At 39.2% G+C, this 72,089-nt stretch overlaps 2 protein-coding genes across 2 annotated transcripts in view; both read right to left on the bottom strand.

Moving 5' to 3' along the window:
• The window catches only part of slc35f6 (solute carrier family 35 member F6), an 8,669-nt gene extending 7,798 nt beyond the window's left edge, over positions 1–871 (bottom strand). The window contains exon 1 of the mRNA XM_004550430.4: positions 651–871. Within this exon, the coding sequence (XP_004550487.1) occupies positions 651–727 (77 nt within the window). The 5' untranslated portion in view covers positions 728–871. The remainder of the gene's footprint in view (positions 1–650) is intronic.
• A 23,505-nt stretch (positions 872–24,376) lies between these two features.
• kcnk3a (potassium channel, subfamily K, member 3a) lies at positions 24,377–71,549 on the bottom strand. Its single transcript, XM_004550429.3, has 2 exons — positions 71,176–71,549; positions 24,377–26,788 (listed from the first exon to the last, which is right to left on the bottom strand). The coding sequence occupies exons 1-2, from the start codon at positions 71,456–71,458 to the stop codon at positions 25,863–25,865; spliced, it is 1,209 nt and encodes a 402-aa protein (XP_004550486.1). The 5' UTR covers positions 71,459–71,549; the 3' UTR covers positions 24,377–25,862.
• Between the last annotated feature and the right edge of the window lie 540 nt (positions 71,550–72,089).

Raw genomic sequence — 72,089 nt, 5'->3', positions numbered from 1 at the left:
GAGAACCTTCACAGACATACAAAAGAGACTACATACCACCCAAGGGAAAATACAATTAAATAAACACCAGAGAGTGCAGCTGCTCAGCAGGTTTTCTGTGTATCATATGTATCATGCAGTTTCTGCTGAAACAACATGAACCAAATGCAAGAAACACGTGTAAATCAAAGACATAATAGACCAAAGTTATTTTTATGTGACGACGTTATTTTTATGTCTCGATGAATTAAATGAGTTGAACTGCTTTTTATTCCCCTTTTTGAAGCAGACAGAAGCCCGACCTTTACTTGGAAAGGAAATAAGTGATCTCACCGTCCCCCCACAGTTTAGTTTCACATGAAAACAGGAAAGTCTAGTTATAATTCAAACTCACAGCTTGATAAATATGTTAATGTTAGCCGCTTACAAGCTAACAAGGAAACGAGACGCTATTGTTACTAGCTAACGGGGTAGCTCTACGTTAACAATCTGTAAGAAAATGCAATAAACGAACTACATTTATTAACTTCTCTAAACAATTAACTGGGCACCACCACCCTTCAAATTTTATGTTAAATCTGTAGTTCAGGTCGGTTCCTGGGTCCAAGCTCCAGCTACAGTAACTGTAGACACACGACACGGTAGGGAAAAACATAATTAAATCTACTCACTTGGCCGACAGCGTGTTGATGGAGCCGGTTGTAAGCATTAGTCCCGCGAGGAACAGCTGGTATTTTGTCCAAGCCATGATGGACGATGGATGGACCGGGACGAGCAGGAAACGGACACCACCGAGCTGTGTTTTGGTGAAATACACCGCTGTTGTTTACCCGCTCCGCTTGATCTACTCTGCCCAGCCACGCTCTATGAACGTCACATGACAGCTCATCGTCAGCTGACCGCCGAGAGTTATAGCTGTGTTACCTTCAGGACTCGTCGGAAATTACGCAACCCATTTCTTTTGATGATGAAAAATGAAAGTGAAAAGGCCTACTTTAAGAGTTTGAGATGGTTCAGTGGATGTATAAATGAAGCACAAATGGGATCCCCTTAAACAGATTTTTAGTTTTAGTATTGTTATTTTCCTCTGAATAATCAATTCTGTCCCTAGTTATCTAATATAAATTAAGTAAGTCAGCCACAACCAACCAACGACATGACGTCACGTTCCCTACAGACAGAAGATGGCGCTAAACATGTTTTTTTGAAACGTTAAGCACTTATTTCTTAAATCTGGCTTCACAGAGAGTGTTAACTCTATGTCAGTTTTTGAGAGCAGGGTTCAATGGTGTAAATTAACCTTTATATGTGTAGCGTTTCATGTCCCTTTAAAGGCAACTGGACAAGGGGAGGACAAAAGAATTGGCAGGCCCAAAACACAAAACAGAATCTGAAAGTCATAACGTTAAGAAAGGAGGAAAATTCTCCAGGAAAGACGTGACACAGGATCTGAGACATGTATCTGGACCATCAGTTGATTCGTGGTTTCAGTGGAAGGATGGCTGTCATTAAGCCATTAAACCTTGAGAAAAGGCTGAGGTATGCCAAATTAAACAAGAACTTAAGTGAAAATCAGTGGCAACTGGCCTAATGGAGTGATGAATCCAAATTAGATTTTTTTTGTTCAACTTGTTGTCAATATGTACAGAGTAGATCAGGAAAGATGTGTAACAGTAAACATCTACAGCCATCTCTTAAACACAGTGGGGGCTGCGTCATGGCTTGGGCTGCATTTCAGCTAGTGGTGTTGGAGATATTGTCAATTATGTACACAGAAAATGACTGTCAGGGTTTGATCCACCATGCAACATCTGAAAAACATCTGATTGGCCACAGCTTCATTTTTCAGCCTGACAGTGGTCCCCAAAACACTGCCAGTGCAGTAGAAGCATGCCTTGATAGAAAAACACACAGCGCAACATTGTATCAGTCGTGAACTGGCCTCCTCAGAGCACTGTGGGATCATCTTGACAGAGAATGAAACAAAAAGCAGCCAGCATCCAAAAAAGAGCTTTGAATTTCCTTCAAGAAACATGGAGAACTATTCCTGAAGACTACTGAAGAAATTAGATGAAAGTTTCTTAAAAGAGCTCGAGCTAGGTTGAGAAAAAAGAAAGAAAGAAAAAAGTGGTCGTAATTTCACTTTCACGGTTGTTAAAATTGTACAAACTCTGTTTGTGCTGTATGTACTGTTTATTCTTCCATGTATGTTTGCACATAGTTCAATAAATCACTGCACCTACAGTATTTGCCATTTTCCTAGTAAAATATACAGAAATTAGGGGTGGCTCTAAGCACACAGTACAGTAAAAAACAGTTATACTCTCAACCTTTGACTTTGATCAGATTAGAAGGGTGAGCTATGGAAGATATATAGATGATTGAATTTTCATATCTCTAGGCTCAAGTCTGGACTGACACATTAGCTTTTCACTGTTGTCAGTTACTAACTTCTACTCATATGGCATTTACTGAAAACTGTGACCAGTGTTTATCTGGTCTGTCACTCTGATTGTTAACAGGCATATAATGTGACCTTTAAAACATTTTTCTCATTTTTTTCATAGTGTTTTTGCTGTTTCCCTGTTGCTAAAGCCAGAATAAACCAATAAAAAAATAAGAACATGTGGTGCATTCCTAGATTTTAGTGCACTGTGTGTAAAGTTTGAGGAACTGTATAAGGTAACTCAATTTATTATAAAGACAGTATCCTGCTGAGTCATTAAACACATCCAGTATACTATATTTGAGTTAAATACTAGTCTAGTGTCCTTGATATCTGCAGCTTTATCACATAGTGGTGAAGCAGCATATCATTTGAACTAAAACCCCTCTTTTCACTCATGTTACCATATCTGATTCATCATTGCTTTCCAGCTAATGCACTTAAGGCAAATGCTTTCTAGGGTCCCTAAACATAGCAGAGCAGGCACCATGGATAACCAGCAGGTGGAGTCAAAGACCAGACAGACCATCTAAGAACTCAAACTGGGACCAGAGTGTGTCCCCCCCTTTGTGGCCTCACATTGATTAAAATTAGAACAGGCATTCCACTTTCCATGAGGATGCTGTCCCATATTAGGTCAATCTATGGCTTTTCTAAACCTCTGAATAAAAGATCAGTGTCATTTAATAAAAAAAAAAAACTTACCGGTACAGTAAAGTTAAGCATTTGAGGCTCTAGATTCACATTTTTAATGTTACTTGGACAATCCTCACTGGAATGACTCACACCAAAAGCCTGAGAAAATCAAGCTTTCACAGCTTCTATTTGCTGCAGGGATATTTTCGGTATACTTTCACTCCTCCGGTGTTAAAGGGTGCTAAACAGAATTCTTGGTGACTTCCCAGACAGCTGATGAGAACAAGGAGTCATCGCCTCAGTGACTCCCTGTGAAGTGTCTCATCTCTCCTCTCTCTGCAGACAGCAGTAAAACCTCTTGGCTCTTACCACTTAACATTTAGTTATCGTAAATTTGCTCAAGTGCTGCCGTGAATGAAAAAAATAAAGAGTTCTTTATACTGCTTGGGCAATGAGAACATACCTGTAATAAAGGAACAGGGAAAACAGTTTTTCACACCACTGTATACAGAGCTTCTGCTGTATTTGAACACTCAGAGCACTTTCCACTATGTGCCTCATTCACCCTAGCACTTTAAAAAGAATCTAACATTTATGCAATGCAAATGAGGGCAGCCCGGGGTTCAGTATCGTTCCCAGGGCACTGCAGTGCAAACTGGAGGAGCTGGGGATCGAACATTCAATCTCCCAATTAACGAATAACCCCGTTGTCCATTAATTGGAAATCAACTCTGAGTCAAAGAGGCCCTCATTTGTCAGTTTGATTTGTTGATTTGATTACTCTTATTTAATTAATAAGTCAATCTGAGTGTTACATCCACAAATTGATCTAGGGATAAGGGGAGTAGCATAGTATTAGATGGAGAAACATGAGGAGGTTGTTTGAGTCTGAAAAGATTTATTGCCAGGATGTTATCAATGAAGTACAAGTTAGCTTCAAGGAGAGCCAAGGCCAACGCACACATACATAAACAGACCCAACTTGAAATACAACACCATCAAATGATTAACTGAGGCAAAAGAAAAGCTACAAACATATACCTCAAATCCCTAAGAAACCAGTAAAATACAGGAGAAAAATGATTGGCAGCTCTCCTACAAGCGTCCTTTGGTCAATGTAACAGAAGACAGAGGAACAAAGGGCAAACTGATCAAGTGTGATGAGTAAAAGCAAGGTAATCGGGAACATGAACCTTAACAAACAAACAAAGCAAAAGGCTAACAGCTCACTTTCAAAACACACGACACTTATATAGGCCCTGGAGGGCATCTATTAGCTGCAGGACTTAGATCTCAGCCAATGACATGAAAGGTGGAAACTTGAGGACCCAACAGAAGGGAAGCACCCAAGAATGGAAATAATCAGCGTCAAGTTTTCTTAATTTGAAAAAGTTTTTTGCAAGTGAAATTCAGCGTTTTGATATTTAAAAATAAAACATCTAAAAATGTTATTCAAATGAAGTATTTCATAATAAATTATTTATCTTTCTTTCTTTTCTTTTTTTTTTTTTAGTTTCAGTATTGGGGGGGGGGGGGGGGGGGGGGGGTTCAAACTCTTTGTTACATTTTCAGGTCCTTTTTTTCAGTTTCAGTCTTTTGACCCTAACTTTGTGCTGTGGGTGTACATCAAGGGGGAGGGGTGTAGACTAATTATTGACAGCTCCTGTGTCACGTTCGTTACAAGTTAAAAATCAGCATTTTGTTTGAAGATGGCCACCGATCCCGTGAAGGAGCTAGCACCAACAGTTAAGAAAGATGGTTTCTGATTACCCCATGATGGACTATAGAACAAATAAGTTTGTAACATATTGATATACACTAAGGTGGGGGAAAAATTACCCCACCAACAGCGAAGAGTGTTATCTGATTGGATGGTAGTTCGCAAAGCAGCAAGATCTCTGAACTCTGTAAAGAAATCTAAGAATCGCCCAGTCATTACTGTATATTCTATTGAAATGGGATCCCCTACCTTAAAATGCCATTGCACCTTAATAGAGCTTTAACCTTAATGTATATCAGTATATTACCAATGTTCACCTGTCAATATAGTGAAATGGCAAATTAGATATAAAAAATAATAATAAAAAAAATGAATTTGAAGCCAAAACAAAAAAACTGTAAAAAAAAAAAAAAAAAAGAAAAAAGAAAAAAGTTTGCATTATTTTAAATAAAAAATAAAATAAAATATCAAAATTTCATTTTAAATCACTTTTTCAAATGAATAAAACTTCTGACAGCTTCTGTGTTTTCTTCTCTCTGTCATCATATTCAGTGTTAGTCTTCATGTCTCACTGTTAGCGTTTTTGACTTTGGTCACTTCCTGTTTTACTTTGAAGGATAACTTTCTCATGTGTCCTGCTTCAGCTTTACTTCCTGATCTTTTCTCTGGCTTGCCATCATTAGGATGTGACTGGTTTTAGTTTCACTCTTGTTCGGCTCTTTTCTTCTCCTTCGTTTCAATAATTTTATTACATTGTTGGTTTCTTTGCTTTGTGATGTGTATGTGATATTTAATATAGTGAAACCATAATTACTTGTATGAATCTCAAGAAGCATAATAAGTAATAAACCTCTTTAATGAGGTTTGTGATGAGTCCAAGGTTGACAATGTGTCTTCCTTTTACTTAAAAAAATTATGTTGCATGATAATAAGGCTTTATGTGACAAGATGACTTTTAATCTTGCAATCAAAAATAAGTAATAAAATTATTCTTGTAATTTGGAAACAGCATGAAAGTCACTTTAACCTCTGTTTAGAATCACTTAAATCACCCAAAAAGTCTTTATACTTACTAACAAACTTAATATTAAATTACATTAAATTATCTGAAATATTTATTGACTTAAAAAAGTCTTGATACAAATCAATCAGTATCAACCTTGGTTGTTCACCTAATGTACTGTATGTAAACACTCAATTGATGCTTTGCGAGGCTGGCTCTGTTGTTTTATACTCTTCCTGTACTAGCTGTGGCAAACCTCACAGATGCTTTTCATTGTTAATGCCTTATTTGAAAACATCACATTGATTGTAGCAAAGCGATGAATGGAGCAATGGAAGCAGATATTGTATTTCCTTCTAAATAACTAACCATAAAACATCACTTCGTTAACAAGGCAATCAAAATTGGCTGTCACAACTGTCCCTGCCCTTAAACCTCTTCTACCCTGGAGGTCGCTGTAGCTGGATCAGGTAATAAAATCCAATCTGATGCTATTTTGAGAAGCTTACTGAATGGGGCACGTGCTGTAGTGATGGAGCTTTGTCATGCCCCGATGCGTGAGCATAGCATTTGTACTGCTTTATTTCTATTACGTCAAATGTATTAGAGTTGTAGCTGATTTTTCAAAACTTACTGTGGCCTGGTCGAAAAGTCCTACAAGTGTCTCTCTTTCAGAGTCCAAGTTTGCAGCTGTTTGCACTCGGCAGCCATAAATTAATTAACAGTAAATGAATAAACATATAAGCAATTACTTTAACCTACACCATGCTGTTATTAAATTATGCCATGCTGGACATGTTTGAGTTTTTCCAGCCTGTAATTGTTATTTGTTTCTGTTCAGTGTTTACTTTGATTTCTGTTAGAAATCTTACGCAAAAGTTCAGTAAGGAAGATCTGTAATCTCTCATCTGCCTGCTTTTTCCTGGGTGTTCGGCTGCTTTTCTTTGTAACTTTTTGGCTTTCTTTTTTATAACATAGAATATGTTAACATCTTCAAACCATTAATTAGGCTGTGCTCTGTTTTACTGCTCACTATACCTGACTGCAAAAGGTCACAAAATCTAACTTGACCTTGAAAATAATAATCTGCAGGGTTGAAGATGAAGCTCACTAAAAACTTAATTTCCTAGATTCACCACTTGAGGCTGGTTCTAAACTTAATTTAACTAAATTTACAGTATTTACAGTGTAGTACAAGACATAAACTAAAAAACTAAATTACATCTTCATAACAACTTTACAGGGAATGAGCTTTAAGTCATTCACCTGTTTAAATTCTATGAAGGCTTAAAATTATGAATGATTAAGGGTGTAGCTTCTATAAGGATGGCAACAGGTTGGTGCAGACACAGCTGACTGTACCCGCTAGGTCTTTGCTACATCTCAGAAGTTCAACTCTCTGAACTGGACTCAAAGCAGAGAAATCTGCGTCACTGTGTGACACCCACACTCTGTGAATGCACTTTGATAACCAAGCTAGAGAGAATTCACCACTCCGCTCTGTTATCCAAATACGGAAACTTCTTGAATACAAACAAACCAAAGAAGCTGCTTATGGCAGGGTTCAAACCACAAACTGATATGGCAGTTTCATGACTTTTACTCTACTCTTTCATCGTTCTGGGAATGAATATAAAAAAATTTTCATGTCCTTGGACATAGTTTCTCATGTGAATGGACTATAATGTACTAATCTGTGCCAATGCACATGAAATTAATACATTTTACGTTTAAGGGGGTAAAAAGTTCTGTATTTGGAGGCAGATGGGGTTAGCAATGATCATACTACCTCCCAGCTACCTGGTCAGGGTTCGGCAATAAAAACTACTCGGGTTCAGAAAAATCACTTTTCCACATTCTTCTAAACTTTTTTCTTGGTTGCCATGGTGAGGTATATCCTCTCTGGACAACATATCTGCAGCAGAAACAAAATCTACTTCCCACTTAAACACATTAGTTTTAAAGTGATGCTAAAAAAAACTGTAACAAGAACTTAAACTAGATTTAAGTAAAACTGCCCAGTGGGTAATATTTGAATATATTTATTCATGTATTAATAAGCATATCACTAAAAGCATATAGCTGTATCTCTAATGAAAACAGAACCCCAAGACCCAGGTTTACCTGCTATACCTGCCAAAATTCATGGAGTTCAGCATAATTCAGCACTATGTGCATCACGTTTCACTTAAGTTGTTTTAAAGCTTGGGCCTTCACTTACCTTATCTTAGTAAGTACAGGCCTCTGAGGAAAAACGTCGCCCACTGCTGGTTTATGGTGTTTCCTATGTACAGTTTAGGGCAGCAAAATCTGTTTCTTTGAAGTCTTTGTGAACTGTAACGGGAAAAGAAAAAGGCCTAGCACACGATAAGGGCTGGCTGTTTAAAATAAGCGACTGGAGGCGTAATCTTCTGCCTAATGTGTCTTTTTCAGTTCTTTTAAGGACAGAAAAGTCTTAATTTTTTATGTAAAACACAGAAAAAAACAACTTGCATTGTATCTGCACTTACACTGTAAAGATTGACTGCTGGAGCCATATTGATTAAATTAACTGAATCAACAGATTGGATCAGCAGTACCACTGTTTGTGTATTATCCAATACAGAAACAGAATGAATGAATTTATTTGCTTTTGTCTGTGTTTTCATTTTCTTTCAGCACTATCACTTAATCAATCCCTTAACCCTATCACCTTGTGGAAATCCATACCAATTTTGCCACAGTCAATAAGTAGACTAATGAACTAGTTTGATCAGGGGCCCGACAGAATATATAAGTGGTCTCATTACTTTATGGAGCTATAGGAATATGTTGTGATGCAGGCTGTGACCTCATTTAAGAGACAGAAATAAACCAGAAATAGAAAGATTAAACGCTATATTTATCTCCAGGTCATTTTGTCTACTGGGACAGTATCAATCGTTTTTATTGTCTGTTACCTAATCCAATAATTATAACAGGAAAAATAAAGCAATGACTGAGCCCTCCCCAGGTGAAAGTAGTTTAAACTTTGAGCCTTCCTTCACATGCAGTGGGCTCAGGTGAAGTGGATCTACGCAGCCTCTCTTGGAATCCATTTACAGTCCTCAAACAAAGCTCACCTGGATGAATGAAGTGTAAACACAACCCTGCATGTGCACTGCTTTCTGTGCGGCTGAACATAATGGCTTAGACAGCTCTTTCTCGACCTTCGTGGAACAGGCCAGGAATCATTGTGAATCATTAAAAACAACAATAACTGCTATTCCCAACACAGACAGAGATATTCCCACAGGGTCCTCTCGCTGTCTGGGATGAACGGTTTGTTACACTGAAAAAAAGGGATTGGCCAGCACTTGGATTTACGTAAGCATCTTGCGTGTATTTAACACAATTGCCTCATGCTTTAAAGTTAAGTGTAACTACATAGTGTAGAAACTACATGATATGCAGAGAGGCTAGATTAAATTGTTCATATCATGTTGAAGTGAAGTAAGTCAATAATATATCAATGTTAAATCCCGCGACACTGCACGGGTTTCAGACTCGCGCTCTTTAGATCGTGGTTTCAGGAAGGCATCCATCTCAGTCAAGTCGAGCAGCCACCTCTACTTTTTTTAGTATACCAAAAAAAAGTAAATTGGGTGGTTGTTACATTAAAAAAGTCTAACTTGTAATTTGAACACAATAATTTCATGTTTCTATGAACGTAATTAAATCATGAAGAATCTGTACGAAATTCAACAACTTAATTTGTTCTTGTTGAGACGACATGATACAATCTAGGAAGAGTGGTTAGTTGCTAAACTCATGAAATTCACAAGATCGCACAAGATTTCAAACTGCAGGAAAATCACTGGAGTTATAAGAGGCAGGCAACTACACACACACCACGCGCATGCTATTGCTATTTATTGTGTATTATTACAAAAACAAAAAAATTCTGCATCAAATACAGGAAATCATAGCTTTCCTACATTTCCTAGATTGTTGGCATGGTGGTTAGTGCTGTTGCTTCACAGTAAGAAGGTTCTGTGTTCAAATCCACATTCTGGCTAGTTTGCAGGTTTCTCTCTGGCTATTCTGGTTTCCTCCCGCAGTTATTAGAGTTAGGGTTAACTGGTGATTCTAAATTACCTGTAAATGTAAGTGTAAATGGTTGTTTGTTTCTATGTGATAGACTGGTCAGCTGTCCATGGTGTACCCTGCCTTGTAACCCATCACTTCAGGGTTATTTCCCAGCCCTCCTGCAACCAGGATAAAGATAGAAGGATGGTAGTTGTTGAAGACCCATTCAATTTTTATGGTAACCAGGATTTAGACTTTGTTGAACATTATGTAATATGAAGACAGCATGTAGTATTTAAGTGACCAAGTAGTATTGGGGTAAAAGTTATTGAATAGTGTTGAAATAAAATGACATAATTGTGAAGGATTAAAATATTCCAAGAGCTCAACTTACTTCATCTGAACATGTTTCAATCGCGTTTTATGAACACAAAATGCACAGGTTTACTGAATATGAAAAAGTTGTGTTGACTTAACTCAGTTGTTTAAGTTTCTGCCAAAGCAAAACATTTGTGTGCAACCAATGTCCACTATTGAATCAAGTAAATCCAACATGGCCTTTTTTTCAGTGTAAGGTGGAACTGGAAAGAACATCAGCTGGAAACCATCACGACTCGTGTGCTGCTGACATACAGTACTAACTCAGCTTTAATCATGAAGAGCCTTTTGTATGACGCTTGATGTAAAGGACAGACCTCTTCATCTCTTTCACAGTTTAAAACATGTAAATGAGGCAAAAATGTGTCATTGTGGACTGAACTGCAAGTTGTTGTTTTTAATTACTGAGCAGTGGTACCCTGACACATACTTTTAAAACTTTTAGATTAAATAGAAACTGCTAGTGTTTTTTTTTAATATCACTTGATCTGTTAAAGTGGATGCCTCTCTTATTATTAGTATTACTACCACTCAGACCATCTCTACATTCACTTGGTAAACTACTTTAGTATTTTTTTAACTTTTCAATAATGAAACTTTATTGTTTGTCCATCACTTCTCACTTCATTTACTCAAGTAATGTGAATGTATTGATACTTTAACTATTTCTACATCGTTCTGCTTTCTACTTCTGCTCCACTTTCTGCTAATAGCTTTAAAACTTCAGCAACTTATTTCTTTCTTCTTCTTCTTTTTGCAGTTTTCTGCAGGAGGTGTCTTCTCCTCTTCTCCTTCCTAAAAGGGAGCTCTTCCTCCCCCTGTTGCCCAGTCCTTGCTCATTAGAGATTGTCTGATGTTTGGAGTTTTTTTCTTGCCATTGTAGGGTGTTTACAATATAAAGTGCCTTGAGTCAGTTGTTGAGATGTACTGGACCTAGAATTGAAGATAATAAAATATAAATTTACTGAGGTATTGTGTTTTTGCTCTACAAAGCCTTGTGACAAACTACGGGGACAATCCCAAAAGTAAAGTCTCCTATTTTTTATTTAGAAATTCAAAAAAACATTTATTTTCTATAATACTTACATAATTTAAAAGGTTGAAGAATTATTTATTTTTCTACATAATCACCATTTCAGTCGATGCTTTTTTGTAGACGCTGTGGCAGTTTTAGAATGTCCACGCCATACCATCTCGCCGCCATGTTAATCAATTCCACTTGAAAAACTGATAATCAGGAAGTGTGAGCACCTCTATGAAAGCAGAAGTTTTGGCAGTCTGGTCTGGATTTAGGTGCACGTTAACATGATGGAACAATCTTTCCAGCAAATTCACATCAAGGTCAGGCTGTGCAATGTTCACAGGCCTCAGTTAAATGCTAAAGTTCAAGTACAATTTTAAAAAGACTGAAAGTAGGTTTTCCAGAATAAATCCTCTTCCCAGCAGTGATAAATAATTATGATTCAGTTACTTAGTAAAAGTCATACTTTCACTTTAGGTTAAATAGCTAAAGACCATGCCAGTGTTTCTACTTCTACTTCAATGGAGTTTATTCTTTAGTAGTGGGTCTAAAATACTTTTCCACTTTTGTATTTGATACTGTATTTGATGCAGTTGGTTCCTCTTTTCATGAAGTACCATCTGTACGGAGGCACAAGACTGCACATCAGCATCAAAGTTTCACTCGGTGTTTTCCACAAATGATATATGATTCTGATTGGGCCAATTAAATTCAACATATTTAAGTTATTTTCAGAAAAATGTCAGTGTCATTTTCCTTATTATTGAGTGTAGTTAGTTGCGCTAAAAAAGGGTTTAGGCTTGTGCTTTAGTTGTGTTGTAGAGTCTGACATTGTTTAAACATCAGTTTATTGGACTGAAATTTATTGCATGAGCGTTGAATACTAAGAATGGAAAATACAACAGATACCTCGAATTGTGCAGAAGAAGACTTCCAGACAGAGCCATGCTTTTAAATATCATTCTTTCCATATGAGAAATCTTATGAGTGAGTGAAAGGTCAAATAAACACAGAAGTTAATTCAAGAACAAAGGTTAAGTTTCCACTTTGGAACTCTAGGAAGCCTATTTAAACCTACTTAAATGTCTGAAGCATTATTCACTGCTTTTGCATGTTAGAGCAGGGCTAACAGCAACACATGTGAGATCAGAAATTCGTCCATATTTGGCCGTGGGTACAGATTCTTTGTCTGAAGGCGAGTTGCGATAATCTGAGTTGGCCACTTTCATAACCAGGACTAAATCATAGAGGACAGGCTTTAATATTATCTGTTCTGACAGATTACATTAAAGTGTGTTCAATGCAAATTAGAAGTAAAATCTTTGCGTAATTTCATGGTTTTTGTAATGGCACACAAACTAAAGGTTGTGTCATTTCCTCTCTCACAGCAAATTTACTGTTTGGTTTGCACATTTTTAATGGCAAAAAATGCCATTTGCCATTTTTTAATAAAATGCTGCATATTTTAAAATAACAATAAAAACCCCCAAATCTCTGACACAGACAGTCCTGACCTGCGACCCTCTGTCTCGCCTGTCCACTCGTCTTCTCTAATATCTGTTGTATCAGCAGCACAGCAGGACAGTTGTCGTGATTATGTATCAGCCACTGAGAGATGTCACTGGTTATGCAATCTCTCTCCAGCAGTACTCATTGTTCTAGTAGCCAGAACCGGGGCTCTCTCAAGTCCCTGAGTGACCTGAAGAGGCCCTTGAGCAAATAGTACTTGAAGAAAATCCACCCTTTGGTTTCCACGTGAGGGATTGGATTTGTATTATTCGCCTTTATTTTGCATCAGATCCACTTCACATTAAGAACTCAGAGGTGTGGTGCTGTTTTGGGCTAATCATGTATTATGAATCCATTATTTGATTTTAATTGGCTCTTCTTATGAGAACACTTGACAGTCCTCTCTGATCTGCAGTGGGAAATTAGAAAATTCAATTACTAACTTCCTCCCTGTCTGTCTGCTGTTTGTGCATTTTAAAGTAAATATGACTACTTCATACTTCAGCAACACTTGGGCGATTATTTTAAAGTAAAGTAAAGTAAAGTAAAGTAAAGTAAAGTAAAGTAAAGTAAAGTAAAAGAGCCCAGTTTCTGGTGCTTGGCAGCCATGGTATTTTGTTTGATATTTGGATTGTGATTTTGCACGATTTCACCAATTTCAAACTCATAAACTCACACTTCTTTTTTAAAATTTAATATGAAGTTGCCTCCCCTGTTTGTCATGATCGGTTTGTGACTGGTGGGGGCTTATCGGGGATTAGGGTGCAATGCCTCTCAGTAGTTTTAATATTGCTGATTGTTTTTGTTTTTCTGTTTGTTTGGTTTTTTTTTTGGGGGGGGGGGGGGGGGGGGAGTTTTCAGTGGCTGAAAGGGTGATGCTTAGATCCTCTTTTTTGAATGCAAAAGTTTCATATCTATGGTCATAGGAAGCTTCATCAAAATCTGAATCCTTATAAAAAACGCTGAAGGCTCAGAGTGTCCATTTAACACTGTGACATTTTGATGAAGTAATAAAAATATGATTGTGTCATATGGGTTTGATGTTTTTATTCGTAATCCTTAACAGTGCTGTAAAACAGGATTATGTGTGATTGCAGTTAGTACATCATTATTCACTGCCTAGAAATAGGTTATATTTTCTTTGTTCCTGATATTAAATCAGCACTGCGTATGGATTTCAGTCACATCAGCTCATATCTGGACTGATTATCTAACCAATGAGGTGCTTCACAACATGGCTGGGCTGTTCAGTGTACAGAAGGGCCTGGCCAATTTTCCTGCAGATCTTCTTGGAGGACACCTAATCACAAGTGACACAAGAGCAGCACTGCAAATTTGATCTTAATCCATCCTGAAGTCAGAAACATTTCCAAGGCTCTCAGTGGAGCTTTCTAGAGAAAAGGGCGCAACTGAAATGATGTTATGAAGGCTGTGATATGACACCCATTTCACCCATTTACATACGGTAAAAGTGAAAAAGAGCAAAAGTGGAAAAAAGACTGAATTTATACCAATCTCCCTGAGGGCAGAGCTGAGAGCAGCTTGTTTGCATGCAGGTTTTCCCTGTTGCTCTAGCATGTGGTGCTCCGCTTGTCACTGAATGTCAGATTTTGTTGACCTTGAAGAATGTGCTAGATGTTAAGTCCCTACTTGGCACTCTCTCGGTTTCCACACCAGAAGTTATCTCCTAATTCAAAAATGTGTAAATTAGAACTGTGATCAAATGTGGCAAGGATGTTAAACACACATACACAAACTTTTTATTTATTTATTTTTGGCTGTCAAAGTGGAGTTGAGTTTCCAAGGTTGACATATGACAGAGATTCCCTGCAGCTCTGTTGTCCACTGTTGTAAAAGCTGGTGTTGCTTTTTCAGTTTTGATCTCAATGCACTGTGACACTGGAGAAAGATTAGAATAGGTAAGGAGAACAAAACATACATCAAGACCAATTTAAATTAAGCTGGATATTAATTCTAACAATATTAGTAGTGAAACCGGCGCTACCTGTCCCAATCACAGACTCCTGCAAAAACGAATTAGAGAAGAACATACAAACATGAGATGCTCTAAAACCGATTTAAAATTCTTCCTGCTGCCACAGTCTTGAATTGAGACATTGAGTTATTAGCTTCAGGTATAAGGGTATATTATTAATTGCAAAGCCTTCTGTCTCCTCGGATGCATGGTTTTTGATGTTTCATGGCTGTGAATGTCTCTTTTGATCGTGCTGCTGCAGAGCTCTTCTATCAAATCATTCTGGCAAACCTCCTCATTAGTCATATATTATGTCTGACTTCACACAGAGCCACTGACACCAGATACTTTAATCAGCAAAAGTCTCATTTGTGACTACACACATAGGCTTGTCTGCTTGTTAAGAATGATATAATTAGCCAAGCACGGATCTAAATGCTCCTTCAGCTCCCAAAAGCAAACAACCGCAGAGGCACCTCGAGTCCAGCTTCGTTTAACTCTAATAAAGTGATCAGTATAGCTGTTCTCCCAGGTGATGCAATCAAGAGTACCATCCAGGGTTCGACAGAAAAGAGGATTTAAGTGGTTAGTTAGCAGGAAGTTCGATAGCTGTCACTCAGAATATTTTGGACAAAAACAAAGATGAAAATCCAAATTTTGGCGTCCATACAAGGAAGTTGATACATTAGACAAAATAACTTAACACGTAATGCAAGGAAATCTGACCAGAAAATGAATTGTGCAGGCAACCACATATGTTGTATGAGCAAACTGAACTTATTTATAATGTATGTTGTATTTTTGTTTGTGATGGATATTTTTCCTTGCAATATTTTTCCAAAAAGTAATCCTTTTAGGCATAATCGCTTAAACAAGCCTACATAAAGTGTAACCACTCCATGCTGGGTGCAGACTAGGCATCATAGTTCATGCAGCTTTTATGGTTTCACTGCAGTGAAATCAGTAATATTGCTCTGAAAGCTCTGCCCCATTCTCCTGCTTGTTCCCGTTTCAGTTGCAGCTTCAACCGATCAGAAGAACATCCCAGATAGTGCCAAGAGCTTGACTGGACAGAAAGCTGGGCTCATGACAGAAGTCGTGCAAGCAGAATGATTTCTGCAAAGATAGGAAGGTTGGGGGTTGACTGTACCAGACTCAGCAGTGGCAGAGCCAGGGGTCATAGTTATATAACAGCACTAATGTCAGACCTTCACATAAGATGTGACCCTCCCTAGCATCCCTGTAGCTGAATGCCATTTTCCCTTTACCTAAAAATCACATCACAGCCGCTTCAAACCAGCCCTGCTGTCCTGCTGATTCAGGTGTAAAATGAGCATGAAACTGGCCAATGTGTTTTGACTTCAAAGAGAAAGTTCTTTTTTTTTCTTCTTTTTTGAAAATGTGTAGCATTAAATTCTGTCTGCGATTTTTGAGGCACTTACTCGTGACTGATTTTGACAGATAGGTCACACATGCACATCTGTACATGGATTCTTAGAATTATTTATTTGCCAAGAAACAACGATTCGTCAGGAAAGGAGGAAAGAGAAATAGCAAGCCAGAGTTATCTTGTTTACTCACGACAATGACGAGCATGTCATTATTTCATGTGCTGAAATACACAGAAAAGCTCCAGGTGTTGGTGGGAGGAATGAAAACGCTGTCAGTCTTTGTGCAATCTTGACCTTTAAATGACTCCCACTGAAAATGAGCTTGTAAATTTTCCCTTGTTTTAGTCTCATTATTAAAAAATCCCCTCCAACTTTGACCTTTTCAGCAAAGTTTTACATTTGAAAAAAAAAATTTTTTTAAAAAAGCTTTGAAATTTCAACTGATATAAAATCTTCTTTGATTTACTGAATAATATTTAGTATTAACGAGAGCCAGTGTTGTATTGAATTAAACATCAGTCTGTTTAAACTAATGATGTTAGCAGTGTCATCATTGGTTAACTGTCACAGCTGCTGTCAGCAATCAATAAACTGGTAACAACAAACAGCCTGAAGAGAGACAAGGCAATTAAGGTAACCCTTCTGTTATGAATAAACAATGCAGAATTTTTCATTCAGTTCACTTATTATATCAATTGAAGACCACAGAAAGTCAATGACATTAAAAGACATCAAGAATTAACAGGTGGAATAAGTGTGGGCGACTCAAAAGTAAACCTTCACAACTTTGAGACAAGTGACTACTAGTGAGAGCAAAGGATACTGCTGACTGACAAATGACAGGGTAGCAAATACATTACTTAAACAGGCAGAGCCTGGATCCAACCATCAGCAATAAAGCAATGCTGACGAGCAAACTGCTTCCTATGTGGACTCCCCTTTAAACTTTTGTTCAATGGCCCCCGGTTGGCTAACACATTCCTGATGAGTTTAAGGGCAGATCAACTTTATTAAAATGTTAAGTCCAGTTTATGTGTTTTTTTGTCCTTATTTCAGAGAGGATTATGGATTTCTATGGGATGTACTCTTGGCCCATCTTGAGGCTTCCAAATTGGACTTCAGAAGCCAACTGGTAACGTCACAGTAGATACGTTCGTCATTTACAGACCTTTTGCAGCCATGTGACAATTAACCACATGACATCAACTTGTCAATCATTTGTGGGCATCTAACAGTCATGGTGACAATCTAAACCCAAGTGAATAATGCTGCGTTCCAGGAACTCGCATGTCAAATGTAGCGTGTTCCAGAAAAGTGAGTAAAAGCAAGATTTGTTTTGTTTTGTAAGATAGCTTTGTGGTGTACCACCATCTTTACACCAAGCAAGAACCAGAAGTCTCCAGCAACTAGTCAGTTGGGGAATCCCTTGCAAGCAGCTGTTGTTTTTACCACTTCCAATATGGTGGATAACTCTCAAGCAATGTGGCATGACATCACACAATAAATCTCCAATGCTGTCTGTAGTTATAACTTGTTTGTTTAACCATTAAGGAACTAGGAATTCAGTTAAAACCCACCTCACCTAAGCTAACATGCTACAAATCCTTTTTTGTCCTTTGGTTTATGGAAGGCTTCAACACAGTCAGTGAGTGAGTTTGGTGTTGGTTTGACAGATGTTGTTGCCTGTGCACAGAGCCAGGCAGGCTGTTTCTCCTTTTGCTGACAGTTTTTTATGCCAAACTGAGCTAAGCCACCTTGCAGCTGGTTGCATCCTCTTAAAGAAGAGGCAATCAAAAGTCAAATGTCACGTCAACATACTAATTAGACCATTAAATGAACAACTGTTAAATAAATAAACAGCTTGAGCACAAAAACTATCACCAACAGGTTCAGCTTGAAATCCTTTTAACCACCCACTGTCCTCTTGAACATATGCCATGCATGTACTATATAGCCGTCAACTTGTTTGGTAGCTGACACCAAAGTTGTAAGTGTTTAAAACATTAAATACCACACGCTGGCTGACAAGAAATTTAAAAAGGACAGGAAAGTGTCTGTAATTTGTAATGTTGACATGTCATTCAGTAATGCACAACAGCTTACTGCTTTTGTCAAAGGAGATGGTTTTCTGCACATAAGAAGACATTTCCTCTCTATGTGATTAACAGCAGGGAGCGGAGTAGGACATTAATGGCATTTTCCACTTGTGAGATAAGGGTCCTGGCAGACAGCTGTATTTTCAGCTTCCTGTGAAAATGAGTTGGCCTCGTGCAATGCAATGCGACTGAGATGTGAGAGGAACTGAATGCTAGACATTTAGTGGTGAACGTACGCCCTCTTCATTTTTATTTATTTCTTTGAATATGCTCTGCCATGCCTGAAAAGGACTCATCCAGATGCTATTCTTTGGAATAATTTTAGTTTATTCTACAAGTTGCCAATCTCAGGAGACAATAGTGACAGCAAATGCGGGAGAACAAGGAAGGAGGTGATAATGTGGAATAGCGTTTTTATAAATGCTGGACAACAAAATATATAAAAAGTGACCAATTTTCAGGTACAAATGCCTTCAGATGTTTTGAGAAATGGCTTCAGTTTGATGGTTTTTTTCTCTGCTGACAGCTCCTTTCAAAAATCAGCGCCTGGATTTCACAGCATGCCGATTATATTCTTGAGTGCAGCGTAGAGCAGCCTTGCAGAGAAGGCCATTACTGTTCTGTACCTACTGTCTAATTACACTGTAACATATTTAGTCCACCTGTATTGTCTTAACATGCTGCTCATTTCTAACAATGTTAATGTTATCTGAGGTGAGAAGGATACGTCCTTTTGTTATGTTCATGTAACACAAAAGTATGAACGTAAGTAATGGAAAGTAAGTAATGGCTTGATGTTAGCATCACCTCAGATTGAAGTCTTCTTGTGCTCTTTTTGTGAAGCTTGGCCGTCCAACCATGAAGAACTGCAGCCTGTCAGATGGTATTTGTGTCCTCGAAAAGCTCATAACTCTGTGGACGCTTCCTGTCATATTCTGTAGTTTTCTTTGATTGTGTCCACAGTCCCAAAAATACTCATTGGGTTTTGTTCATAAATTTGTCTCCGAATTGTGTTGGTCCATTTCACCAAATAGTGCAGAAATAAATTAGTTAAATGCATCAATGATTAAATACATAGCAAAAACATAATGACATAATGTCAGTATTTCTTTTGTTAATTTGGAAATTACCACAAACATTACATGCAGATTTTGTAAACCTATGCTAGACTTTCTTTTTTAACAATGATTTCAAACCAGAAACATTCCTATGAAGCAGTGTGGGGGAAAAAGAAAATTTTACAGTTCAATCGAAAAGGAGGACACATCGTTCCAAATTGTATATGTAATAGGATCTTATCATTAATACAAATGATTACTTTCGGGGAAAAATAAAGAGGGCTGGACTTCTCTCAGATGAATCAGTCAGGCAGCAGTTGCCAATAAAGAATGATAGAGGACGATAAACACGAGGAAATGGAAAACGATAGGCTAAGAAACTGTCTCGTCAGTAGCACATTTTTGCTTGTTTATTCTTCAAGAAGCAATGATGGACCCAACCACAGCACTGTGAGAAATAAATGAAGCAATTATGAAAGGCCAGCTGAGCTCATTATTAATGCTACAGTCACAGCAGGAAACAGTGGTTGGAGACCAACAACACAAATAAAATTAATGCAACTGTGTGCAGTGAAATTGTGATCTTGTTACCCTTGAAATATTTGATTCAAACACGAGGACCAGGGCTGCAATCCCTTTGAGTTATCTGCCATCTTCAAACCTACTTTGGTGTGTCAAACAGCGATAAAACTCCAATAAGGTGGACTCAGTCCACTATCAGTCAAGTTGATGAATATGCCCAATCAGTTTGTAATAATACAGTGATTATCTGTGCTGAATTCACAGAAGATAAGGTTGTTGCACACCCAGACTCCGAGTGACCAGCTGGTCACCACAACTATTTGTAATTGGTGCTAAAAGCAAAAAAGTTAAATGCAATCACTTGGCAACCACCTTATCTTGGTGGGGCTGAGCCATAAAACATGATGGACGGAAAGTACAGTCTATAATAAACAACACAGTTAAAGTTTAGTGGCTGTACAGTACAGTTTCTGGTACAGCCAGTCAACTCAATTGTAATTAAATCCCTGCACACCTATTAAGAGAACACAGTTTGTGCCAAGTCTATCATATCTCCTACATGAGTTTTTGAGACCTAGACATCATCGGTGTAATTTAAAAAAAACAAACATCTAAATCCTTATTATGTATATTTTTTGTTTGCTTGGTGTTACGTGTCTGCAGGCTGCATGTTTTCTTTTCCTCTCCTTTTGTTTGCCATTCCCTTAGGTACGCAGACTGCAGGCTGATGTCAATTTGGGGATCTCCAACTAATTAGATGAGGGAGACCCTGATTGGACAAACCAGGAGGGCACACCTTGATAAGGAGACTCACCTGTGGCTGGGCGTGGCTCTCTTCCCTCCTTCGAATTGTTTGGCACATGTGTAAAGTGCCTCGGCTGTATTTCTTTTGTTTGATAGTTGTGGTGGGAGTAAAGTGGACTAAGTTTGGGGACCCCATACACTTACTCACGTAGAGTCTTTTTGTTAGAAACACTAGGTAAGTAGGTTGGTGCCACCCATGTAATTTTGAGCTGGTTTTGAGTTGAGGTTTAGGGTCTTTCCCCCCTGTTTTTGTTTTTGTAGGATAATACCTCAGCTAAGTTTTGTTTTTGTCTTTTTGGTGTCCCTTTCTCCCCCACATTTGTTGTTTGAATTTGGGTTACTTATTTTGTGAGAGCACTGCTATTAAACTTTTTATAACACCTGTACCGGGTTTCCAGAGTTGTTGTGTTATCACCTCCTGCCCTCAAGGAGACGTAACACTTGGATAAACAAATAAATTACACCCAAAGAGTGGAGAACACCTAGGACCAGCAAGTATGGTTCCATGATCTCATGAAGAGCCTCAAATACACAATGAAAACACATACACAAAAAAAGGTGTTGAAAAAGCTCTCACTTTATTCCCAATTCATGCTTTCCACATCCACGTTTCCCCAAGAGTTGTATGAGTCAGCGTGGCATAAATTCAGTTATCTGCCCAAATTTAAAAGGGTCCACAATGACGCAGTTTGGAGACAAACTTAAGTAGGCAAGGATGAGATGGTTTGAACATGCGGAGAGGAGGAATGGTGGATGTAATGGGCAAAGGATAGTAAATATGGAGGTGCCAGCCAGGAGGAAACGGGACTTCCATGGGTCTAGTGAAGGAGGGCATGCAGAGGGTTGGTGTAACAGAGGAGGATGCTAATAATAGGGTGAGATGGAGGAAGATGATCTGCTGTGGCGACCCCTCAAGGGAGAAGCCAAAAGAAAGAGAACCATTAACACATTCTCAGGATTAATTATTATTTAAATTGTTTCTTTTTGCAAGCTTTTTGTAAAATTACATAATGTACTGTATCTATAATCTGAATGTATTACTTATGTCTTAAAGAATGTTGCATTCTCAAAGTGGTCTATGGGTGAGGACAGTAACATAATACTGGATGGAGAGCCAATGTATGTAGGCCCTGGAAGGCATCCATTGCCTGCAGGACTTGAACCACAACCAGTGACATGGAAGGTGGAGGGAAGGGAAGAACCCAGAAATTGAGACTTAAAAGCAGCTTAGTAAACGTTAACCCCTTTATATACCCTTTAGATTATCTTAAAAGAATGTAACAAGGAAAAGAAAACCTCTACATCTCTAAATTAGCTGCAGCTTCTTGATTGTGTTTTTATGCTGTGATGTGAACATAAAGACAAGGTATAGAGAAACTGCTGAACTGCAGAGTGGTGCTGAGTGCAGTGCTGCAGGTCAGTACTTGCAGGGTTAAAGGATGGAAAGTAACGAACAACAAGAAGATCTCGGCTGATCATCTGTGCACTTTCTCCTTGGAAGTGGAGCGGAAGAGTTTACGGTTTGCAGCTGTGAAGGTGTGACTGTGACAGTTATATAATAATTTTCAAAACGGATGAATACACTGCAAGTCACCCCATCCTAACTTTGGTTATGTAACATGTCACTGAAGCCTGCACGGCTGAAAAGTTAGTCGTGATGAAAGGACTGGTGGCAGTCAAATACAGATTCAGGGAGTTTTTGCAACATGGGTCACATAGATTTATTATTCATTAAACATAATGGATTTGTCTAAAAATTTGAGGCTTTGTCTACATAGGGTGTTTAAAAAAATCTGGATGTACTCTTATTTTCTGAATACCCATAAAGCCAAAATTGAGATAAAACACAAAGTAGAAACAAAAGTAGGAAAATCTTTGACAACCAAAAATACTAGAAAACAAATTAAGATAGAAAAAGATAATTTCTTTAACTTAAACAGGAACTAAAGGCCTTTTTTTTCCCTGAAGCTAATGCATTTTGTTTATGATGCATTAAATACATATTTTATTAAAGCCATTCTGCATTGAAGCAACTTTAATATGTAAAATATTTTCTCTTTGGGTTTAGAAAAAACGGCTGTTGTGCTGTTAGGAATTTTCAGCTCAATGAATATCTGCACTGTGACTGTTGAGGGCATTTCATTCATTATTAAATCCCTGGAAGGTACAAAGAACAATGAGTGTTGACTTCCCCTGCAATCTATAACACACTGAATACTGAATAAATGTAGAAAAACATGCATACAGTAGCTGCCCAGGAGGCTGTACCAGAGTATGTGTAGCAGAGTCTCTTGTTGCTCTAATGCTGGATGATTTGAGCATTTGCTATGAGTTACATTTAACCATATGCACACAGACGGGTGTAGAATTTTTTTTTATTGCAGAAAAATTGGGTAATATTTTTTGGGTAAAGTGCTTTAATTTTTCAAAATAAAAGACAGCTTGTCATGTTTAAAACAAAAAAAAAGTCACTATGTGGCATTGTTAGGGGCACATTTCTAAGCAACTTTATAAAACTTGATACAAAAGCAAAGAAAAGCAACACGTAACATCTGTCTTCAGAGGGTGGAAAGGGTTTGGTTATGTTTTCATTTAGACAAATCATCTGAACTGGTAAATTATTTAACATTATCGCGGGAGATTTCCTGTAAACAAACAAAGATTATGTTTACACAGACCGCCATCCTTTAATTGTAAAATAATATGCTGAATGTGTTTCCTCACTTATAAAATATTTACATATTTTTAAATATTTAAAATCCCACGTTGTTTACATTTATGTTTAACTGCTAAACAATTTTTTTTTACGTCTTTCTAAGCGCGTTTCCATCCTATGGGTGTCATTTAGAATAAAAGCATTGTTGCTAACTTGCTCTTTCTTGATTTTTCATGTAGTTTTCTGTTTCCTTTCATGAAGGTATATTTTTCAACATAAATATATTCAACTACTACATTTTATTCGGCCAAAGTAACGCAAACCTAGACACTGGTGTGACCAAATATATATTCCCCAATTGGTTGTGATTGGTTGTTGAATGATGCCACTGGCAGTTACATGGTGAATTTGGTGTCAGAATGGTATATGGTGCTACACCCAGAGCCACTGAGTAAGTCACTTGTGTCAGCGAGCGTTCAGAATTGGGTTTGTCACGGCAGTATTTAACAGCAAACAACAAACTGTCAAATTTTGATAATTATAAATCTATAACTATATTGATTTATTATATTACCATACCAGATACAACTGTATATGTGATTACATCAATATGTATACATACAGTAAAATATGTGAGGATTTGTCTGGACACTTAACCAGAGCTCTTGAATAGAATGCATTGATTTGAACTATTATGAGGCTCCATGATCCGCCATTACTGCAACAAAAAATAGAAAAAGGTTCATTGGAGTGAATGGAGATGATGCGACTGTGTAGTCCATACAATGAAAAAATATACCTCTACTGCTGTACACAAAAAAATTGCGTTACATGTATTTTCAAAATAAATGTAAAGCTGGAAAGTATGTTTTGTTGTGTGGATTTATTGGTAATTGAAATGTGTTAGCAGAATTTTCAAGTGATGATGATTCATCTCAAAAATCACGAGACACTGCTCTCCCATATATAAGCTGCCTTTATAGGTTAAAGGTATCAGTACTGGTATCAACACTACTATCTGTATTTACTTGGTATTGGATCGACACCAATATCATGATTAAAAATTAAAATAATACACCAAAAGCATCAAGATCAAATTTAAGACACTGTCCAAGAGTAATAAATGAGAGCCATGTTAATTAAATCATGTTTTATTATAGTTAAAGAAAAAACATAATGTTAATGTATAGTAACACACAAAGCTGACTGTTCATCACTCGGTTCAAAAGAGATGCTGAACAATGTTAACAGGCATATTGCAGTTAATGAGAACATTCCAGTACAAAAAAAGGATGAAATGTGACACTCTGTAAAGTAAAACTACTAAACTAAAATATGATAAGCTAAAGATTATGTAAGAAAACTCTTTCAGAGAGGACTGAAGCAAAAGTGAGCACTGCATAAAGGCCTCAGCTAGCTGAGCCAAGTGCGTTTAGACGGGGCTGGAGCAAAGACTCCATAAGTGCATGAGGTGCAAACTGTGAGGCCATCAGTAAGTGAGGTGGACGCCTGATATTCTCAGCCATCGGTACTGAATTCAACATTTCTGTGTATGAAAGCGTGTACGACAGTCCTCTAAGGTGCAGCACTGAGTAATGCCTTTCCACTACACGTAAGTGAGCTTGCATGCTCTGATTTAGACTATGGGAATACAGTTGTTCTATATGAAAACATATGACAAGCAACATGTACATAAGATAGTTTGATGCACACGAAGAAACTTTGCAAAAGAAATTCACAGCGCTTTGCAGTGAAGTCTGAATGGGCTGTCAGGGAGGCCTTAGTGGTTGAAGACACTGTCGCAGGTTTGATCCCCAAAATGTTCTTCAGCAAACCTGCTCAATCATTCTCAGTCATTTAAGCACCTACACGGTGGTTTAATCTCATGGATGGAGAAAATAAAGTAGTTAGCAGAGCAGAAAGTTTGGTTTAAACTTGAACTGTAGACACACAGGAGACACTGAGATCAATTATCTTTTAAACGTTCACTGAAAAAATAGGTTTTCGCTCAATAACACCTACTAGTGTCCAAATATATACAAGCTTTAATTTCACTGAAGTGACCATACTCCTTACAACCAAAGATTTATTTTGGAAAATGTGGATTTAAGTTGTTTTTTGTTTCAATAAAATATATCTTGGCAGGGATTTTATACAGTTAGTACACCCTACTTAAGTGTGTCTCACAGTGTATTTTGTCCCTTTTCATATTCAAACAAAGTTCCGCCTCATGAGCACAGAAAATACTGAGTTCAATATTAAGATACTCGATATTCAGAGGTGCAGAGAGATGCACGTGGTTTTTTCCCCCTGTCTTCTAACAGCAATAGTTGTGTAACGAATGCTTCTAAAACAACCATTAGCGTCATTTCTCTGTAACATCAGTAACAATGTTAGCGCTAAATGGTTTGTGCTTAATTAATGGAAGTTAAATACATGGCTGGAGTCTGAAGGATGCATCCTCTTCAGTGCCAGAAAGAGGCAAACGTCTAGAGTCCAACATCTCTTCAGGATGCAAATAGAGTTCCCTTGGTGTCCACAACTAATCTCGCACCACAGTAGGAGGGCTCTCCCTCACTTCAAGTGGGACTTCATCTAAATGCACAAAGTCCTCTGGGTTTCTAGATGGAACATCTGCGTTTATTGAGTCTTCTGTAGGTGTTGATGCTGTGCAACCCCGTGGACACTGAGCTGATGCCCGAGTGGCGCTGCAGACAGCATACACAGCCGTTAGAGTGAAGGGGATTGGAAAAAGCCTCTCCCTGCTCCATGTAGGTGTCTGAAGTGGAGAGGTCGCGGGGGATGATCATAGGTATGGAGTACTGCAGCTTCTCTCTACTTTTGTACCAAAGACAGGAGCACATGGACTGGAAATGAAGCACCTCAGCGTAAACGTTACGCAGACCCCGGCTTGCCGCTCCGCCTCCCCCGCTTCCTCCGATCGCACTCCCTCCGCCGACAAACCCAGAATGCGTGGAAGAAGGAGAGGCCGGATCTACGGAGCAGTTGATGTGTCCGCCTGCCTGACCGTTATGTGCCAGTAGAGCCCTCTGTTCAGCATCCCTCTTCTCGTCCTCGGCGTTCATGGTCATGAAGCGCAGCACTGCTAAGTTGAGGAACGCTCCAATCACGGCCAGACCTGTCAAGATGTAGATGAAGCTGAAGGCCACGTACTGCGGCTTCTTCTGCAGAGCGTGCTCATTTTGCAGCGCCACATAGTCCCCAAAGCCGATGGTAGTGAGCGTGATGAAGCAGTAGTAGAAGGCGTGAAAGAAACTCCACCCCTCAAAGTGGGAGAATGCCACTGCGCCCACACATAACGTGCTCATGCAGGATATGAAACCGATGGTCACCATGTTGACCATGGAGACCTCAGTGCGCCTCATTCCAAGGCACTTCTTCAGGCGGTGGAGCAGGTACCTGACAAAGGTGTTGATCCGCTCACCCACGCTCTGGAACATGACCAAGGTGAGAGGGATGCCCAGGAGGGCGTAAAGCATGCAGAACATCTTCCCTCCATCTGTGCTCGGGGCTGCATGGCCATAACCTGAGGGAAGAAGGGAGAAAGAAGCAGGGTTACTGGGGCAGAACTAATTAAATCTGCAGTGCAGAGGACAGGGGTCTGAGAAGAGAAGGCTGGAGGCAGGAAAGATATGAATGATTTGTATTCTCTGAGCAGCTCTTCTGATGAATTCAAAAACCCTTCATTTCACAGCGGCAGTATGCAATTGGAGATGAGAATGCACAGCGGTGTGGCGGGAAGAGCCGAGTATTGATGTCGTGTACAGGAGAGAGAGAGAGCTTGAATAATTCATTGACAATCGGTGTCCGCAGAGTGGCTTCAACTAATGAGTACATTTGCACCTAATTAGGACTCAACATTTTCCAGATCAAATAAACAGGACACCGTAGGGTAGTGTGAACATACCGGTCTTTTTGTTTGTTTCTATAACACCACTTTTTGCCCCACATGGTATAGAAACTCGTTAGCATTGTGGCCGTTAACAGTCAAAGCCCCCCAAAAAAGTATCTATGGCACAAAATATATCAAAAAGTGGGAGAAAATTTTCCTGTAATTTATCCCCCATAAAACAGAGAGCAGCTGATAAACCACTTACTGTAAAAACATACTGTCAGGGAGATGTGTACTCACTGAAATGACCTGCAAGCACACACTACCTCCTACTTTATGGCCTGACTCAGAGATTTTGTAAAGATACAGAGCATGGAGCTCCCAAATTTCAGGATGTATTTTCAGGTTAATTGTCAGCCTTTTGTGTCATAACATCATCTTCTCATTATTATTGCCCAGCAGGATATGACTCCCTCGCAAGCAACATCATTACAGCGTGAAATATGTTCCCAATACGAGGACCTGTTGCGCGCCGGGACGGAAAGATGACGTCCCCGATAACAACAGGCTGGGGAAGTGGAACGGGCTGACCAATAGTTGAATGTAATTACTCCTGGGTTGATTTAATTCTTCTGGCTCTGGTTCTTTTGCCGTGCTGATCCGTGCGTTTGAACCATCTGTCTGTCTGGTGCCAAATATGTTTAAAGCTTTCCCAGTTGTGCCGCCAAAATGAGAGTCATTACGACTGATGGATCTCTCAGTAGAAGGAAAAACCTGACCTGTTCTCCGAGTGCGAGGACATCTTGCTTCTTTGTGGCTTTGCCTATTTTTAATCTCATCCCCACAAAGACATTTATCACATTTTCCAAAGACAGAGAAATTACCTCTGACTGCAGTCTTTTCTAAGTAAGAGACTGAGTCTCAGGACAAATGATGACCTTAGGTTGAGCTTAATATCTGCACGGGAGTGCTTTTAAACTTGAATAAAATTAGCATTCCTGGTGCAGCACACGTACTATTATTCCATCACTTATTGGTTGGGATGGTTAAATAATTTACTTTTAGGTCTTTCAACAGTTTATCCATTAGGCCTGCAATAATTTTTCCAGCTGTTCTCCGTGACTGTTATTTGCTTTCAGCCATTACTTCTAGCAAACTGCTTAAACAGTTTAATAATTTGAATTAACCATTTTAAACATTTAATCAGCACTTTTAGCTGTTTATCCATGTTATCTGGCCAGCTATTTATTCAGTACATTTAGCTCTCTATTTCAGCCGTCTATAATGTTAATCTTTTAAAAACTAAGTTTGTAATGTTACCTATTAGAACCATTTTTCTCTTGCTTTCTGTAAGCGATTACAGAGCTAACTAAGCAAACTGGTTGCTGTTTTATTAACCATTTAAAGGACACAACGTAAGTTGTTAACTCTCTGTTCCAGTCACGCTCCATTCCTTTGAGGATATTTAAATCTTTCTTTTCACTAACATGTTTCAACCTTACTGCTATACCTCGTCCTGCATGCTGTATTCAGTTCTTACAATATACTGTTCAAAAGTCTTGAGTCAGCTTTAATTTCTTTACACTTTGCTTCCATGAAGCCAGGCTTTCCTGTCAAGTCTTTCAAAGTTTTTCTTTGCACACTGGCTCCTTTTTTTTCTTTTTTTACATTTTCAGCCCAATCTTTGTACCTGTAAAAACACAATTTGTTCCCATTGCTTTAGCTGAATCTATGAAAAATGACAACAATAACCCAGCTGATTCCCCGGCTCTTTGGGAATCCCCTTGGGTGATTCCCAAAGAGCTGGGGAGCTTCTAGCTAAACTTGGCACACTTGGTCCTTAGAAATCAGAGGAAACTGGAAAAGTGACGTGGCAGTGAAAGTGGGAGGCCCAAAAAACTATTGACAACAGATGAACAGTATCTAAAAATTAGGACCTTATGAATAAATAGGAAAAAGTCCAGCAGAGACCCGACAAAATACAAGAGAACTGGACTGAAAATCTGTGGCAACATTTCTTATGTAGTGATGAAACGAAATGTGAAAGTTCTAGTTAACAATGAAGGAGGATACAACAGTGAGGGTCCACAGCCATCTTTAAAATACGGTGGAAGTTTGTCTTGGATTTTTGGCTGCATTTCAGCTGGTGGTGTTGGACATATGTGAAAATTTCTGAAATTATGAACACGGAAAAGTACTGTCAGATTTTGATCCACCATGCAGCACTGTGTGGAAAACATCTGATTGGTAATGGCTTCATTTGTCAAATGGTAATGAACCCAAACACACTGCCAGTGCCGTGAAAGGATCCCTGGACAAAAAACACACACAACGTAACACTATCAGTCATGGATTGGCCTCCCCAAAGCACAGACCTCAACATTATTGAAGTAGTATGGGATAATTTTGACAAAGGGGCGACCGTGGCTCAGGGGGTTGGGAAGCGTATCTGTAACCGGAAGGTCGCCGGTTCGATCCCCGGGCTCATCTTCCTATCAAAATGTAATGAAATGAGACGTTTGTACAGTTTTGTAATCAGTCATGTGCATTTGTCATTATTATAATAACTGACTACTGACTTGCTTTTTCTCCAACAAATGCTGCTAATCAGAAATGCATATGGTCAGTCCATCCCTCCGAACTTCCATCTCAGTGTTACTTTTTATGCATATATATTAAAGTCATAACCTTCTAAGGAAATTTTTCATTATTACTTTCATTTCAGAAGGTGCAGCTCAAACTTACTTCTGCATTTGAAATTATTTATTACTGTCCCCTCAGGCCCCGCACACTGCTAGTAGAGAAGAAAAGAAGAAGAAGTCATTGAAAGTTAACATAATTAGTCACAGTGCAAGAAAAGATGTTGGGGTGAAATCCCTGAGTGTGTTTCTTTCTCTAAAGTGTTAGCGACACACAGGGTTTTGTGGCTCTCCCCATAAAAATAAAAAATAATTCCTGATTTAAATGTGGCCACTAGCCTCTTTGAGGTGCTGCAGTATAGCACATGTGCATATGTGATTTCAACAAACTAACCAACCATCAGTCTTCAGTGGAAAAGTCTGGAATGTCCAAGCCTGGCGAAGGCGCCATCAGGTCACAGCTTTGACCAGGAGCGTGTTTGTTGTTTTTACATTGATAGGGTTGTGCAGGGTAAAATGCATCCCTGTAGGTGAGACTGTGAATGTGCGTTTTGTATCATCCATATGCTGTGAATGACCTTAGCTGTGCCTTGTGCCATCGTGTCACTATGTGGTCACTCACAGCACACTGAAAAAGTCAGGAGTGTTGTCATAGTGTGGAAGGAACTTTAATATTTTATCTTGTCTGTGATGTTATGTTGTGGGTTTCGTTAATATTGATTTTGATTATTTATATTTTGTATACACGCATCCACACATGTGCAGTAAAACCTAAGCGCAGTTGTCTTTTTCTGACAATGTTGTATTTTATTCTGTTCTGTTTATTCTTATTATCTTATCCTATTCCAGTGTTTTTCTTAATTTTTGCTACTGTGTCTTTGCACTGTCCACTTTCTGCTGCGACACAACAAATTTCCCACATGTGGAACGAATAAAGGTTATCTTATTCTTTTATTTGCATGCTTTTATTAAAAGAAATTGTACTACTTCCAACCTGCATCTCCATAATTCAACGAATGACCTACACCTGCTCAGTCACCCAATATAAAAGGAGTCCAGCGTAGCAGTTGGCACAGTGGGATCGATACATCACAGAGACTCACCAGGGTGGGGCCCCAATGGAACAAGGAGGAAGTGGCAAAATGGACTGGGAAATCCAGTTAAAGGCAATAATAGTGCGGAAAGTGACAAGAAAGTCATTGTTACGATGGCTTCTTGAGCATTTCGTTTAAGACGGTGATGCCTGTGGACATGTTATTACTGTAGACTGGCAGTTAGCATTGCGTGCTTTTAGTTTTTGTTATTTTAAATATTCTACACTTAAAATTCTTCCTTGACTTCTGCATTCTGAGTAGGGTAGGTTTCTCACCATCCAACTAGCTCACAACATTTGGCTCCATGTGACTTCTTTCTTTTTCCTCAAAATATAATTTCAGTTGAAGGGTTGTTGTTTTGACATAATAGACGTACATATCGCAAATATGCACGTGCAGCAGTCACATTTGGGACTCCCAAAAGATGGGATCTAAAAATAGGAGTACTGGAACATGCTGCAGAACTCATTAGGGAGATGACGGTGAAAGGAATGGCCAAATTTAAATTGGGAAAGATTTTTAAGATTTTTACCTGTAAGTAAAAATAAATAAATGCACTGATTAATCATTCATCATGGAGTAAGCAGGGCAGTGTATGCTCAGGTGAGCACAGAAGTTGAGCTGTAGGCCTGTTTGGAGCTGTCACAAAGAGCATGTGGCCTGTCGAGACAGGAGGATGACCAGAGTGACAGTGGCACTCGTCACCGGCGCACACGGGAGCTGGAGGCAACAACGCCAGCAGTCCTATCACCATGTGAGAGAGTGAAGAGTCGCACATGACAAAATCATCTTCGAAAAGGCCCCCAAACAGTGACAAAGTTATCATGAGACAGGATGTCTCCACGGCTTGTGCTGGCATGCAGGGGAAGGCAGCAGGGCTGTTCGCTCTGTTTGCATGGATTATAGTGACTGGCAGAGGAAAGGTGCAGCCTCATCCGTCACAAAACAATAGAAGATAAAGAGGTTTTGTTTGAACAACCCCTGACTGTCTGAAACTGAAGTATTAATCCAGAAAAGATCTAGTTTCATATTCGCCTCTGTCAGTGCGCCCCAGGGCAGCTGTGGCTACAATGTAGCTTGCCATCACCAGTGTGTGAATGTGTGTGTGAATGGGTGGATGACAGAATGTGTAAAGCGCTTTGGGGTCCTTAGGGATAGTAAAGCGCTATACAAATACAGGCCATTTACCAAATTGGCAGTGTCGTCATGAAGATATTGCCACAAATGTTTATGCATATTTGATGGATTGATCATGGGGGAGGTGGGACACTAATCCCCCGCTAAAATTATCTCAGATTCTCAATTTGTGTTGGGATTGTTGCATGATAGAAAACCAGCACTGAAGGTTTTTGCCGTATCCCGAGGCTGATTGTCTCGTAACCCAATTCCTGTAATTATCATGTGAAAGAAAATCTGAAAATTGCATAACTGTGGAAGGAGATAAGAGTTTTCTAAATACTTATTTGGCATGGGAGGCTAATGAATTTCAGCAGAACACAGGTGCACCATACACTCAGACCCTCCTCGCTGCTGCCTCTGATTGCAGAATCAGGATTTACAGCCAGTCGCTTAAGCTAATGCCTCTAGCAACAGGATAGTGCTAATTTAAGTGCTGCAAAACAAATCATTCTGCAGAGAGAAATATTCCCCTGTGATAGCCTTGCCAACATTTTGTAATTTGGAGGTTTCATTTCAAGATTTCAATCCTGGCCTGTAATACTTTTGGGCTTTTTTTTACCCTGTAATTCATTTCACAGTTTTTAATCCGTATTCACTTTAGCAGATGGGAGCAGAGCTTTATTCAGTGCTGTGCCATATTAACCCTCGATCAGATTTTCCAAATTAAATGTTTGATACCTTCCAACACTGCTCATCTGTAGCAATGCAAATACAAAACTGGTGCTGGTTGTCATATCTCATTTATGACTCTAGTTTGCCTTTACAGATAACAATTCAGTGTATACAGTTCCTTCCTGCTCCTTAAACAAAACATTAACCGCTTTCCCAACTGCATCTAAAGTCTTCATTACGCTGATTAATTAGGCAGGGGCAAAACGGGCTTTGAAAATACATCAAAGAATGGCATAAATGCAGCTCCCAGGGCTCCAGTTCTCTGTCACTCAATTAAATTTTCATTGATTACCAGGCACAATTTGTTCTCGCCAGCAAGACGAGGAGCACAACCTATTCATCAGCTCACCTAATGGGAAGGGATTCTCAAAGAGGTGGTGCATTTATCAGGGGCTCTTTGTCAGTAATTTGTAAGGATAGGCTGCATGCAACTAATCCACAGCATACACCACAGAGGTAACGTGTATTCACAATATGCGACCATATATGTAAAAAGATCCAAAATCTCAGGATATGGAGTCTGTAACTTAGATGCTGGTGGCAGCACTACACTCTCTAGGGTAGGCAACTGATAACGTCCTTAAACATCTCTGCATCCTGAAGCCCAGGCAGCACCAAACTTGGTAGTGCACTCATCAGTCTCTCTCTGTGTATGTGTGTGTATGGTTTCACACAAGACTGAGGGACAAAGGTGAAATGATTGGAGGGTTTGGTTTTCTTTTCTTTGTATTACTGAATAAATTAGAAGCTCTCAGTGTGAGGAAACGATGCTGTTTGCTGGGTAGCATGTTAAGGTGTTCTAGAGGCATGTGCAGCATTTGAATGGTCTATTTAATAAGTGTGATGAGAATTATTTCAGATTTTAAGCTAATATTTTGACAAAATTAGCATATTATCCTATTTACTGTGTGGCATAAAAGATTGTTATCTAAAAAGTTAGAAAAATCTTACTTAAATAAAATTTAAAACAACTATTTAGTAAAATATGTAACAATAAATAAACAAAGGTCAGAAACCAAAATAAAACATTAATGTCTGTCATGTAAAAGACGATGTCATTCACAGACTGTGAGTACACAGAGGCCCGCGCTACGATGCATGATTTCTGTCTATCCAATTTTTAGTATTACAACAGCAGTTCAATTCCTGCCAGGGTATATTGTCATAGTAACTTATGCTGCAGACCTAATCTGCTCTAGATGCGGTCACCCTCTCGATTAGAAATCAGCAGGTATGAAATCACTGCCTACTGAGCAATCAGGTCTCTGGAAAATGGCATCACTGATCCTGAAAGACCCATCAAGGGCATCTAAAAGTCTTTGTGCTTCCCAGAACAGGTTCAGTAATAAATATAAGTTATTAGAAGCAACTTTATTATTGTTGTTGTTTTTTTCTTGTTGGTTCCAAACAGTTTTACAACAATTTGTTGTGTTGTACAAGTATAAACACATGATCCTAAAGCAGCGATTTGTGCTTTTGAGCCTTGTATTGAATTTGCATTTACCTTAAGCCTAAAGTTTAATTCTGTCTTTTATATTTATTCATTACTCTCAGGTTATGAAACTCTAGCGCGGCTGCAGGTAAAATAATAAAAACTGCTGATCTGGCTGCAGCAGCGGTATGTATGTTTAACTTTTTCATATTTTTTACTATTATATTTCTCTAATTTAAAATCATTTGTGAAATTTAGCTGCTCTGCTACCAACAGACCCGCCCATGTTTGTGATCGGTCAGATTCTGCCAACACGATCCCTTTTAAGATCGTCTTCTGTCATCTCGGTTCTGTTTCACCTCCCAAAAGAAAAATGATTACTAGGGTTTCCAAAATTACTTCTTAAAGATGAGGTGTGGTTATATAACTGTAGTCAAAATTAAATATTTTTTTAATTAATTTTTTGGGGGAACAAGAGGCTGAGAGGAAACACTTACAGTGTAACACCAAAGCCTTACAGTATTTATACAAGATGCGCATTTTGGAAGGAGTTTGAAACATGCTGTAAATATATAGACTAACATGCTAAACACAGCAGATGCTCAGAGGGCTAGCTACAAGTATGATATCCTGACATGCCTTGCATTACTCTAGCCCCGCCTATCTCGTGTGTCATGTTGCACCATAAAAGGCTGAGTAGTTTGACACCCAGCCCATGAGTCCTGGGGGGAGGAAGTGCCTCTTATCTAGCTATGTGTTGAACTACCCAAAAGTGAATGAGTGGAAAAAACTGCAAAAAGCTTTGGATGTGCATACAAAAACCACCTGTTTCTATAGACCTACTGAAGCAGCATACCTAGAAGAGTTGTAATAATTTGCGCTGAGAGGGAATGGCTGTCAGTGTGTAATGCGGACGTGATCTGTAAACAAATTCCTTCTGCAAAGCTGAAGTGTGCTCTGAGGTGTTGGACACAATCACAATATTCAGCCGTATATGGCCATCCTAGTTCTTCAATGTACAGGTGGCCAGAGGAGGCATCCCAGCGTGACGTCACCCTTATCTGCGTTTACACCATCCCTGAAATGCTGAGCAGATTGGGGAATGTTCTGTACAAGTGTGCAAATAAACACATCATCATCATGTCATCCTCTTGGTACAGACTGTATTTGAGCAGCAGCCCAATCTGCTTGCCTTCCCCGCAGCCCGCTTTCATCTCTCGTTGACTCTGGCCAAAGACATCATTGTATGACCCAACAAACTGTAAGTCTTCTCCACTTGTAAGCATCAAACTTTTCGAAGAATAACACCTAAAGATGGCACATTAAAAGGCCATTATGACATTGTATTTCCCACAAATACAATTCCACTCTTATCTAAAATGTGGACCTAAAGCCCCCCCATTAATTGTCATTCACAGACACTTCAAACTCCAGACGACCTCATGATTGTTTATACAGTACAAGCACTCCAGCTCAGCACTGGTCCTCCCACCTCCCTCCAGTACTCCGTTTGGCTTTTGACCCACAAGGCCTTGCTGACAGCTGCTGCGTAATGTCCGTGTGTGTGTGAAAGGCAGGAATTCTAAGACCAGTTTTAGTGGAATATTTACAGTGAGTGAGTGAGTGTAATCACGAACTGGGAAAACAGAAACACGCTTGCTTGATTTATTTGAAATGAGTTATGGATTTCAAAGAAATACATTCAGGCATGTTGATGACTTCAAGTAACTCCAGTGACCTGAAAAATTAGAGTTTTCATATGCTGAAAATGTTTAATTTTATACAAAATGAGGAGAAATTCACCTCTAAGCTCCAACCTGATTGCCAAGATAAAGATGTGAAGTGGACGCAGTTTCTAAGATTCCATTTGTTCCTCCCATACAGTAAATTATATACGCTATACACATCATGTACACCTTGCTATTACTGAGTTGAACCGCCTTTTGCTGTCAGAACTGTCTTAATTCTTTGTAGCACAGACTCAAGAAGGACGACACGATAGCATTACACAGATTCGTTTCCTGATCGTCCCAATCCTAACCCCATTCCATATCCCAAAAGTGCTCCATTGGATTGAGATCTGGTGACCATAAAGGCAATTTGAGTACAGTGAACTCAATGTCATGTTCACCTAATGTGTTTGTGACATGGTGCCTTATTCCAGAAGATGAGTACACTGTGGCCATGGTCACGGGAAGGACATGGTCACCAACAAGACTAATATTCTGTTAAAATGATGTTTGGCTGGTACTATGGTACAAAGTGTGGCAAGAAAATATCCTTGACATCATTATACCACCAGCAGCAGCCTGAACTGTGCTTTCATGTTGTTTACACCAAATTTTTACCCTACCATCCAAATGTCAAAGCAGAAATGTTTTCAGAATGTTTTTTTCTGTCTTCTGTTGTCCAATTTTGATGAGCCGGTTTGAGTCGTAGCCTCAGTTACCTGTTTTTAGTAGACAACAGCAACTTCAGGGTTAAACAGGTACATTCAGACATGCTCTTCTGCATACTTTGGTTTAATAAGTAGTTATTCCAATTACCATCTTCTTCCTAACAGCTTGAACCAGTCTGGTTATCAGCCTCTGTCATCTGACATCAACAAGGCATTTTCACCCAGAGAACTGCTCCTCACTGGATATTTTCTCCTTTTTAGACAGTTAGGAGAAAATAGGGTTGTGTGGGGAAAATCCCAATAGAAATACTCAGACCATTCATCTGGCACCAACAACTATGCCATATTACAGTCTCCTTATCACCTTTGATGATCTATTTGAACATACATAAATGCATTCATTTGCTGCCATGTGTTCAGCTGATTGAATATTCATGTTATCAAGCAGTTGAGCACCTAATAAAGTGACTAGTGACTTTAGAGAAGGTCTGAAGAAAACCTGCATTAATTGTATTAATAGCCTTCAGTGGTGGCTCCTCTGATGATAAAGAGTCCAGAAGGAAAATGTTTACTGAGATCATGAATCAAGTAAGATTCATGAACTCCTGATGGGTTTATGGTGTTAATCATTTGCTTCAAACCCTCTGAAAAACTTCTTGATGTTAATTTAGCAAATTATTGTTTCACATACCAATCTTTGATCAGCAGCCATAGCTGTCAGATATTAATGCTTCGAGTAGTGTTATTGTGAATGTGTCACATGTGTCATATGTCTTAGATTTTTGACCTCTACATTATCAGTGGGACTTACTTTTCCTGAAAAACAAAAATGCCTGATGATTGGTTTGTTTGTTTGTTTGTTTGTTAAAGGGAATTCTCTTGCAATTTCATGGGTCAAGTTTTAAAGGGTGACAAAAAAGAGTTTCTGACCAGGCATCCTTATGTGACAAATTGCAAGTGAGAGTGTTGGTAAAACAGACAATGGAGCAGATATTCTGAGCGTTGGGTTACAATTGCAGTGAAATTGGCGTCTCAGACACATACATCTCTCACTTGTCAAGCATTTAATAATTGGACTAATTGTCAACCAAATCACCTGTTCAGTCTTTCCAAAAAGGCTATATTTGCTTTTTAGGGTGCTTTATCTTGACCAAAAAGCATCCCAATTTATATGAGAGACCCATCTTGCTAACCAACCTAGGGTTTTAGCACTGGCTTCAGCTGATTATCTCAACCCTCTTGTCCAAAGATAATGACAGCAACAGTTAAATGCTGAACTCAAGTACTTAAAAGTAGTATTCCACACAAACAATATTGATTTAATGCACGCAGTGTTAAGTCAGGAGTCGCAAGAGACGGGAACTGGGAACTGGATAGTGGTTCGGTCTACAACGTGGATATGGACAATGCTTTTAATTTATTGCACAAAAGGAAGAGAGCATGATGGTAAAGTGCAAACTGCATCCAGGGCAGAAACAACTGCTTTATGCTGCTAACACAACTTCAGCTCTTTGCAAGCACCTGCACAGCATGCTGGCTGTAGGCTAGCCAAGAACCTGGAGTGATATTAAAGCTGAGTGAATACCGACCCCAGCCCGGGAGCCAGACCTTGAACTTCAACAGGTAACAAAGTCAGTGATGAGAAGTCTGGCTGCATCCTCCATTTCTATTTGTTCATGTTCCTAAAGTAGACTCCCTTAGGCAATCACTTTAAAGTATCTCTCTCTTGGTTTTCATCTTTGCCTTGTGTTGTCAGCTTTGTGTTCATACCTAAATACTAAGAGAAAGATGTGTATGTGTGTCCTCATTAGGACAGGGATTTGTGCTGATGTGTGGTCTAAAGTTTTTTATTGTTCAATGATAATTACGAGGCAGTGTATTTTAGGTCATATTAAAGAAAAAATCAAAGTAATGTCAGGAGTACTGCACTGACCACAACAAAAAAGGGGAAAAACATTTGACCACACAACATGAAATTAATTTGCGCAAACGTAGTCTTTGATATGCCGCTTAGCAATCATGGTCACTCGCAAAGCAGAGCCAATGAGAACCCAACGAGAATTGGGTGGTGACATCATTTCTTTCAATGTTTCTTTTTACCAATGACCACAAACATTTCCTTTGCTTTCAATACTAGTTAGCTTAAATTAGGGGTCGCTAAATTTTACTATAAAAAGAGACATTTTTGAGCTCAAATCGACATCATGAACAACTGTATAATTTAAATCTGTACTAACGTTTGTTATTTTTTTGGTAATTATACTTTTCTTTTTCATTTGTATTTAAGAAATTATAGAACTAAAAATGCAACATTTTCATTTTTCACTTTATTTATTGGTTTAAAAATTGTATTAATGAAATCTTGGTTTAAAAAAATTAATTAATAATAATAAAGTAATTCAATGTTTGTTTGTTTTTAATTAGCTTTTTAAAATTTGTAAACTGAGAACATGAAGTCTTGGCCCTGATATCTGCTGGCCACAGCCCCAAAACACTGTTTGTCATCTCAAGGCAAAATCATCAGACGATAGATGGGTTCCCATTAAACCTTAAATAAACCTTAACTCAAGCCAAAACATATCAACAGGTGTTATTTGTCTGGACATGCTCAATGAAGAGAGCTTAAAAAGGTGCCTATAAAAACAAAACAAAAAAAAAAGCCAACACTATCCTGCAAATGGGAGAGGCAGAGCAGGAAATAACAGTTTTGACTGGCAGCTATAGAGTCCCTGGCTCCTTTGTACAGTACAACACATGACTAGTCGTGTAAATCACTGCCGTCAGTGTGTGAATGAACAAGTGTATTTCTCTAGCTAATAAATTAAAATACTGGCGATAGCCACTGGAACCCCTCAGCTTCCTAGCAGACACACTTATGGTATCAGTTTCAAAATCCTACGTTGCCCTGGCCTCAAGTCAAGATTTTCAGAATACTGGACCTCTGATCTTGAAGTCAGGGTCACTGAGATTTGAAAACATCCAAGATTACTTGTTGGTGCACCTATGGCATCAACTTGAAATTCCTATGTCACCTTGTTCTTGAGTTAATGCTCACCCGCCTGCCCGGGTGACGATAGTTCCCCATTGCTGTAAAAATCATAGCCTTTTTTGACTGGTAGTAGCGTCAGATCTCAGAACACCCAACAACATAATGAACTGGCCTTTTAACTGAGATTTCTTTGCAAGGCTGTACTTTGACATACTGATAATGATGTCAGATTTGTCAGCTTCTACATTATTCAGATGATGCTGTCAGCTGACTGTGAAATAGTGAGAATAATCTCTTCAATCAGGCTGTCATTACATGCTTCAACAGTGAACAAGGAGCCTGTCCAGCCGCTGAGAGCGAGCGAGAAAAAGTGGGTGATGCGGGATGTATTCATCACAGGCAATCTGATGTAACGCCAGAGGAGACAGCGCATTGGCAGAGCGTCTGTCTGGGTTCACTTTAACTTGGTTACCCCTGTGTGGGCCTGGGAGCATGTGCTTTCATCCAGCACACAGCTGAGGCCCAAACACAAGCGTTCAGACCAAAGCGACCAGGCGTCAGATGTGAGAGCTGCGACTCGGCTGCCAGTGCCCCAAATATACCTGTCTCGTAGTAAAACCCTTTCACTATCATGCCATACAGCCGCAGCATCCGCTATCTGCCAAATCGCCTTTGTCCACAATAGAAAGCACTGTGGCTGTGTCTGTGTGTGTCCAAACATCCAAGTCATATGTTTTGCTTTCACTGTGAAAAAAAAACCCCTATCAGCGTCTATTTCCAAACGTACTCCTTAGGTTCCTTTTTAGGGGATATGAGAGGAAACCTTGGCAGGCCACAGTTTTCCATGAGGTCAGTAAGCAAGGCATTCCAAGCAGAGTGTGAGATCTCTGGGAGGCTTAGCTAATTAAAAAAATCATGTGATTTATGTACCTGATACACAGTGGATATGGACTTGTTTAAATCTCACAACACAGCTGTATTTAAATGGGTTCACATACACTAACACTGTACACAACACGGAGGTAAGAGCGGAGAGGAGGACAGAAGAGGACAGTAGGGATGAAATATGACGGGAAGTGAAGAAATTCAAGGTTAAGAAATATCACTTAAAAGTAAGACAGATTATGACTTTATCCTGTATCGTGTCCTCTGAAGCATTGTTGTGAATTTAAAAAGGGCTATTAAAGAAGTACAGACGCATTCAAGTCTTAATTTAGGTGGGAGGAAGTCTCTAATTTGTAGTCGTGGCTAATGTAGGAGCTCGAGTTGGGATTTCTTTTCTACGCTTTTAGGAGGTCAACTCAAATAACAGACGCATCTGTTTCAAGTGCTCCACTTGGGCTATCTGCTTTAAAAGTGTGCCTGTGTGGGCAGGGAGAGTGAAAAAATCAGGAGAAAGGGAGAATATGTTGTGTAATATGATACGGGAATTTCAAAGAGTTTCTTTTGGGAATAGATACAAATTCTCTGGGTCGTGCAAAGCATCGATGCCGGTAATAATGACGCATTAAGCCAAAACAAGCAGAGATTTACACAATAATGACACGATCTGACTGCTGAATGAGTCTGGGCCGAGTCATAGCCAGGAAGTGAAGAATGTCGAAAAGCTCGACCCATTTGATAAAATATCAATTAGAACTGTAAAAATAGCTTTACATTGAGAGGTATGCCTCAGTGTTATGGCTCAGTTTCCCGGGCATAGATTTAGCCGAATCCTAGAGCTCAATGGCAGTCTTCATCAGTTTTCTTCAGTCTAGGACTAGGCTTTATTCAAGGCTTGGAAAGTAGATTTATATGTAGCAATTAAGAGTGTGACTTTCAGTGGGCAGTAAGAGCAGTGGATAATTGGCTAGCCGGAAAGATAAAAGTAATGAATAATGAATTAGTAATGTTTAAAAAGAGTAATATGTGATTATAACCTTTTTGAATGCTTTAGTGAAATAAACAAATATGTAATTTAACTAAATAAGATTTAATAAAAGGACAGCAAAAAACACAAGGAGGCACAATTTTAGGTAAGAACAGGGTTTTAGAAACTCCAGTGGAGCCACCGTTTAATAGGAAAACAATTAGTATCCCCCGGCTGGTTGCTGGAGGTTTCTGGCTGCCGCTTCAGTAAAACTGGTTGCAAAGTAGTTGGTAACTGTATGCAAACATGTCAGGATCTTCCATACAAACTGCAGGCACTGATTGGTCTTTAGACCTGTGTAACTGGATCTTTGGCATAAGCCATTAAGTATAGCTCATACAGTATTAATTAAGAAAGACCATCCCCTGCAATGGTTGAGCTGGATTCGCTAGTACACCTACCAATAATGCACAAACAGTTGAGGTATAATATTTTGAAATAATCAAATCCCCCTCTAAAGCGGTCGCATCAGGTCAGAAATACAAACTTTAGTTCAATATACTGTCCTGACATGCAAATAAGGTTGGGAATCACAGGTTTGGTACATTTACTCACAGGTGTCGATGGCGAGGATGACGAGGACAATTTTCTGTGGAATATATAAAAAGCACAGACACACTTACATCTAGGCTAGGAACTAGGTCAAGTGTGAATGAGGAGATGACTGCTATAATCCACACACTATGAAATGCCTTTTGATCCATTTGGACTCCAAAAGTGTTTTGTGTTTGTCACGTGCGATGACAGCTAAAGCAGCAGATGTACTGCAGAACCTGAGCAACACTGTATGGTTGTTGATCCTGACACACTGGAGGGGCTTTGTCTAGTCCAGCGTGTTAAACAAAATACATAACAAGACTGCTATGATTTGACTTTTCTTTCGATTTATGTTTATTTGAACAGCAGTATTATTTTATTCAGCTGAATGCCCTGTTAGAAAATAGCTGCTGTTTGTCTTGCGATCATGTTTCCATGACTATTGCTTACCCTTTCACATTTATTTACTCTGCATTTATGACTTTCCTTTATCCTCTTCTGTATCTATTTATTCTGACCCCTCAGCTGTTAATTCAGTCTTGTATTTGCTCTGTCTTTACAGCCTGTACCTGCCTCTGTCACCTGATTCCAGTGATATACGCGTGCTCGCTCTGGCTCATGTTCAACTGGTTCAGTTGTTCAAAGGGAGCAGATGCTGTCCTAAACTGACAGACGGAGAGGGGGGCGGTCTGGAACATAACACAGAAAGATCAATTTACTCAAAGCAAAAAGATAATATGGAAAAACTCAGAACTAAATAAGAGGCCATAGAAACACGAGGAGGTGCAATGACACGTGTCTCGCTACGTAAACAACTTAAACTGTGCCCATGTTCATCGGACCCAGTCCCGACCTGTGGCTTTTTTAAAGGATTGTGAACCTTTTTTGGTTATGTAGGCCACCTCTCTGTCGTCTTTCCAGAACCATTATTATGATTTACAAGAATACTGAACAGAAGCTAGTTCCATCCATTCTCTTCCAGTTATCCATATGCAGGGTGGCTTGAGCCTATCCCAGCTACCACAGAGTGAGAGTCGGGGTCCACCCTGCACAGTGGGCTTTCCCAAGTAGTTTTAATGCCTAAACCATACACTGTTTATAACTATTGATTAGTCAAGTCTCAAAATGTGCTTTTTGGGGGTTTTTTTTTAGTTTATGCGAGTAGCCAAGACCAGAACAGTAGTGTGGGGGCTTGATACAGGATTAATAGGCACAAGGAAAAAATGCCAAACACATATCCATGCCACACGCTTGATTTATTGATTAAGACAGAACCGGTGCCCCTACAGTCACATCATGTCGTTAACTTTACTTCTTCTGCAAGAATTTAATGGCACCCAATGATGTGTGCAACTCAGAAGCCGCTCTATATACATAAATAGCGATATCAGATGGAAAGAAAGTTTAATTACCAGAAAGTTGATCCTGTTCATCTGATGCGTTTATACTGGGAGAAAAATCTTTCATTCAAGTGAAAAGCATACATCCAGCTGAACAGACTCAACCTTATAGGATTTCCTTATTAAGCACGCACCAGAACAAACATTAGCTGCGTTTTATTTTAATTTTCAGTACAGTTCAATGGCAAAAGAGTCTGACTTTTCATTCTTGTGACTTACAAGGTGCAGTTTGAGAAAAGGACTCCTGTGTTAAACTAACTTGTCAGAGGTAAGCAGGTTTCCATTTGCTGTCCTCTGATGATCTCAGCAGTTCAAGAGGCATTTTTAAAATGGAATTTGATAAAGACATTTCCAAACACAAGCCCACATGAGAGAATGTGTGGGTGCATCACAGCACTCTCGCAGAGATAGGAGCATGTGTGGTCGTCAGACAACGGCTGGAGACACAATTGCCCATCAACATCCTGGCTGAGCCGTCGACCAGGCTCATTGCCACATTGTAAAACTATCATATGTCGTGTCATGTGATGCACAAGACTAATGCTGGCACCTGACTTAATGACCAGAGGCAATTAAATCATGTAATGGATCTTATTAAGGTGTTATATGAACCCTAAAAAGAATTAACTATTCCTTGTGTGCCTCTGCAAAGACAGTATGTTGTTCTGTTTATCTTGTGATTATTTTATATTTCTTGTGCAAAACTGACAGATAAATCTGAACAAAAGAGCAAAAAGCATTTGGCTTAATGGTTTTTCATAAGAGAGTCATGCTGTCATTCGCAGCAGGGATTCAATACCTCGATTGAAATGGCTGGAAAAGCCAAACAATAAAAATTGTGGGAGCACAAAAGTCTTTATCAGCAACAAATGTCTTTTTCAAGTGCAGCATGTTTATTGGATTTTCTGAGCTTGTACTGCATTTCTTTATACTTGTTCTTGTTAAGTTAAAGATGACAGGCAAATATAATGTGTGTGTTAGAGGTTAGGTGTACCTTTTAATATCACAGGTTTTCAATATCAAGTCAAGTCAGGCTGACAGTGTGCTAATGGGGCAGCTCTGGTTGTTTTTTCTTTATTATTCAATCATTTTATACACTCGAGTGTCCCTGCTCGTCCAGGTTTTCTGGTCTTATAACAAGAAGGGTGTTCAGCCCTTTGAACTGACCTGCCTTTGCAAAATGTACACTAATGCATCACATGTCAATAAATGTTCCTAATCAAATCCTGCAAGTGTAGTAACTTTGGAAAACTGCTACAGAATGACTATCCAGTTTTCACTGTCAGGTCTCTTTGTCACCTTGGTGAGGTAACTGCTGCCTCGGGCAGCCCATATGGCTGGAGCAAAGAGACAGGGTGCCCCACCCCCTCTCAATCTGCTGGATCACATAATATCTGCAAATCGCTCCGTGGCATTCATGATAACCTACTTGGAGAGCTGGACTCCAGACTTCATGTGTTTCATTTAATATGTTTTGCCTGATACCATACATCAGGCAGTCAATACTACTTATCGTGAATCCTAGTTTGAAGAAAACACCACTTTTGGTTTAAATCCTGTCTTGACTTATATTCTTATAATGTAACAAACTCAGTGCGTTAAACAAAAACCAGTTTTCACTCCAGTTTACACTTTATATTTATTAGAATCAAACTGTCCAGCTGATAAAATATTTGGCTGATACAGCAAGAATGGGCATATATTATGTGAACAAAATGAATTAAAAAGTAAACAGCCAGTGCTGATGAATGAATTATTTAAACATTACACACACGAGAACAGTTCCTCTTTCCTATTTCAATCCATCACAGAAAATTAGTTTGATCTGCTACGCAACTATAACTGTTTTATCCAACGATGACAGCACAGCATCTAAAACTGTAAGAGAGTATTCACTGTGCCACAAACTATGATTTTTCACCTTAATAAAGTCCTTCAGTCATTTTATGATGATCTTTTTGATCTCTAACAAGTTTATGCTAAAAGTTACCAATACTTAGTCATACCATAGTCTTATGTTTAGATTTTCAGCACGGATTTGTAAATGTTTTGAAGAGAACAGAAAATATTTCTGTCATCCTGAGTTGTATTGGTGTTGAAAGATAGCAATATTCAACTAAATCTGAATACTTCTTCATGTCACTAGATAGTGAAATCAGTCTTGTTGGGCTGAATTTCATCTCACAGCACCATCCATGTTTAAAACAGCTATATTTTTTGTTGCAAGGCCGACTTTGTTAATCATTAGTGCGACAAAGTCATGCATCGCTGTTATCTAATACGAATGCAAAAGAGTGTATTACGAGCCTAGACCCTACCAGGTCTAAGCAGACCATCCAGAAGAAGTGTGTCAACAAAGTGAGATTAAAGCATTAGGGAGGTACGTTGAGCCTAAATTCTACATTTTATTGTCACAAGCTGAGTGTCGTTTTACGTGGTAAAATCACCAGGATAATTTATGCTGAACAACCTGATCCTAAGCATCATCATCATCATAGATTATTTATATAGCACTTTAAAAACACATAAGCAGGCTATGTTCAGAGTGTAGTTTATCAGTTGAAAGCGACCACCAAATGAAGCACAGACGTAAAGTTACAGCAGTGCAAACTGTGCTTTGTACTGTTACTGGAATTTGCATTCAGATGGTGATGCAGAAAATGGATACATTTTTTATGTTTAATCATAATTTACTCCCAAGTCTTTGTTATTTATCACCAAGAATAGCTATCCATCCAATAGCAAAAGAGCTGAACACTGAGTAATTTTTAATGTCAATGTGTATGCAGTTTAGAGTTTAGAAATAAACAGACTGCACTGAGCGATCATATAAATGCATTCATATGTTTTACTGCCTTGTGTAAATATGTTTATTTCACCACTTAGCAGTGATGATCAAATTTAATCAAATTAAAATTATTAATATTAATTAATTACCATTAGACCCGCTTTCTTTCCTTTTATTTATTTGGCACCACAGCAGAAAAACGGCAAATGTCTTTAAGTTATGTTTCAGGTACTTCAGTATCTTGCAAGAAAAAGGAGCTGCAAAGATAAAGGGAGTAATATTTTTTAACTGGCAGGTAATTCCAAATGCAACGTTTCTACCAGTTTAACAAACATCAGCAAACACACAAACTGCTTGTGTGAAGATTGTCGCACAGTGTGTTGCTAGCTGTATTTCACAGGGAGAGAAAAGAAACAGCTAAATTCATTCAGAGATGGAGAAAGATAAGAAAGACAGGGCAGTAAAGGAAGAAGAGGTGGTGAGGACTCGTATTTGATAAACTGGAAATTTAAAGCTTGAGGTTTTTAAATCAGATCTTGGGTGTAAACATGTGACATGTCTTTTTCATATTGTGAAATGTGCTGCAAAACAAATTGAGGTAGACTAACTGTGTTATTATAAGGATGCATAAAAATCCTCTGCAGGTTAGTGAAGGATAAACAGATTGCAGTACTGAGATGGATTTAAAGTAAAGGCCAGTGTGTGACTGGTGCACAGTGGCCATCTAGTATAAAGACAGCATAAACAGTGTACTGTCGGCATTGAGAATGGAAACCAGCCAGGACAACTCATGAAACATCTGTTTACATCTGGTTGAATTCAGGTGTTTAAATCTGCAAAGGGCAGCAGGTCTGTACCTTAAGAAAATCTACTGGAGCTCTCAATAGAAATTATTGTGAGCTGTGCTTCCTTCCCCCACGCTGAGCCATTAAAACTGTTTTTAGGGTTCCCCCACTCCCTGAATTCCACTCTAACTCCTGACTGTACTTGTTTTCCTGTTTAGGGGCAAAGAAAATACAGCTTTTTTACTCTCCTTCTTTTTCTCTGCTCATGTTCAACATAAATAATTCAAGCTAAGCAAATGTATTCAAATTCTTTATGCCCTTCTACTGATATTATTTAATTATTACATTAACATAGAACAAGGTTCAGCAAGCTTTGCACAAAAATAGCTGTTAGAAACATCCTCCAAAGAGCTACTTTTTACTTTCTTGCTGTGAGTACATTTCAGAACTTGTACTTTTTCACGTTTACTTTAGTAAAAAATTTGAATCAGCACTTCAACTTTCACTGGAGTATTTTTCAACACTGGTATCTGTACTTCTACTTAAGCACAGAATGTCTGTAATTTTGTCACCTCTGGCATTTTGCTTAAAAGGAGAATGCGTCATTTTATGTGAGGACACACAGAGCCCGAGCAGGAAACCTGGGTTAACAAAGAAAGTTGATAACCACCAACTTGATACCTGTTATCTCTGACTGGGATTCTGTCAAGCAAGCTAACACAAAGAAACTCTGACAATGTTAAACTTGCTTTGTAGTAGACTGTTGTTTTGAATGTAGTGATAAACTCCCAGGTATGTGTCTATCGTGCTTCTTCTCTATTAGAACAAAAGATCAGTGAGCGCTGCACCTACACAGCAGCTTCTGTTTTTGATTTGCGCCACACAATATGACAAAATATTTGTTATCAACTTTTCTGTGCCCTGCAGCCATGAGAAACTGAGAATGCAGTCATGTCCAATACTGAAACAAAAATAAAGAAGCTGTCAGAGTTTGCAAATTTAAAGACAGACTGGTCACACAAAACTGAACTTTACTTAGACTGACTGCAAAGTCCACATCACTGAAAGCCATAATGCAAGTTAATTGAAAACCAAAACTCCAGAAATGAACAGGTAGCATATAGGCGAATATGGAAGCTGTTAACACCACTAAAATCTTTTATTTTTTTGCTGTCCATAAGTCAAAATTTCAGGTTATTGTCTCAAAATTGGTTAGAGAGTTATCTTGAAATATTGCCTTAGGAGGGTTATGGTTAGGGTTCATCTAAGACTTTAAAAAATATAACCCAACATTTTCACTTATTGACTGCAAAAAATGTTTAGTTTTTTTCAGCTGGAGGAGGAAAAAAGCTTTCACTGGGGTGGCTAAAGAGACACTATTACAAAGACAAAGGGGAATGGGCATTACTGATGCCTCATTGGCAATTGGAAACAGAAGGGAAACAAGACACAGCTGAACCTAATCAGGACAATCACAATGAAGAAGTAAACCTCAAGCATGACAGACTATCAAAATAAAACAGGAAATAAAAGGGAAGCCCCTAAACACAGAGGCAAAGAAACCCCAATGTAATACACAGGAAACACTGGAACAACCTAAAGGTGATCACAACTGATAAGAAATACCCAAGTAATAAAACTAAAGCAGAGGCTCAAAAAGAAATACAAAAACCAAACCCTGTAGACATGATTGCAAAATAGACTGCAAAAAAAAACTAATTCAGCAGCAAATGAAAAAAAAACGTCCCTGTTTGTACTGTCTATATTATAATATATTGTATTAATATTATAATATAGACAGTTATCAAGGATTAGGATTACGTGTAGGAATTTTCACTTATTTGATATACTTCTGAAACTGTTTTTAACAGAAGAACTGTGCTGCCAAAATGCATTTTTTAAATAACAATTTATTATATTTTATTTATTTATTCTTTATTTGAAACTTTTTCGTGTTTGTTATTCTACAAGCGATGACTCAAAAACAGTCTAAGGATGTGTTTAGTCCATTTAACCCAAACTCTGGCTCATTTTCCCCCTTGGTGTGATTCGTTTGCGCAGATGTGAACACCATATTTGATTGGGCGCATACCAAGACGACCACACAGAGGCTCTTTGGAGGAGGTGCTTTAAGTGTGGTTTCAAATAAACTGCAGAGTGTTTCATTTGTGGTCTGACTGCAGTCCAGACCAACTGTCAGGGGTTTGAGCTAAACAAAAACAACTTTGCTTTGTATTCTGGGATGCAGCAAGGTATCCCAGACTATATATGGTAAAGGGCCTGTATTTGTATAGCGCTTTACTTGGTCCCTAAGGAACCCAAAGCGCTTTACACTTTCAGTCATCCACCCATTCACACACTGGGGATGGCAAGCTACATTGTAGCCACAGCTGCCCTGGGGCGCACTGACAGAAGTAGAATAGAAGAGCAGAAGTTATAACAACTAGCATTGAAATGAATGTAAATTCTCCATGTTCTCCAATAGTCCAGAACACAGCACCTTCTTATTGTGTTTACTTTTGTTGCTCCTGCTCCAGACACGCTTTGGTCAATAAGCGGACAGATTATTCTCATGTGGTTTTTTAGCGACATATTGGTTTGAAGGGACTTCACTTGGCTGTTTCTCCGTGTGAAAACAAACCAAACCATAGGAAAAGCTTTAGAAATTCATCAACTGATCCAGACCAGAGCTATCAAACTATAGGTGTGAAAATGCCTGAAAACTGTGACAGGTGAACAGCAACCTGCTAAGAAGCTGGTATGAATGTCGCTGTTGTCAGTGTGCATGTCGTCCACCAATCAGGTAACTTGATAGTTCAAAGGTGTAAATGCCCTGGCACCATTTTCCACCAGCACAAACCAGCATGTAGATAAGGAGCAAACACTCTGACAGCTGTGATATTAGGATTAGTCCAGAGAAAATAGCAGTCTGTTGTTTTAGCCCACGGTTCTCACAGGACACTTGTTTTCTTTTGTGGGTTATTTTTTTCTTTTCTCATTGGTTTTTTTTGTTTGAATGGAAATTAAATGTGTACTCATATTCTCATGTTTCATTCGCAGCCCTCGGGGGTAAACATGACTCACCTATCACTGTTATTGTTATTATCATTATGCCCCGGTGTGTGACAGTCCACTTCATCCAGGTTGGCTTGTTGAGAGATTAAACAGATGCTGGAAACAAATTGGAAAACAAATTCCCCTGGGAGACGGTATATAAGCCAGGCGAGCTCCAGTCGCTCGGCTCTGTCGGACTGAATCGTTCCAGCGCTCAAAGCCAGTTGGAGTAGCGTAAAACTAATACAACACCCGGGTTACCAAAGCGTTCAACACAATCCCCCTCTCTGGATGCAGAGAAGTTGGAGCCGTCAGGAGCCAGTGAATTGTGAGAAAAATCACTTCAGGTTGTTATGATAAGAACGGCGTGGACGGCTCTCATTTTTAGTGTGAACCATAAACATGCAGTATTAACTTCTCAGCGCTCACATCAGTGTTTGGACGCACTGCGCACAGCCGAGAAGCCTACTATGTGTGATATGGACAGAGCTTTCTTTTTTTGCCACATGTATGTTCTGAGGCCAGGGGGGAAAAAATAGCTAAGGCTACTTGGGCTCCACCATCGCTGGGTGCCGGGAGAGACAGCTCACTGCTTTGGGCACACAATCAGGGCTCAGCTGGCATGAACACTCCCACCATTACACAGAGAAATCTGTGTGAGGGGTGCATTTTATGGCACTGTGTTTCTCTGGGAGATTTATAGTGCGGTCGTGTGATAGTGATGTAGACCTTTTAGAGCTATAGAGGGTAATTACAAATGATATGGTGAAATATTTGTTTAGATGTAGATCATTTCTGGTTTTCTGATGTTGTTTTGCTCCTGATTTCTTGATTGAATTAGCTTTGCATGCATCATATCCTACATCTAGCTATGGCTCTGTACAGTAATGTTTATGGAATGGGTTATAGAGGGTTCACGCGCAGCACACTCATACCAGAGTGGCCATTATGAGCTATGGGATGAAATTTTCTCATCAGCATTTTAGTCATTTCTGTCCTAAATAAACAGGCAATTTGCAGCCGAACGCGAGCTGTAATATTTTGCTTCTTCTGCATGGTTGAGAGAAAGTGTCTGTCCAAACGTTTTGTCAGTGCTATCCATCACATGTCATGATACGTTGTGTGGCAGGCAGGGGAAGGACCCAAGATGCAGATTCACAGACACGGGGATAAACTCAAAAAACACAGCTTTATTGCTGGCCACGGGAAGCAATACAAAATAAACTAAAACTGGGAAAACTAAAGCATGAACTGTACAAGGAACCGAACCACGGGGAGAATTACACACAACATGAGGGAGAACGCGACGCCGAACAGAGGGAGACTCAGACAGAAATACACAGAGGGTAAACGAGGAAAGTGGGCACACACGGGGAACACAGGTGACACTGATAATCATAACGAGACAGGGCGGGGTGAACTGAACATGACATGTACAGGCACAGAGGTTCAGACAGGAGGAGAGAGAGCACGGGGAAACACAGACATAACGGGCTGGGGAAACATGAAACAACCACAAAGGGAGACGAGGGCTCATAAATACATAGAGGGCACACAGGGGGTAAAAGCCATGAAGGGAAAACACTTAGGGAACAACACAACAGGGCAACTCAGAAAACATGGCCTAAATAAGGAACGAAATACAAAAATACAAGGAACTAAGAATACTGGGCCCACATGGCCCAGGACCATGACATCACATTTCTGCAAAATTTAATAAACACAATGCAAGTCCTATCAGACAACTCATGTGAAATGCTTTGCATGGATTTCTGAAATTAATGCTCATAACCTATGAACTGCAAAAGCTTGGACGTCATCCGCATTCAAATTTCTGAGAGGTCAAATCTTTTGTAAGATATACAGTATTGTTGAATTGAATTTGTAGCCTGTGGGGACTCCTGCTAGAACTCACCAATTAAAAATAGTCAACAACAACAAATCTTTATTTTTAAGGTCCCTTAAAATAATGAACGTGCAGCTTGGTTGAAAATATGCCGTAGAGCTAATATCTGATTTTGTAAAAACCATCTTGCAGATGTGTGTATCCAGGCTTGTTTTTACGTGACAGATGTGGGAATGAAAAGGGAACATTTGCTTGTAATGTGCTTGAGAGTTGGCAGACATGCTCTTTGCGATGCATTTTTAATCCAAATCTATGGTTACAATTGCATCAGATAATTTTTGTCCTTGAATTTAACCATGTGACAGAGACAATAAACATAACATCCATCCATTTTTTTCTGTGTGCCCATTACATAATTTATGAATGAGTGTCCCTTTTGAGCGACATGACAGTAGATTTAAAGGTGCAGAGAGCAGCCACCACAGAGTTCTGGCATTTCAAACCAAACAAGCTGCATCTTTCCCTCCCTTTGTATTTCATTAACAGCTAGAAAGGTTATATTAATTGAAGACAATAACATCAGCTCAGCTTTTGCCACCACTTTCCCATCATCGTCTTCTTTCAGCTGCTTCCATCATAGATCTCCACAGCAGATCATCTGCCTACATCTCACCCTAACCCGAGCAACATCCTCTGTTACACATACCCTCCACATGTCCTCCTTCACTACATCCATGAACCTACTATCTTGCCTCACTGACCTTTTTCTCCTGACTGCTCAACCTGAGCTGTTCCTCTGATGTGCTCATTTCAAGTCTTGTCCTGTCTTCTTATTAAGGTGCCAATATACTCACAAATGTTCGCTTCGCTCACCACTGCAACCTCGATCTCACAGTCACTTGTATTTATACCCGCTGCTGCGGTATTCTCCTGAACAATAGGTATCGCCACTCAGACAATATTGCCGCATAAGCGCTGACACAGGAAGAGAAGTCGTCAAAATCGGAAGCCAAGACTTTGTCAAGTTTGTGCTGGAATATAATTAAAATGGTGTTAAAAAACCAACACAATCATACACTTGTGTCTTCAATGCGATGCGGCAGATTAAAAAAATGGAGCGGTGCTTGGGTTGCTCTCTGGAGCTCAATAAATTCCAGCGTGGTACCGTGACAGGATGCCACCTGCACAACAAGTCCAGTCAAGAAATAACGTTCTGACTTTAACCAAATAGAACACTTTTGGGATGAATTAGAGCAGAGACTTTCTTGTTCAACATCAGTATCTGACCTCATCTCACAAATGTGCTTTTGAAAGAATGTTCAAAAATTCCCATAAACACACTGCTAAACCTTGTGGAAAACTTTCCCACAAAAGTTGAAGCTGATGTAGCTGTAAAGGCTGGGCCAACATCGTATTAAACCTTATGGATTAAGAATGGGAAAGGGTGGAGCGCCCACTCCGGGTCGGGGATGAGTTCCTGCCCCAAGTGGAGGAGTTCAAGTATCTCAGGGTCTTGTTCGTGAGTGATGGGAGAAGGGAGCCGGAGATCAACAGACGGATTGTTGCTGCGGCCGCAGTGATGCGGACACTGCACCAACCCGTCGTGGTGAAGAGGGAGCTGAGCGCAAAAGCGAAGCTCTCAATTTACCGGTCGATCTACGTCCCTAACCTCACCTATGGCCACGAGCTGTGGGTAGTGACCAAAAGAACGAGATCGCGGATAGAAGCGGCGGAAATGAGTTTCCTCCGAAGGGTAGCTGGCCTCTCCCTTAGAGATAGGGTGAGAAGTTCAGCCATCCGGGAGGGGCTCGGAGTAGAGCCGCTGCTGCTCCACATCGAAAGGAGCCAGTTGAGGTGGTTCGGGCATCTGACAAGGATGCCTCCTTGGCGCCTCCTGGGTGAGGTGTTCCGGACATGTCCCACCTGGAGGAGACCCCGGGGCAGACCCAGGACACGCTGGAGAGATTATATCTCTCGGATGGCCTGGGAATGCCGAGGTGTTCCCCCGGATAAGCTAGAGGAGGTGGCTGGGGAGAGGGAGGTCTGGGCTTCTCTGCTTAGACTGCTTAGGCTGCTGCCCCCGCAACCCGGCCCCGGATAGAGCGGAAAACGATGGATGGATGGATGGATGGATGGACGTTACTCAAGTACACCCAAATACTTTTGGCAATATAGTGTATTTTAAACTTATCTATTTTCACTACCTCTACTCCTTGTGACTGTTATGCCCGTATCCCTCTCATTCACATATATGCGTTTATTTCTACTAACTTTCAATCTTCTCTCCAGATCATACCTCCACCTCTCCAGATTCTCTTCTACCAGCTCCCTGCTTATCATTACTTTCAGGTTGCAAGGTTAAAATTTAATTCTTGAGCAAACCATCATCATATGTATTTACGGCTGTTTTGCTGCGCTCCTCTGCTCTTTGTTTAACTGTGCATGGCTCCCAGGCCTCTAGATTAACCTAAGTTTTGTGGCTAGATGAGGGGAGTGGATGGATTAGAGCAGGGCTGGGGAACTCCAGGCATCAAGGGCCGGTGTCCTGCAGGTTTTAGATCTCACCCTGGGTCAACACACCTGAATCAAATGATTAGCAGGCCTCTGAAGAACTTCAAGACATGTTGATGAGGTCATTTAGCCATTTAAATCAGCTGTGTTGGATCAAGTACACATCTAAAACCTGCAGGACACCAGCCCTTGAGGTCTGGAGTTGCCCCACCCCTGGTTGAGAGTAAATTTTGTCACTGGTTTACCGCCAGTACATCCTGTCCTAAGCATTCAACTACTCTCTCTGTCCCATGTACTTTTTGTTTGAACTCTATTTCTTGGTTTACTTATACAGCATACGTAAGTCTACAAACTAACTGCATCACCGATTTGCTGATTATGTATCTCATTTCTTTTGTTCTTAAATACATTTGTTTTTCTTATAAGTCTTCTACAATCTCCATATTTTGCCCTTCGCTTATAGCTTTTAGTAGCTCGGATGGAGAAACAAAAGGCAGTGGAACAGCTGCAGAGACAGAGCTACATGAAAAGATTTCATATAAATGAGGTAAATGACACGAATAAAATACTGTTTTTGTTCTTTTTTTATATTGCAATCTAAACTCTCTTGGCTGGAGCCTTTCATCAAGCGTTCAGTTTTATGTTCACACTTTTTATAAACAGGCTCAAACTGAGAGACTTATGTGAATAAACCTGGCATGATGTTGTGGATAACTATAAACACAAAGGGAGTACGAATTCATTCTCTGCTAAAGACCCCATTACCCCGCTTTATTTTTTAATACCCAATAGATCTGTGCTGCCATATTAAAATTTTAAATCTCACTTATAGAATCATTAAGAGAAGGGTAGCAGAGCAAATAAAAAAATCTGAAGTTTAAACTGCCCAAATGGCACAAATTATGCTACCAGAACATAGCAGATTTGTCCTACAAGTAATTTTTATGAAGTCTATATAACTGCACAGATACCTAGAAATGCAGATTCTTTCAACAGTATGCAGTGTGCATCCATCTCTATGTCATGTAAGGACCGTTATCATGTTCTGGCAGAAGCGATGAGTGAGTGTGGTTGCAGCTAGCTCAGACATGTCTGTTATACCACCTGGAAATATGTGACTGAACGTTTTAATGGCTTTCGGACATCAGTGATTACGAAAACAAAAAATCCACAAACTTCGATGAACAGAACAGACAAAGTTGAGACAGGCTGAGATGTCCCAAAAGTAAAAATGTATAAACAGCTGTCTGTTGTATAGAAAGTAAACCACAGAGATGTCTTCTTGGCTGAAATGATTGCATTCAGTTACAGAAGTTAGAGAAGCAGAGGCATCTTATCACATTGTGCTACAACCTAAAACCAAATCAATCGGTCAAATAAAACCAGCCCAGCTGGGTGGGTGGGGGGCACACTGTAATACACACATTTTGCCTCTACTGTACATTGCATACCCAGTCAGAAAAACAAAGAGGTGTAATATTCACAGCATTATTGCCAGCATTGCACCTGGAGTTACGACCCAACTGTCTGCACAAGTTCCCAATACCTTTCCTTTTCAGGTCACGAGAAGAGAAACACGGCGAACGCAGCCCAGTGACAGTTTTAACAAGCAGTCAGTCTGCTCTGTGCAGAGATTCACACATCTCATCTTCCAACAGCAGCCCTGTCTTTTATAACGAAAAAAAGACAAGTTCTTAATACTGTCATTAAGTAACATGAAAGACCAAAAGACAAAAAAATGAATTGGTCCAGCTGACAAACACAGACTGTGTATTCAAAGCCTGATGTATCTTGTTCCTAGAAGTCATTATGGTCTGTAATTGAATTCAAACATTGGCAAAACCAGAGTTATTATAGTTTTATAGTTCCTAATTACTTTTTATTCTTATGTTGTTTTGACTTTCAGTTTTGTTTTTAGTTCAGTTTAGTTTCTGTGGTTTGAAATGATTTCGTTTCGTTCTAGTTTTTATTGATTTCACCGTTAGCTTTCCTTTCCTTAATTATTCTAATATGGAGAGTATTTGTCAGGGGTATATTTAAGACATTCAGAGGAAATATTATAACACAAATGCATCACTTTTTGAAGACAGCTGACTCGCAGGAACACAGATATATGTTTTCAATAAACAGATGCGCCATGGGCCTGACCAGAGGTTGGGATAAAAAATCTGACAAAGACTAAAGTGCTGTTGTGTCCTTCAGCTTAATGAAAGCCTAGAAACCAGGTGATGTGTTGTGGACAATGAATTTGATATGAAATTTAAGAAACTGTGATACACTGAGTCTAAGACAGTGAAGTGCAGAGGAGGCAGCACACGTGCTAAGCACACCTGGCTATGGGAAGGTGTTTAGCTCAAACTTCCTGCGTACAGCTAGTAGTTGGGTTTGACTGAGGTCAGATGGCATTCTTACCATAAACAAACTGCTTTGGAGTGTCTCTGGAATCTCAAAATAGTCTTGGTGCAGTTGTTTTGATCCTCACCCGATTATTACGTTCAGAACCACATGGAGGCTCTGATAAATCACAGTTTGATTTAAACTAATTAAACACAAATTTCTGCTTATAGTTCTCATTTTAATTTCATGTGTATTTGAAGATATATGGTACATACACATGCCCACTTTTGCTCTATCCCGCAATGGTAAAGAATCTGACCCTGAATTCAGAGCAAATCTGGATCAAGACTGACTCCAGGCATTTAGCCTGATTTAGACTTCTGCAGGAAATCCATATTATATTTTACAACATAAGTCGAAACACTTTTTAACCCTACGCTGTTACCTTCCATGCCATTTAGTCATTGTAGCTTGCGTGGACCCGATGTATAGTTAGAGTTCTGAGAAGGTACAGATCTGACTACGTGGAAGATTAAAGCATAAGGTTGGAGGGTTTTCCGGTGACATCCTAAGTTATAATGTAGATTTCCCCACAAAGGTCTGAGTTAGGCTTTTCTCATGTCCCTGACTTTAAGAAACAAAAAAACAGACAAACTAAAATAAATCACATTCCCAACAGAGTTAATTAGCAAATCTAACAACAATATTTTACATTTAGAATTTATTTTAAAAACTGTCACAGACAAACAGTATAATCCCACAAATTCTTTCCAATGCACCCTGAAATATTTCTTTACATTGTTACAGTGTTGAGTTGTAATACATATTTAGTGTCTGATGAAGCTAGGACACATCTCAGTTAATCTCAAATTTCCAATGGAAGGATTAGGACATTAATCGAGCAGCAGTGCCCAGCACTCACTAAAAGCTCTGGGTTGTGAAAGAGGCTCATAATTCAATATTGCAGGATATGAGATTATAGGCATTCTTACATTTGGAGAAAAAACACAGGAAAGAGTTCATATTTCTGATCAAATAAACCATAACACAGCCAGTTTACCCCAATATAGAAAAGATTTCATGCTGTATCCTGTATATTTATACTCTGGAACAGAATCAGTGGGAGATCTCACTACTGTGTACTATTTTATTTGGTTAAACTCCAGCCAGCTCCTGCTGGGATATAAAGTCTAAAAAATACAATGTCATGTTTTGTTTAGAGAGTCAGGCAAGTACTCAACTTTCCATAGAGGCAGTGGAGCATAAAGCAGACGCACAATAGGTAAACATTGGCTGGTCATGTGAACGAAGCAGCAGCAACAGCAATGAGAGTGACTTCTATCAACTTTCTCAGACCTAACTCCTTCAGATCCAAACCAGCAACAACCTGCCTCAGCCAGTAACAGCTGCGCATCTTTCAGTATTTATGCACTTAGTTTGTGCCTGTGGTTGAGTGTAAAGGTTTGCATCTTCATTACTAATGCAAAGAACATACAGTGCTGTATTTTTAATTTGAAACATTGAAATTTAGATGCAAAATGTCTTGTAAAAGTTCGTTTATGTGGCGTGCTGCCATCATAATTAAAAAGCTGGTTACTTGCTTAACCCAATTCATAACAGAGAAAGTTTGGCCAACTTTCAAACACTTTGACTAAAATTTCTGAATATTTCGTATTTAATTTAAAGTTACATGAGCCAATAATATCGCGAAGGCAGAAAAGAGATCTTTGACTGACAACTGATTGTTGGTTTACCTTTAATAGTAAAGAAGTCAGCTAACAGTCAAACAGACCTACAGTCATATGAAACAGAAGAGAGTATATAGAGCCGAGTGAAAACTTACTGTGACCACAGGAATTAAGTGGGCAAGTAGCAGACAGGTGCTGCGAATCAGATGCAGTTAATAACCTTTATAAAGGCAGAAGTTTTGCGGACTTTGCTGGTATCAGCAGTCCACTCTTCCCAGGAGTGGACTGCTGTAAATTCACCCCAAGGTCTTACTTTACAAAGCTCAGAGACTCTTCAACAACTCCACAAGCTACATCTCAGACTCCACGGGCAGTTAGCATTTTAAATGTTTAAGTTCATAACAGCACAATTAGAAAAAGACTCAACAAGTACGGCTTGTTTGGAAGGATTGCCTCTCTGAAAAGAACATGGCAACACATCTTAAGTTTCCAAAGTCTCATCTAAACAAATCACAGTACTTCTGGAAAAAGGTCCTTTAGACAGACCAAGCCAAAGTGGAGATAGTTGGCCATAATGCACAGCATCACATGTTGGGAAAACCAAACATAGCATAGCAGCCACAGGACCAGGGCACCTTGCAGTCATTGAAGGAACCACAAACTCCTCTGTATACCAAAGTATTCAAGAGTCAAAAAGGCCATCTTTCGCGCAGCCAAAACTTAGCCAGTAGTGAGTCATGGAAAATCAGAATGATCCCGAACACAACAGCAAATGTACAAGAGAATGGCTAAAAACAGAAAAGAAGCAATAGATTTTGCAATATCATTAGCCCAAGTCAAAGAATTCGACCTGACTGAAATTCTGTAGTGTGACCTTAAGAGCACTGTGCATAAAAAACTAGCCACAAACCTCAATGAGCTGAAGCAGTCTTGTGAAGAAGAGTGGGTCAAAACACATATGTGCAAGAAGCCCCTGTGAGCCAAAGGGCTCAGGCTTCAGGCTCCTCTAAAACGCATATATTATATTATATATAATATATATGTATGTATTCCTATTATGGATTTCAGGCACATGGCTGAGGAACACAGTCCTTTCTGTAAGCACAGAAGCCCCACCCACATCCTGCTTAAATGTTTTGTTTGAAAGGGTGACAAATCAGAAGAAGGTTGGCTTAGAATGAGAACAGGTTAAACAGTTTGTTACAAACAGATGCTGAACAGCGCTTGACTGTACTCCAGTAGAGTCCACAAATAAAAAACATGGAACTGAAAATGAGTAGAAAGTGTGCACTTTAATCTGCAGAATGTTAGGACAGATTTGCTTTAAACATGGATGCAAAATACACTATCATAAATTACAGGGCGAATTTTGGGGAAAAGTCACATGGTAACGCAAAGAACAACATGAAATCATTGAAACGGAATTATAAATACCAGCCCGCCACTCTGGCTTCTAAAAGCTTTCCATCCAAACAATGGGTGGCATCAGATGTAAACCAAAAGAACACCAACTCTGTGGGAGTTCAGACAATTCATCACTTCCACCAGCACATGACAAAAGGGAAAACATTACATTCATCTCTATTTAGAAAACCTGTTTGGGAAGCTACCCCTTTACTTATAACCGTGTAATTGCAGATAATTAGCAGCGACCACAAAGTGAAGTCAAGCTTTATGTTATTATAGCTCACAATTGTTTGCGGCTTCCTGAGGAAAAACATCGATCATTACCATAAGTCCATTATAGATCAATACAACAATATTTAGCATCACCACAAGGAGACGAGGGGATTTAAAAGGAGCTATCTCTCTTTCAGTGGGATTTTTATGTGCATTGCAGTATGTCACATGAGCTCGGCATTAGTGAGCCACATCCGCTCAATGAGATACTACAGTTTCTAATCATATGTTCATACTAAGACTACTGGAAGTATGAGTCTGGGAGTATATTACATAACTTTGCTTGACTGGAAGTGAGAGTAAAATGTATTTTTCAGCTAAACTCACTGTTCACAGTGATTGGGACTTTACGGAGGCATCAGAACATGGCCAATTAAGATAATAGAGATTATTTAACTGATTTTGCTTGAAACAAACTGGAAAACAAAGACGCATCAGGTGGGAGGACTCAAAAGTTGACATTATATCAATTTGAAAACCTACACAGAGGCTTCTATGTAATATTTCTCCTTTTTTGATGATGTCTCCCTCAGTGACCCCATCATCTGCATTAACCAGTGTGCCTTATTCAGCTGTCTTCCTTTCCAGATTTGTGATCTGCTTGTAACCTCAGTGACACAGAGCTGGACGAATAAAACAAAGAAAGCTTAGTCATCCGTTCAACTCTTCAGGCTTTCAAAGACGACCCTGTGAACACACTGTCTGACTGACTCTCAGTCTAATCATTTGTTTTATTACTAACATGCATATACACACTTTTTGCTGTGATCTTTATGGCTTGGAACTGGTATGTGCTATGGAAACACACTGGTATTATGTCACTCCTGTAAAAATGAGAAGTGGAAAGGGTTGTCTTTTTTTTTCAAGGTGTATGTCACATTACATCCAAGTGTGTCTGCATGATAGGTTTGGAGGGCAGAGCCCAACATTCAGAGTGCAACACTGGGTTATGTAAGGTAATTTGTTCTGTTTGGGGGACCTTCTGTAGAAGCACAGAAGAGTTAAAGTTACCTTATCCCCGAAAAGATAGCAGCTGTTCCCCAGCAGCATCGGGATCAGTTCACCGCTAATTCAATTAAACTGTAAACTAAAACCACTCTGGTTGATTATAACTATTCTTTCTTTATTTGCTGTAAATGAGTTTTATAATATTTGACTATTTTTCATTTGAAAACTGTGTTTCGGGAGTTCTCATTATAAGAGCAACGTTGATATTTTGAAATAATAAAAAAAACAACGATTCATTAAAAATCATTTATGTATCAACAGCATTAAAAATAATTCAAGTGTTAATATGGAATACAGCTGTCATCTTACGTGTCTTCTTCCCCTTAATTTAGAGAAAACACATGATCTTGATTAGTTATTAATAAAGTGCAAAGCGACCTGAAGGATGAAAAAGGCTGCAAACCAAAATAAAGCTTGTTCCCTTTTTAATGTGATTAAAAAAGGATTTCTTGAATCTGATTAGACACGTGACTTGTCACAGAAGACTGTGTGCTCTACATGTTTATTGTGTTTTTGTCAAGCATTCAGTTTGTGCATATAAATCCATATGAAAATGAATTTTGCATAAATTTTGACACTTAAAATAAATTCTTTATTTTGTCATTGAGTTATTTTGTTAGTTTGTCATGGGCATCTGGTAAATTGGTAAATCATACATTCTTATATAGTTCTATACTGTGTATTGTGTATTTTGTTGTACAGTTATTTTATTTTCAACTTATATATTTTATCTTATTCTTTCCCAGTTAAATTTACCCTTCATTCTAATTTGTGTTGTACAGTTATTTCATTTTTAACCTTAATTTTTTATATTTTATTCCTTCCTAGTTAAATTTACCCTTTTTAATTTTTCATATTTATTTCCTATCTTATTCATAACCTTTTCCTTTTTTTTTCGTTAGGTCACGAGCAGTTGTCTAAGCATTTCACTGCATATCGTACTGTGTATGACTGTGTACGTGACAAATAAAATTTGAATTTGAATTTGAATTTGAATTGGTGCGACATGCACATGTGCTAGAAAAGCATAGCGGATACTCATCTTGTGCATATTTGTCATTAAGTTATTACTCATAATTCATCCTATTTTTAATTGCGCAAACCATTTTCTATGGTTGCCATCTACAGCAGCTGCTCGGCCCATGCCATGAAGCTCCTGATGCACAGTTTTTGTGCTGATGTTAATGCCAAAGGAGGTCGGAAACTCATGTCTGATATGGAAGAAATTTCACAAACTGACTTGTTGCACTGGTGGCATCCTATTACAGTACTACACTGGAAGTTAGTTGTTGTTTAGAATGAGCGTTTCTTTCACAAATGTTCATAAAGAAAGCCTGCATGGTGTTGGATGTTATACTGTACATCTGCTGCAGCAGGACTGCCTGAATTTTGTCTATGTCTAAGTCTGCAGGTATGTGCAGATGCAGGCCAGGAATTTCTATGACTTGGTTTAGTTGACATGGGTAAAAATTGTGGCCAGTGAAAACACCAGAAGGGTGTAATGTGGCAACTACCGTATAGCCTCCCTCACACTCATACAGTATGCATCTTTACTCTTCTTTTTCTCCCCCCATAAACGTTGTTTCTTTCATGATATCATTAGCTCACATACTAACTTCATTAAGTACGTGAGGTAGATGAAGTCATTAATGACTATAGAATAAAGTATGAATGAAATGTATGACTAAATGTGGCCTGTATTCTAAAGCACTTTTAGTGGGCAGTAAGACTACAAAAGCACTATATAAATGCTAGTGCGTCATAACGTAAAGCCAGCAGAGGAAGCAGAAACCCACACTCAGGGCCACTGAGGGAAAACACTAATGCATATGTGCAGTTTGCTGCACAAGCAAACCTCAAAGCTGGAAACTTTTTGGGCTCCAGGCGAACAATTTTCATTCAAGCAAGCAGACACCATTTTTAGTATCCAGTTCTCCTTAATTCATCCATGAGTGGCACCCACAGAGAGTTTGGACCTTAAGGAGCTTGCATAACACTAGTGGACGGAGATATGCATCCAGTTTTCTATTCTCATATTGATGTTTTAGGAATTCAGTTAAAACTTTCACTACAAAATGAGTGGGAACTGCACATGTCAAACACTAAGATGGGATCACATCGGCCATAACACCAATGACTTTTTGAGTCATTAGCCTTGCAGATGGTACAATCATTTTTTTTAAGTTGTAGGTATTTGTGCGCCTCATGTAGGCAGGCTCCAGCCACTGTCACTGAATAAGAAAACCGGAAGAAAACAGGTGGAAAATGATTTCTTGGTAACACCTCTGGACTGAAACGTGGAGTAAAATTCAAAATTAACAAAAAAATTTGTTTTAAAGTTTACTATTTGTCAAACAAAAATAAATAAATAAATACATAAATAATTGTTTTTATCTTTGCTGATGTCTTTTCACTTGTCTCTTCACCTTCTTTTATCTTCCCAGAGCCGACACTTTCTCCGCTCTCCTCTGAGAAGAGCTGAAGTATTCGTCTCGGTGCGCCCACGAGGAACATCCACTGAGAGTTACGTTCTTTGTGCACTCAACCACTTACTGCACTAACCTCTTAAGCTGACTGAATAATAATGGTGATTCTAATGTAAGTAATTAATTGCATTAATAATTCAACACGTGCCCTCATGCGTAATTATGCAACAGCTAAAAGACGGGTTCGTGCCTGCTGCCAAATCAAACTGCTGCCAGCAATGGAGATAGAGAAATGATCCGATATTTTATTCAGTTCCAGCCCACATATAGAAACATTAGAGTCATTGACCCAGCGAGGATTTGCTGAGCACGCCTGCTCATTTTAAGCAGCAGCATACGTCACATGCATACACTAATGTGCTTACGCACTTGGTAACTGCCCAGCACATCAAGAACTGATGTACTGCTGGTGACAGAGTAACTAAACCAGCGCTGGAAGGGCTTTCAGCACTGTGATCCAAGCCACTTTTAATGTGATGGCAGAGTATGTCCTGCAAACAAACTAGGGGATTCTCCTTAACACTCCAAGGCTTTATCTTGGGATTATAATGACTAGTAGAGACAGCATGTCCCGCACACATTTGGATTCAGTTTCTTTCTCCTCAGAAGATTAAAGATTTAAAGAATACAGATGATGATGTGTCTCTATTGAGACAATGAGCTCACGTCTACTGAATCAACAATAGGCAAACAGCCAAATGATCTTTATACAAGAACTATTTAACAAGAGGTGATTCACTGTCATAAAAGTCCAAGCAAAACATGCTCTTTTTTTTTGAAGTAATGGTTTTCTAACTATAAACATGTGGGTTTAGATCCTATTCAAAAGAAAAATGTTTTTATGAGCCCAAAGCGAAGGTTAATGACATCAGGGATTAGATATTAGATGATCCTGAGGAAAAGAGATGCTTATTTTTTTATTAGTTTTTTTCCTCTTTTGAAATATTGAATTTTCTGCTGAAAATGCAAAATAAAAACTAACTTTTTGCATCATTCACCTAAATAATACAGTTGCAGAAAATAGTTTGCAGACCGAAGTGGACATAGCCCAATGAAAGACATGAAAAGAAAATACAGATGTTGATTTTGGGGGGTCTTTTTAACTATTTTTGAGATAGGACAGTGGAGATTCAAACCTAGCCTTACGGTGTATGGGTTGCCTGCTTGACCAAGTGAGTCATAGCAGTACAACCAAGGTTTTGGTTTTTTATTTTATTTTATTTTTTTGAGGTACATGATATGATATTACACATGTGGGAGGAAAAAAACTTCAATCAACAAGAATTTGAAGTTGAAATGGTTTTTATTTATTCATTTTCAATTAGCTCGTTCATGCATTTTTCTTCTGTCCTGCATATTTTTTTCTTCTCTTTCCAGTTATGTTTTCCTCATTCTAGTGAGTGATCTACTGAAGAGTGTGCTTTTAATGAGAGTATTCCATCTGTAAGAACCAGCTCCATAACTCACAGTGAGGTCTGCGGTTTATTCAGAGTTACTGGGACATGTTCCTGTTGAATTTTCCGTCTTTTATGAGACTTTTTGCATGATTATATCACCTCAGAAAATTGTAGTTATTTATATGATGGTGTTGGAGAGAGGAAGCAGCAACTGCAAAGAAAGATTTCTTCCACTGATTGCTGATTAAATTCAGGCTTATGAGAAGGCTTGAGCTTGTCCAAGCTGTCATTGGGTCAGAGACGGCACACCATTATAGGACATGTTTTAGAAAGGGCTTGTTTCTTTTTCTTTTAGGTGGTCCAAGTGTTTAAGACAGCTAATCTAAATATCTTGTAATAATTATTTTATGAACATATAAAACAACATTTTTCTTTTCAGTATGTAGTTAAAGAGTGGCTAGAGAAAAGTTATTGTTATTGGTGAATTAACAATACCGTTAATCTCTATAAAGTCATGCACGTGAATATGTAGGTAGGAGACAAGATTTTAAAGGACAGGAAGTAGAGGTAAAAGAAGCCTTGCAGTTTGCCTGTAGCTCCACTTCCACTGACCAGTCACTTTTATGCAGGCTTTAGGTGGATGTAACTGAACAAGAAGGTGAAAAAATGCAGTTTTGTAATACATCTTGGATGTAATCTAATTACAATTTAGCCTTGTATTATCCATTCATTCTCTTCCACTTATCCTTATCAGGGTCTATCCCAGCTGTCATGGGGCAAACTCCACACAGAAAGGCCCCAGTTAAACCCAGTCCACGCCACTATGCTATCCAGCTTTGCGTTAGCTTTTGTGAAGCTGTCTGGATTTATAAACACTGACTGGTGCAAAGAGCAGCATGACTACTTCCTGCAATGAAAGCCCTTAAAGCTGGGCCTGATGCGTTTCCAGGCTGTGATGTCACCAAGGTGTTGCTAGTGTTAGGGTTGTTAAAACAAAGGGGAAAAAAGTCTCATTTCAATTGTAGGTTTGTCTTGACACTCAGAACTGCATTAAATTAAAATGCACCAGCTTGTTTTATAGTGTTAAAAAGGAATTGTGGTAAATAATGTTGATCAGTTGGTTAATATTTAGTTTGCATGAAAATATTAGATCTTTGTAAAGCTACAAATTTACAAAAACAAAATCTTCTAAAACTTAAAAAAATTGCAGCTTAATGGTATTTTGTGCACCTATAAACATTATTTGGGAAGTTATTATAAAGTTTATTACGGTGTTTCAAAGACCATATAAGTAGGGGTGAGGTGCCAGTGATGTCACAAAATCTGAACCTAGTGATGGGTCAGATGCGTCCTGTTTTACTCACAGCTCTGTCTGTTCAGCTGTGTGGTCAGTTGATTTTTTGTTTACTTTTGCTGTCTTTTTTACCACGACCAGTCACAGCAAAGTACCTACCTGGACCTGGTTTTGCTGGAGATTTCTTTCTGTTAAAAGGTATTTTTTCATTCCCACTGTCGCCTGGTGTTTGCTCAAAGTGGGTTGTCTGATTGTTGGGTTTTCTCTCTATTATTGTAGGAGAACTATCTTACAGAATGAAGTGCCTTGATGCGACTGCTGTTGTGGTTCGGTGCCAGATGATTTCATTTCTGTTCCATTTAGACACTACAACATCCTGATTAGGCTGATTAAAAGATTGTAGTTTGCAGAAATTGGTCTCTGTCTGTTGCTGTGCATCACAGGACCAGTGTTGAAGAACATCTTGTGCATCTGCGATGTGAGCAGCTTTCACTGTATATGTGACACCAAATGTGATTTCTATCAAACATCCAAAAACATCAATGTTGAGAAAAGTTACTTGAAATTTCGATTCAGCGCTGCCAATCAGTAATCTACGTGAATGATGTCATTTCCTTGGTACCTGGAAGCTGAAGCCCTCAGCTACAAATGCTACAGCTAAGCTACCAGTATTATAGCCAGTCATGAATGCACAAGTTGCTGAGTATTTTCACAAATAATGAAATCCTTGTGTTATTAGCTGAATCACATGGTGTTACTATCAGCAAATGTACTCTTGAAAGGGCCAACTTGTTGCGATCTGGTTTTGAGTGTGCATTCCTCTGCACCATACCCTGCCGGGTTACAGGAAAATGACGTCATTCACGTAGATTACTGATTGGCAGAGCTAACTCGAAATTTCTAGTTACTTTTCTCAAAATTTTTAATTAGTAAGTCAAAATTTCGAGTTATGGATACTTTTATTTTTGTGGCGGAAATGGCCTTCCATACAACACTAATAGAAAAATTCTTAGTTTTTTATTTTTGCTTTTTAAATGTGTTTTTCAAACTTGTGAGAACAATAAATATCATTTGTTTTCTTTCTGCAGAATTCTGTCTGGATTCAGTGAAAGTCAATTCAGTGAATGTGTGAGCGTAATTCCGGGGAACCAACCGTTTAATTTGGCTTGTGTAATCATACAGTGATATCATATTGCTTGTTACACAAAGACTTCTATAGTGTAAGTCAACATATTATATGATGGCCATCTGCCCACGACTGCTTCTCATGACCTCCAATTGTATGCCCCTGTCCTTCTTTCTGTTATGTAACAGTCCTCTGCCTGGTAGAGTTCAAGGTTTGCCCTGTGGTGTGGCAGTGATAAGAAGTTCACCCCTGGGGTGAGGATACAGGGAAGATGACTCTGTTTCAGATCCCCGCGAACCCCCACATTTTATAATACTCAGTTCGAAATCGTGCAGAGGCGCTCCCCAGGTGGCATTTAGAGAGCATTTTCTTGCCCAAAGCTCATTTATTTTTTTCCTTAGAGGTGTATCCCACATTGATTCCATATTACTCCCACAGTTGGGTTAGTAAATATACACCCCAACCTCTTCCTTCCCTTTTCTCTTTTAGAAAACGATGTGTGCTTACTGGCTGTAGCTTCTCCTGCCTTTGTCAGTTACATGGATCGGCCAAAACATTAAAACCACCTGTCTAATACTGTGCAATTTCCCCTTGTGATGCTAAATCATGGCTTGGATGTAGGACCTTGAAGAGTGTTCTGACTGTAGGGCCTTTTTTTCCTGAAGGTCAGGGTGGGAACTTAATGTACTGGGCTTTTAAAGGTGTATCTCACAGACGAGTCAATTACTCAAAGTCTTTGAAATGTTTTTAAGTCATTTGGGGTATTTAGCACAACATTACATTGTATCAAGATGATCCCTGTTATTACCTTCTCCTTTCAGTGATTTTAATATTGTGGCTCATTGATTTATCTTAAATTATCATTATGGCTTGCAGGGACTGATTCTGTCATGTGCTAGCTGGCAGTTGACATGGAAAATTCCCCATTTTATTCTTGATACTGAGCTGTTTGCACATCATACTGAGCTCTCTGGTCCTTGGGGGTGTCCTGCGTTGGAGTGGAAAGTCCTGAGGCCTCATTCTGAAAATGACTTTAATTATAGATTCAAAGAATAAGCGAGGAATTAAGAGGTTCTTGTCTATTTTTACGCTTCAGCTTAACAAATTAGGCGTTCCACTCTCATATCCTGAAGCAATATTTGGACTTTGCTATAAGCCACGGCTGCGTGATATTATGTGTAGAGTACAGTGTCCGTACTGTTGATTTCATGTGCCAGGAGTCCAGTGGAACAGCGAGGCTCTGGTGTTGTCATTAATACTTAATGGCAGACTGAAACGCCAATCACTGTATTTGTAGCAGCCTCGAGGCTCGCAATTACAGAATGCAGTTACAGCCACCCGGGGGCTGGGGTAGTGTGCAATTAGTTGCCTGCATCTGATAGGGTTACAAGTCACAGATCAATAGTCATTGCTGCCCCGGCCACTAAATACAGGAGGAAGACTCAGATAGGAGATGAAGATAAGAACAGCTTCTGACAGATAAGGACAATGTGATGTAGGGAGACAGTGAAGCCTTTTTAAAAAATGTATAGAAATAAATGAGGTGGTGTAATCTATAAAAATATGACTTTATGAGCAAACAATCTGAATTTGCCACTTTCGCTGTCTAGTAACAGAGGTAGCTTATCTGTTTAAGAACTATGGTTTATGACTTATATTGGATATGGTTTTTGAATTATTAGTATCTAATGAAACATTTTATTGGTATATATTAATGTGCAAACCATTTTTTACTATGGTAGTACAATTGTTTTTCTTAATTGCAAAATGTGCAGTTTTAAAACAGCCTTTAAGTGCACGCATGGTTCACACAGAAGCTAATCAATTGCTCCATTACTTCTGCTATTTCAGTATGTCAGGGAAAAGCATTAAGTCTGTGAACAGTGGACTGTTTAAAGACTCTTTGAAAATTCAGGCAATATCAAAAAAGATCAACAATTTGTTGCACAGTGCTTTAACTTTTCTAAATATTTAACTTATTTAACATTCGCTGCTTTTTATCATTGTTTTATGTCTCTACCAAATCACTGGGGAAGTATGTGACTCATCAGCTGCTAAATGACCTACCATAGTCATCCACAAGTTACTAACTGTGTGTTTTATGGCGTGAATTATGTGGGGAAACCAGCATTTTCTCACTTTCCCCCTTGTACAGAGGATATTTTGTCTGAACTGACAACCTGGAAATCCAGACTTTGTAGAGTGATTGTGATTGTATGCAACTTCCACCTCGACTTTTCTCTCCTGTAAAAGATGTCATTGTGATCTCAATGGGAATTCAATCATTCTCAATGGGTATAATTGCATTTTAAAGAACCTACACTGAGTAGAGCTACCTGTTGCAGCCGTAATCTACTGTATAGACAGATTTACAGTGAAGGATGTGCTAAAGCTGCAGGGAGCTGCAAATTTGGTGATAATTCTCTGTATTTGCATCAATACCACCCCTCCTTTCACTCTGATGCACTTTCTCATGGCTATTTTGAGCATAATGATAAAACAAATGGTTATAACTCTTTTAAAAGCAAAATGAGCTGATGTAAACCTGGCCTCAGATCACAAGACAATTTGATTCATTACAGTAATTAAAGTTGTTTTTTTTTAGTTCCATTTTTCTGATATGATGTCAGACTGAGTAAAGCACGGAGAGTGCTATGGAGGAAAATGAGTAAAGCTGACCTCCAGTGAAACCACTAAAGCAAACAGGCTAATTTTCAAGCCTGATAAAAATTGAGTAAAGAGCTGCCAGTCTTGTGGTGTTGTCCTTGGACCCTTCGGAACAGGAGAAATGCGTTTGAGCACAAATGAAGATGCAAATGAAGGTCCCAATAATGCAGAGCTTTTCAGTTTTCATCACAAATTCACTGGCTGAAGTTTTAAATCCTTCATATTGTGTCTCAACATGTACAGAGAGATTTTCAGATTTTTGAAGCTCATGTCTAATGACAAAGTTGTGAGCAAAAGAATTCTTTGGCGAGAAGTTTGCACTTAACGTTTACGCACTCATTGGCTTCAAATCTGACTTTTAAATGATCCTCTATAATGCTGGAACTCAAAATAAATGTGGCCACTTCCAGCTGATGTAACATCCAAAGCTTGCTTTCCCAGTGAGCTCTAACCTGACTTTTTGGTTACTTTTTTGTTTTTGTTTTTTTGATTCAGGCACAGCACTCCTACGTAACCTTTGGTATTTCCTGACAGCAGAAGTTTTCCAAATGTTCTCCCACCTTCCTCACACACGTATTCATAAGGACTGGTGATATTGAGGCACAACTCTCGGATGAGCCTGCCCCTCAGTAGTCTTCCAGAAATGTAGCAATCACATTAAGTATATTTCCCTAACTATGAATAAAACAAATATAAATTATTTAAACCCTTATGGTTAAAGACACCCCCCCCCCCCCCCCCCCCCCCCCCCACCCCACACACACACACACATGCTACCTTCATATACTCTTAAAATACTCGGTTTTCATGTCTCCTGGCAGATTTGGCTGTATCTATTTTATTATAAACCTGTTGCATTGATATGTTTTTAAATAACATGATATTTTATGCTCTGTTTCTTTCATCTGTGCTGTCACTGATTAGACCAGGACATTGTGCAGTGATCATATTTTAATGTGATCAGCAGTGTTGGACAAGAATTACTTAAATCGGGGTACCTCCTCCCTCATATTCAATCGCGTTTTGTCTTTATACTCCCAATAATCTAAAACTGCTCCACAGGTTTATTTGATAGTCGAGACGAATTTTCTTCGTTTTGTGCAATAACCGAGAGTCAAACTAAAGTCCGAGTTTCCGCAGAGTATCTAAGAAGTTGCTCTCTTACCTATTGTCGTGATCACAGTGATGGCGAAGTAAAAGGAGCCGGCGAATTTCCACTGCATGCCGGCTTTGTGCGGCTTCAGCTGCAGCACCACTTTTTCCAGCTCGTCAAAGTCCTCCGAGGACAAGTTGAATGTCTGGAGCAGCTCCCCTTTCTTCAGGTGCAGCTCCATCCTCTGGGTCGTCTCCTCCTGAGATTCCAGGGCGTCGAAGATCGCGGCTCCCACGAGCAGGTAGGTGAAGGTGCAGATGATGAGGGCGAGGGTCCTCACGTTTTGCCTCTTCATGGTGGTGTGGTGTGTGTTAGGGGGACAGGCGGAGTGTCAGAGCGGGTCTTGAGGACGGGGAACTCGGCTGGCTCATGGCTGTGCTGCTCTGACGGAGCAGAGGAGCTCTCTGATTACTTTATGAGCCGAGGAGCTGTTCATTCAGCACCACGCCTCCCTCACCCACCAACCCACCCCCCTCCACGCATCCATCCCACCTCTCTCTCACACACACTCTCTCTCCGACTGCATGAATCCCATTTTAATTCTCCTTATGAAATACTGTGGACTCACTGAGAAACTGAGAACACTGTGCCCCAATGCTACAAAAAAAAAAGGTCAGCCTTTAATGAAGCACAGCGAAAAAATGTATGCCCACATTAGGGAAAAAGAAATGGAGGATAAATAATCTCACTTTAAAAAAAAAACCTTTCAGGTATTTAAGTTACAAGAAAAAAAACGTTACATGCGAACCAAGAAAAAAGGAAAAACGAAAAAAAACTTGATTTTGACTATTTAATTTTTCCTTTTACTTTGTTTATCATAAAAAAATATAAATAACCCAAGACATCCACATGCAAAATGTTTTTACAGGATTTACAGGCACTAGTAGAGAGGTGAAGAGTTTACTTCTCAGTAAAGAAAAACCTCT

The sequence above is a fragment of the Maylandia zebra genome, linkage group LG15 (assembly GCF_041146795.1).
Source record: "Maylandia zebra isolate NMK-2024a linkage group LG15, Mzebra_GT3a, whole genome shotgun sequence".
Taxonomy (NCBI): domain Eukaryota; kingdom Metazoa; phylum Chordata; class Actinopteri; order Cichliformes; family Cichlidae; genus Maylandia; species Maylandia zebra.
Note: the sequence above shows the minus strand (reverse complement) of the source record. Positions and strands in the feature narration are given on the sequence as shown.

What these genes read in the sequence shown, in the direction of transcription:
- kcnk3a (XM_004550429.3), bottom strand. Translation starts at nt 71,458, where the DNA reads ATGAAGAGGCAAAACGTGAGGACCCTCGCCCTCATCATCTGCACCTTC. An exon ending in CACTGTGATCACGACAATAG is followed by an intron (nt 26,789 to 71,175) that starts GTAAGAGAGCAA and finishes TTCTTCCCTCAG; the next exon opens with GTTATGGCCATGCAGCCCCG.